The 69,758-nt window shown below is 51.2% G+C and overlaps 2 protein-coding genes across 4 annotated transcripts; both read left to right on the top strand.

Moving 5' to 3' along the window:
* Positions 1–18,695: 18,695 nt before the first annotated feature.
* Positions 18,696–41,682, top strand: MFSD2A (major facilitator superfamily domain containing 2A). Of its 2 annotated transcripts, XM_024202537.3 has the most exons (14): positions 18,696–18,884; positions 21,680–21,805; positions 23,530–23,654; positions 31,121–31,244; positions 32,051–32,129; positions 32,931–33,103; positions 33,747–33,837; positions 35,441–35,562; positions 36,190–36,273; positions 37,567–37,650; positions 38,173–38,285; positions 38,686–38,829; positions 39,651–39,827; positions 40,937–41,682. In XM_024202537.3, the coding sequence occupies exons 1-14, from the start codon at positions 18,795–18,797 to the stop codon at positions 40,989–40,991; spliced, it is 1,587 nt and encodes a 528-aa protein (XP_024058305.1). In that variant the 5' UTR covers positions 18,696–18,794; the 3' UTR covers positions 40,992–41,682. The 2 variants fall into 2 exon arrangements, with proteins under 2 accessions (XP_024058305.1, XP_029768530.1); XM_029912670.1 differs by having other exon boundaries at positions 39,651–41,682.
* A 10,927-nt stretch (positions 41,683–52,609) lies between these two features.
* Positions 52,610–68,825, top strand: CAP1 (cyclase associated actin cytoskeleton regulatory protein 1). Of its 2 annotated transcripts, none has more exons than XM_024202538.1 (13): positions 52,610–52,681; positions 59,216–59,328; positions 59,845–59,945; positions 60,676–60,753; positions 62,683–62,826; positions 62,926–63,011; positions 64,158–64,263; positions 64,385–64,562; positions 65,263–65,453; positions 65,691–65,814; positions 65,925–66,007; positions 66,541–66,684; positions 67,441–68,825. In XM_024202538.1, exons 2-13 carry the CDS (start codon positions 59,226–59,228, stop codon positions 67,522–67,524), a joined length of 1,422 nt encoding a protein of 473 aa, XP_024058306.1. In that variant the 5' UTR covers positions 52,610–52,681; positions 59,216–59,225; the 3' UTR covers positions 67,525–68,825. The 2 variants fall into 2 exon arrangements, with proteins under 2 accessions (XP_024058306.1, XP_024058307.1); XM_024202539.1 differs by having other exon boundaries at positions 52,622–52,681; positions 59,203–59,328.
* Positions 68,826–69,758: the final 933 nt, after the last annotated feature.

The following is a 69,758-nucleotide window of genomic DNA, read 5'->3' as shown; positions in this document are numbered from 1 at the left end:
TGTGTCTGGGGAGATAAGGGGCAATGACACAACAACGCACCACGGGGCCACGTGTTCAGAGAAACACAGAGCGAGCCCGCTTAGGGTACCGCTGACTGAAGGCAATGAGCTACTAATTGTCAACCAGCTGCTATTTTAGGGATCTGTCCAGCAGAATTATCCCAGGCCTAAACTGCACCGGCCACTGGTTACATACAGTCCTGTGATCTGCCTCACCTGGAGCTGGTTCTGCTGAGGAGCCAGACTAGAGATGGGCTCAAATAACACCAGAAGAAAACCTCACCCCTGAACCTTTCCCTGACACTCCAGCCGAACTCAAGCCCAGGTTTAGCGTCCATCCTGCCCCGGCAATGACGTAACCAGCCCCCGACCGCTAAAAGACTTTGCTTAGGTATTAAACACTGGCTCAGAGGGACTGACCGCCCCACGTAGCCAGAGAATGGGATTGATTTTACTTGCATTGCCCTGGACTCAGAGCGTGACCCAACTGTGCTAGGTGCTGCACAGATCCATCAGAAATCATCAGAAGAGACGGGCCCTGCCCTGAAAAGCTGACAGCCCAACTAGCCCGAGAGTGGGAGAAGCGAAGGAACATCCCTATTTGGCCGATGGGGAATAGAAGCCCAGAGAGATTAAGGGATTTGCCCAAGGTCACAGAGTGGCAGAGGCAGGAATTGAACACAGTTTCCTGACTCCCAGGCCTGGCCTGCACCATACAACCTCCCTCTCTCTCAGCAACGTGCACCCCAGAACCTTCCCCTTGCAGGGGGTTCTAATCCAGCCCAGATCAGTACTAGCAGTGAATGAAAACTGCTCCCCCGAGCAGCCATGAGAGGGCATCAGCCCAGGTGTGGTGTCAATTGGCAGGTGTGCTCATCTCCCCAGTGCCCCCAGAGCAGGGGGGTCAAGGAGCGAATGGGCAACAGAGAGAGAAATATTCCCTCCCCCCCTCCCCAGAGGAGGCTGCTGCCCCTCAGTGCTGAGATTCTGCCAGCATCGCATGCACTGCACCCGGACAGGAGTTTGGAGTACGTGCTATTTACTTACTCCTGGGTTTGTCTTGTCAATGCCTGTCTAGCACCCCACGGGCTCTGGGCAGAGGCTTTACAAGTGCAATTAATTATTAGTGTTATTGTTGCTATCAGTTCGGCTTCCTTCATCCCCAGCACATCAAACACCTTGGGGACTGGGTGGAATAGTCCTCTGGGATGCCTTCCTCGGGGCGTGTCCCCCAGCCCAGAACTGGGCAGGAGGAGCAGGCGGCTCTCCGCACACTTGTGCCAGGCAGTGGACTGCTTTGAAGGTGCTGAAGCATCCGCCGGGGACAGCAGCTTGCGGATCAAGCAGCCACTTCAAAGGAACCCGCTTGGAACAGCGCGGCCCCTCTCACCCCAGCCTCTCAGAGCTCTGCCAAACCTCAGCCCAGAGAGCCTCCCACCCAGGGCAGTGAGGACCATTTGCCTGTTTGCAGAGCATTCAGCAGGCTTTGCAAACATTGGCTAATTGATCCTCCAGGTGTGATTCGCCCCAGGTCACACAGCAAGCCGGGCCGAGCCGGGCATGGAACCCAGAAGTCTTCACTCCCAGGAGTGCCAGTCCGGGGCTGGCGGCTGTCCGGCAGGACACCGGCCTAGAGACGATTGGCATGGAGATTCCGCGGGTCCTCGATGCCCGGCTTCTGCCTCTGCTGATTGATCGTCCTGGCAGGATTTGGGAGCAGCTCGATCTGCGCTTCCTCTCCAGCTCGCAGGCCGGGGTAGCTCAGGGCCAGTTCTTGGGACAGGTCTCTCCGCCTTCGATAGCACTAAAGAGCGCAGCTAACACAGGGGTGAGGTCGAGCCATGTGACCCAGGTCAGCCAGGAGAAAGAGCCCCCGATACAGGCAAGGAAAAGTGCAGGGAGGAGGAAGGAAGGGTCAGTAGCACCGGCCTCCAGGAGGCTCAGCACAAGCTCCCCCAACGCAGCTCAGTCCTGACTTGCCGCGTCCCTTGCTGGTCCCGACTGGGCCTCCCCATGCCCAGCTCTGCCACTGCCCCTGAGCCCTGCCCTGCAACCCTGCTGGCTAGTCCAGTCTGAGCCCCTTGCACAGCTCTGCTGGGGCCCCTGGAGCTGCAGCCCCTCCACTCTTCCAGGCCAGGGTGCGCCCAGCCAGCTCTGCCGACACTCCTGTGCTGGGGAAGGGCAGGGAGGCTGGAGAGCGTTAGCCTTGAGGATGCTAGGATAGGACGAGCCCATTAAATCCATTTCATTTGGGGGGTTTTATGCCAGGGTTTGCACAGGAGGCAAGAGGCGGCTTCGTTAGCCCAATGCCCAACCAGGCCCCCGAGAGCTTTAACTATTACACCATACGTCTTCCCTGAGGGCTGAACGTTTCCCCGTGCCCTTTGGAAGACGGCTGAGAGCCTGGAGGGACTTTGGAGCCCCTGCTTGGTACTGTACAATTCTCCCACTGCTGCCTCCATCCCTTCCCTGACGTGCTGCTTCTCCCTGTGCCCCTCACTCATCCACTCGGCCAGGCCCCGTTTTCTCCCTTTGTCTCATTCACCTGCCCTGCCTGGCGGAGGGGCTCTCTGGCCACTGTCCCTTTCGGGTCCTGTCCCACATCACAGCTGGGATGGGAGTAGGGGCCGCTCTGGGTCCATGCATTGTTCTTCCCACCCTGATCGCAAGACCAGCTCTGGTGTCTCACCACTTTGTTAAGGACGGTGACAGGTGAAGCCAATTTCACAGGCTATGAAACAGTTTCTTTTAGCTCCTGTCTGTCAGATCCACCCCACAGAGCAGCACGAGCTCAGGCCATAAACCGGTTTCAGGGCTACCTCACAGACCCCAGTCCTGGTGTGCTTAAAGATAGGCTCAAAGCAGGACTCCAGAGCTGACCTGGGAAGGTTCAGATCCTGATCCAGCTTTTTTTTGGGGGGGGCACAACTCCCAGCACCCCCAAATATGGGGAAAGCTGGGATCTGTATTGGAACATGGCAGCTAAGGGCTATTTTTAGGTAGATCGGGTAAAATACATGGAGCTGGAGTTGGGGGCAGCTGCCTCTAGCCCTGGTGCTGATCTAAAGCCAGCCCAGCTAGGTCGTGACTGTGGCAGGTATTTGGGGGACAGTGTGGAATCTATCTACATTGCTCGTAGGGGCCCCCCATTGCCACAGTGCCTGAGTGACTCACAAACTTTGATAAATCTGTCACATGGCCCCTGGGAGGTGAGGAACTGTCTGGATCCCCATTCTACAGTGAGGAAACCCAGGCCCAGAGAAGTTTAACTGACTTACCCAAGGTCACACAAGGGAGTCAGTGGCAGAGCCAGGAACTGTGCTCAGATCTCCCGATCCCCTGCCTTAACAAGACTAGCCAACCGCCCAGACAGGTAGGCCATTCCAGTCCTATTGCAGAGAGCGGAAGAGGGTGGCCTGCATTCCTCACATACAGCCTCCTCTGCCGGACACCTTGGCACACAGCTCCCCAGGCCCAATGACCCAGGCAGCATGTTCCGGGAAGTCCCGCTGGGACTGCCTGGAAATAGCTGGTCCAACAAGCCAGGAGGAGAGAAACTCTTTCAATTGCCATTGGGTGTTAGTGGGGAGGGAGAAGGGGTCCGTGACCGACATGCCCAGGCCCTGGCTGGCAGGAGAATGATGCTTTGCCAGAAAAAATTGCTCCACAGACTGAATTATTTACTCTGACTGTAACTGCCCATTCTGACACGATGTCCCAGAGAGGGGTCCTTAGCCAGCAAAACAAACACTGCTCAGGACAAGCGCCAGGAACTCCAGAGGCATCCGGACTTTAACCCTTGGGTTAGGATGACCAAACGTCCCGTTGTTATCCCCCCCACGCCCCCAGTTCTAATTTTTCACACTTGCTCTCTGGTCACCCTACCTTGGGTAGACACGATGGAACCTCCGTACAGCCCACCCAGCGTCATTCTGCTGGCTGCTCCCAGCCTTACCCGGGAGGGTCAGGGACAGCAATCGGCATCAACACAGCTTCCCCCCAACGCACTTTCTACTTCCGTGTGTTGAATCTCGTCCCCCCGCCTCTTTTGGACAGTTTTGGGTCTGTTTAGACTGGAAGGGACCTGTGTTTACAGCACCTAGCACCCTGCCAAGGTGCCATAAACGTAACACTTAGAATTAATGTTATTACTAATAACAATGATTCCGTTACCAAGAGCCCCAAGGCACTTCTTTAACTTTCAGACTCTGTTGCCCAGTCAGTTCAGCAGGCAGGATGCAGGCGTATCAGCTGGATCACACCATCGATTGCTAGGGAGCAGCCGGCAGTGCTGCTTTCCCAAGCCAAACCGCTGCCTGGCCTAGCTGCCGCCTGTTTTATTTTGCCCCAGAACCCTTTGCTCGTTAAAGGGGCTGGCTGGGAATTTTCCGATGAAAGGTTTTTTTCAATCAGAAAACGCCGACTCGTCGACGCCAGAACGGTTTGCAGGAAAGGGTCGGTTCTGACAAATCTCCTGATTCCAAAAAAAAAAAAAAAAAAAATAAGACGACGTTTCAAAATTGGTGTTTTCTAAGTGAAAAGTTTCATTTTTTTTTTCAGTTCAAAACAACTTTGTTTTGAAATTTTAGTTAATTTAGACTAAAAAAAGGATTTCTTTAAAAAGGTTGACATTGAAACAAAAAAGTTTTGCTCAGTCGGATGCAATTTTTCATCAGTTTGTGAAAATGTCGAGATTTTTGACTTTTCATCCCTATTGGGGACAGGAAAATGTTTCAAAATCTTGCACGTTCTCACAGGATAGAAAAACCGTTTCCTGCCCATCTCTACTCATTATTCACTTCCCCTGGCCTGGGCACCACCCAGCCCTCCAGGGCTGCCAACAGATCTGTCTGGTTTCACGTACAGCCACAGCTGCCTCACCTCTGCTTGTGCGCTGTACTGAGACTTCCTGAAACCAGCCTCCTTGACATAATCTGGAAGCAGAGGAAAGGTGCCACAGGCAAGGGGATGAATGAAATAGACACAAATACATGTGGGAGGCGCAGGGTCTTCAGACAGCAAATACTGCATAGGCCCTCCGCCCTGCAATTCCGGATGTGCCCAAATGGGGTCTGGCCACTAGCAGAGCCCCTAAGTGCTGGACGCTCGTCTGTCTCAGACTACCAGCAGGCTAAACACCAGTCACAGATGCAGTTTGGTCCGGTGGTTAGCGCATAGGGCAGTGATCCAGCAAACCTGGGTTCTACACCCCGCTCTGCTCTGGTGTGACGTTGGGCAAGCTGCTTTGCCTCTATGCAGCAGCTTCCCGGGCGGCACGGCTCAGCGGTCACGTCGCAATCCCTGTCAGTACCCAGGTGAGGGAAGCTAATGATCCAATCAGCGGATCAAATTCAGTGATGAATCCTGGTCACGGGCCACCTGAGGCATGTTGCACATACGCGAAGCAGCAGCAGGTTCCCCATCTGTGAGCTGGAGTTAATAACAGCAGGGTTCGGAGCTTCTCGGGTGAAAGCTACCCTGTGGTCCTGATTCAGGACAGCGCCTAGAGTTCAGCATGTGCGTAAGTGCTTTCCCCGATCTAAGATACAGTGCTAGTCATTCATCCTGCCTGAAGTGCTACAAGACTTTCCGTGCTAAAGACTTAGGAGACCAGGCTGTGCCTAACCCTAGGGGATGCGAGAAAGATGCCCCAGAGGGTCTCACCTGCTGCTGGATCAGACTTGGACAGTGTTAACAAATGGAGACGGGGGCATATACCCCATCTGCCTCTGACAGGTACCTGCGGTTCCTGCCCAATCCATGCTTGGCAAGCCAATAAGGTACCCTCGAACCGAGCTGTGTGCAATGGCAGCTCGGCCTTGGGACACGGGGTTGGGCAGGGTAGGGTGACCAGATAGCAACTGTGAAAAAACGGGACAGGGGATGGGGGGGTCATAGGCGCCTATATAAGAAAAAGTCCCCAAAAACGGTACTGTCCCTTTAAAAACAGGACATCTGGTCACCCTAAGGCAGAGGAGTGATTGGTTGTTCACAGATTTCACAAGGGTAGCAGGGCTCCGTCAGCTGGTCCATTAGGGTTGCTTTGCATGGTGCTGACAGTGCGAAACAGCCTTAGAAGGCCGGGAGAGGATTCTCCCACCATACAGGAACCTTCCAGGGGTGTAGGGCGTGCGGCTGGAGGAAAGACAGGTGTCCCTGCCTCTGATGATCCCCAGCTCCTAGAACGGCCCCTTGCGGGCAAAGGCAGCCGAGTGTTGAACAGAGGAGTCCTGAGGCAGCTCTGCTTTGTGCCAGGGAGCAGCCTGGCACCCCAAGGTGCTAGGATTGGCCTAGAGGAGCTACCTTTGCACCCTCTCTGCTCCCTGCATCAAGTGCAGCCTGCCCCTGGGCTCGGCTCTGCTGTGGATAATGGGGCCCACCAAGAAACGGGCCCCCAGGGCAGGTAAACGTGCCCCCACTTCCACTGCAGAAAGCAGAATCAATGTCCGCAGTGTGCGGAGCTGGGGAGGAGAGAGCCAGTGGAATTGCATTTGGCATTTCCCCATCACCGGGGCAAAGAGCCGCAGCCCAAACCCAGCCCAGCAGCACTCTGAGCCCCTGCCCTGCCTGTGTTTGGTATGGAGCGGATCCCCTCAGGGGAGCCAATCCCAGTCCGCCCCGTCTCCCTGGGTGGAGTCAGGAGGGTGGGGAAGCATCTAACAACAGGGCTGTAAAAAGACTAGAAGGGATCTTAACCCTTCCATGGCCACACTGTGCTGTGAACAAGTCTCATGCACCAAGCCACCTCCTCCTCTTTCTCCAAATCCTCCCTTGCAGCACCGCAACTTCCTCCTCTGCAAGTTCCTTCACCAGCTCATACCAATCCCCTGTGTCCTGGCTGCCTTGGGCCTGGGCCGAAAGAGCACCCCTCCCCCAGTGTTGCCATCTCTCACGGTATTTGGGGTTTGTTTTCAAGCCCCAGCTCCTGGAGGCATGTGATCGGATGGGACTCTCAGCTTTCAGTTCAAACCAAAAAGTTTCTAGTCTTCGTAGTTGCAAAGAAAAGCTTGAAAATGGGACCCGAGTGTGATCCTAACTGTTCAGAAAGTAAAAGGAACCCACCATATATTATTTGTGAGTCGTGATTTTTGTCTCATGATTTTTGATTTCTTGGGATCGGCAAAACTGAGCCTTTGACTTCTGGGGATAATCAGATCAGGGTCTGAATCCAAACTAAGTGACTGTCACCTGGCTTCACAATGGCTCAGGACCCCCAGCTCCTCTGAACTACAGGGAAAATTTTGGCTCCAGATCTGAACATGGGCCTATCGTTGGGCCTATTCCTGCTCTGTTTGTTCTCCTGGAAACATGGGAAGGACCAGACCAGATCAGACCAGGGAACCATTAAGTTCAGTCTCTGAAGGAGCATCAGCACCAGCTGCTTCAGATTCAGGTGTGAAACCCCTTCAATAGGCATTTATGCAATAGCAGGCCCAAGAGAGAAGTTATTTTCTAATCCCAGGCATTTAGTGGTTGTTTTATTTCCTGAAGCAGGGACGTTTCTATCCCTTTATACATTAGATCTGATGCAGTTGCAAATACATTAACCCAAGGGGCTGCTTCTTTGCACGGTTGGTGCTCAATATTAATAAACGAAGCTAAGAGCACTATCAGGAGCTGCCGAGTCTATGTGACGCGGGAATCGCAGGGGTAACAAGGAGTGCAAATAAAATGAGTACCTTAACACAACGGATATTTGGTCTTTCTGCAGCACCTTCCATCCAGTGCTCACAAAGTGCTATGCAAACACTAACCGGTCAGTCCCTCACTGCTCTCCAGTCTCATTATCACTGCTTTATAGATGGGGAAACTGAGGCACAAATCGGTTACGGGACTTGTCCAAGGACACAAATCAAGATCTGTGCTAGAGCCAGGATTGGAACTAAGGAGAGAAAGAGATGAACCGCGGAGGTTTAGTGATTTGACCAAGGTCAGTACCAGAGCCAGGAAAAGAACCCAGGAGTCCTGTCCCCCACTCACTAGTTCTAATCACACACCTTTTCAGTCCCATTTCCCATATTTATATAGTGCCAACAGTGCCCTAGGCACTTAATAGACAGGAATGAAGACCAGGTCCTTGCCTGAAGACCTTGCAATCTAAACACATTCCTTACAAAAACAGATTTCTACTTATGTGGAAATTAAAAGAGCTTTAAGCAAAGGTTGCTGATTGAAGTCTGTTCAGCAGTAACAGATCATGTCAATATATTCAGTAATGTGATTTTGGGGGGGGACACAGGACCATGGGTATGTACAGGGGTACAGACATATAGGTGCTCGTACAGCAGGTGTATCGATCTGATCATGTGTGGGTCTGTGGGTGAATAGACTCAAGGTGCAGCAATTGCACCATTGTCTGTGATCCTTTGAGATCTCACCCACTAAGCAGGGTTGGGCAGGCTCATGACCTCTTTGGGAGCCCTCCAAGGAACACTCAGGTGTGGCTAAGAGGGATGCTCATGGTTCGGAAGCTGGGAAAGCCAAGGTTCTGAACACATGGTCATTAAAGACCATGTGGCACTAGAAGAGGGGTGTGAGATCAGGTGCACTGACCGAATGCTGCTGCATGTGCCCTACATGCTTGAGCTGGTGAATGAAATGTCTTTCATTGGGAACATTCTGATTGGTCACAACTGAACCTTGGTGGGAAAGGGTCAGTTTTGACAAATTTTTTCACTCTTAATTTTTGGGGAATTTTTGAATTTGTCAAAACGGGACATTTTTACAATGAAAAATCCCAGTTTTCTGGTTCACGATGACTTTTTGTTTCAAAGTATAAACTAATTATGGTCAAAATAAACAAACAAACAATGGCTGAAATCAAAATGAAATGTTTCAAAATGATTGAAGCAAAACTTTTTGCTTGACCCAAACCATTTTTTTTCTGAGCACCGGTTCATGAAAGTTTTTGAGATTTCAACTTTTCATCCCAAATCGCGCCTGGAAAATATTTGGATATCTCAACAAATATTGTGGAACAGGAAAAGTATTTCCCACCCAGCTCTATTACATACTTCAAATTCACTCTTTTGTTTCAATTGGATAAGATATCCCTCTCCACTTCCTGTTCTAAACAGCTGCTGAGTGTGCTGTTAGACAACTGCTTTGCTTCACCCAGGAAGCAGCGAGTGAAGAAATCTGTAATACTTGCTCACAGACATCAAGGGATTAACGGGACATTGCCAGTATCAACCCCAGCACTCACAGGCAGGACTAAAACTCCTTATTAACCCTCTCCCCCCACCAGACACAACAACATCATATTGAAACAAGGTAACAACTTAGTACTGAGAGAAAGGTACAACACTTCCTATTGGTGGAGGTGCTGTCTACACTGATCATTAAAGACCTTAGTGCTTTGGGATCCCTTGGGATGAAAGTGATAGAACTGGGAGCAGCTGCTGCTGGTCACATGTGTAAGTTTGTAGATGCAGAGATCTGGGGTTTTGTGGTTGCTGTCAAATGTTCCAGCCGCTTGGGTGTCACTAATGAATGGTGCAATCCAAGCCCGATGAAGGTCACAAGAGGCAGTTCAACTTCTTACACTTGTTTATGGTCTAATTATTAAACACACAAAATGAGGTTTCCAACTGGGTGTTAATTTCATCCACTGTGCGGCTTGGGCCTCTCTAGTCATTCAGCCAGCTCCTCAGAGGTGCTTTCCCTATTCAAGCACTGGGAGCTTGGAGGCCATGAGCTAAGTCTGCTTCCCGGGCAATGAGAGGGATGCAGAATTCTAACCTTGACCTCTTGCAGGAACGGTACAACCTCGTTGATACCTCTCCGGCCTATTGCACCATCCATCAGCAGATCTCAGAGCAACGTTGATGAGTTAAGTTTCATAACCCCCCATGTATTGGATCATCCTCTTTTCGCGGCCAGTGCCACTGAAGCGCTAAGCAGATAAACCACTTGCTCAAGGTCACACAGGAAATCTGTAGCTGGGCCGAGACTGGAGTTGAAAGCTGCTGACTTGTGCTTTAACGGCCAACGCATGCTTCCTCTATTAACACAGCGCATGGAACCGCAAGAGTGGAGGAGGTGGAGTCAGCAGAGGCTTCAGAATAAAGTTCCGAAGAATAAAGCAATTTACTTTTAACCGCACGTTCTAGTCCCTGGACATTAGGATGGGACCCTAGAATGCCTGACTTCTCGTCCTGATTCCTTTTGCACGCCGTGCCTCGGTTTCCCCATCTGTAAAGTAGGGATGCCATCTACCTAACCACGCAGGACGGTGCCGCGAGGGTTAATTGCTCGGTGTTTGCAAAGTGCTCTGTACCAAGGATTGGTCTAGCGCGCCTGACTCTGGAGCCAAGACTGGATGCTCTTTGGGGCAGGGACTGTCTCTGTGTGTCTCGATAGCACCCAGCACAACGGGGCCCTGCTCTTGGCTGGAGCTTGTAAATGCTACTGCAGTACAAAGCGCCTTGAGTCGGGCACGCAAAATCAGCGGCTGCTTCTGAAAAGGTTGGCCGTGGTGTATGAAGCCCCCTGGGCATCCACCCATGGGGAGGAGCAAGCCTTAGTCTCGCCTGGCATACTCTTGAGTTAGGGCAAGGGCGAGACGTTGCCTATGCCCATGGCTAATGCCAGGGAGAGCTTTTGGCCTATGCCCATGGTTAAGGGTGAGGACGAGCACACAAGGCATACACCTATGGCATGGGCGTAGTTTGGGAGGGGTATGAGAGGGGGTGTTGCTCCCCCCAAAGTGCAAGCCTTGGGCAGGTGCAGAATTTGCCTCACACACACAACCCCATGGGCCTGGCTGGAGCTGCCCCCCCCCCCCCATCCAGAAGTCAAACTACCCCTATGACCTCCGGCTTAGGCCACAGGGAATCCCACCCTCACCCACCCATCCTACTGCTGGGGTGAGAGTCTTCATAGCACTCTGCAAGCCGGCCACATCTCAGCACGCTTCCATTCCTACTCATCACCCAACCAGCCCCAGAGCATTCCCTTCCCCTCCACTCGACCCTTGGACTCTCCAGGGCTCCAGAACATTACTAGAGGGTATTTTAGATCCCACAGGGAGGTCTTGACTGAGGTCCCTTCCAACCCTGATATTCTATGATCTGAGCCTTCAGGAGCTTGGCTTTGACCTACTCTGCATCTTTGACACACAAAGCCCAGGCTGGTCTTTGTCCCCACGCCCCCTCCAGCGCTACACTAACAAACCTTCAGCAAATCAGAAGCTGGGATCTTTGGACTCCGGTGGCCTGAGCTGAGCAGAGTTTGATTATCATGGCTCGGCGTGGCAAAGCTTCTACCTCCTGACACAGGGTTAGGACGCAGCAGGAGCGGCCACACCAATACCTGGCGGGTTGATAAACAAACCGCAGCCCAATCTCAGCAGAGATAAACAGTGCGGTTCACTGCACACATGGGCCTCTGGGACAGGTGGAAGGACAAAGGGCAGCGTCCCCAAGCAGCGGGAGGTCAGTGTGATAAGGTGGGCTCTGAAGTGGGTTCCCAGCAACTCTCTGCTGCCCCTCCCCAGCCCCCTTTGTCCGAACCATCAGCCATTCAGAACCAGCTAAACCTAAGCAAATTCCCCAGCGACAGGGGTCAGCATTGCATCTTCTCGCTCCCAGAGCCAGCACCACTCGGGAACGGCTCAGGGGCAGAAGGAGCTTTATGCCTCTGGACATCAGGCCAGGGGGCTTCCAAATGCAGCCCGGGTACCACAGGAAGGGGGCACTAGAAATGCTTCCTATGAATGGGGCCCAATCTCAGGCCAGGCCTGCAGGTGCTACCGCATACAAATAATAACCATGCTTGGCTAGTCCAGCAACAAGTATCCCAGACCCTTCAGCCTAGGCAAGAGATCCTGCGGGGCTGTCAGCTGCCAGCACTACGGGGCCGACAGTGGGACAGGTGCTGGAAAAAGGGCTTCCATGCTCCGAGCCTGCAGGCTGGGGGGTCCTATCAGGAGGAGAAAGGAGGACATGGCCGGGTGGAGAGACAACATTCCCAGGTACAAAACGCAGCAGTGAAAAGGAAGGCGCTTGGAATCCTGTCCCAGCTGTAGGGTGACCAGAGAGCAAGTGTGAAAAATCAGGACACTTTTTTTTCGGGGTGTGGGCTATAGTTGCGTATAGAAGACAAAGCCCCTAATATTGGGACATCCGGGTCACCCCAGACTGCGACTGCCATGCCCGGCACCAGCCCATCCCAACCTGTGCCCCGCACCACCCCCGTCTATCTTGGGGTCCTTTTTCTACATTCACATGGTCCGTACGCACAAGCACACACAAGCTCCAGACCCACACGTGCACCCACCCGGTCACACGTTTTTGCGCACACACACACACACACACACACACCCCTGATCCTTCCAGACAGAAGGCTCCGAAGAGCTTTTTACCTCAAGCCCTTACCCTCTGATGGCAGTGGGGGCCTGTGTGACCTGAGTTTGGTGGGTCTCAGCCCGGTTCTGAGAGGCCAAGCCCACCTCCCAGATTGCACCACCCCAGTTAGCATTCATGGCTCCCCTTGTTGCATAACTCAGCAGAGAGGGTCAATGTGCCACGGAGACAGAACTCCCACCTCAGCCCTAGAGGGGTCGCTGCAGAGCAGGGATGATGCACAAGAGGGGCAGTGTGAAGGCGTCTGCAATGCCACTGCCTGTGCCATCCCCGCTCTAGGGATGAAATGGAGACGTCAACCAATCTGGCACAGTCAGTATTAATATCACGTCATTTCTACTACAGTAGCGCCCAGAGCCCTAGACCAGAACAGGGACCCATTATACTAGACTCTGTACATGCACAAGGGAAGATGCAGCCCTTGCCCTGCTGAGATTACAGTCTAAGGCCCTGATCCTGCAATGTGATGGGCCCACTTGGATCCCACATGGACCAGGGTCTGCTGGCAGCCATCACAGTGCAGACACGGGTTCTAAGGCAGGACTGCCACTGGTGCCTTTCACAAGCACAGGAATTCTACCATCACCCTCCTGGAACATCCAACAAGCTGGGGATTTCCCCCCGGCCTACTTCAGAGGGGCCCCTGGACACACGGGTACCCTCGCTGGTCAGTCAGTCCGTTGGAAATGAGATCAGCATGGAAACCGAGCCCAGCTGGGTTTAAACCCTGGGAAATCACCATGATAAGAGAGGGGACATAATCCCCAGTTGACTTGAAAAAAAATAAATCCTTGAGCCTCATTGAAACAAAAGCGCCATGTGTGCCCGGGGGGGGGGGGGGGGGGGGAGTTTTCTTCCCAGCTGCATGCTATCAGCTGAGTTCTCACAACTCAGAAACTGTATCCGCGCTGGAATGCCGGGGCAGAGCTACGGCCGCTGTGCTAAAAAAGGCCCAGTTGTTCCCCGGCATGGCCGCAACAATACGTGACGACAGCACAGAGAGCAGCAAGTTGTTAGGACCCAGGCAGGTTCTGGAAAGGAGCAGGGGGTGGGTGTAAAAACTCCCCTCTCCCCCCCCCAGCCTTACATTTTGCTGAAAGGAAGTTTGATCCTGGTGCTACGGATGTCAATGGCCAAACGCCAGCAATGGCTGGGTGGGCAGGTGTTCCCATCAGGTGTGCTGATGAGTCTCTTTGGCCGTTGATTGCCTGTAGGGACAGGGGATGGGAGTCTAGAGGAAGGGTGCTGAGAAGGAGGAAGAACTGGAAGCTAGAGGGAGCACGTCTCTTTGTTACAGACTGCAGGATGAGGGTCACCATCATCTTCTTCTGTCACTGAGGCAAACCTTGGACCTTCTTGTGGACTATAAAAGGGCTATTTTCTAAACACACCAGAGTCTCCGGTTGAAGCTTTGAGGGCCCCTGCTGCAGCAGGACAGCTAAGTGAGTTCGGGAGCTGCTTGCTGTAGGATCTGAGGAAGATCCCAATGCAACGTGGCCAGATCTCAGCCCGAGGGAGTGAACAGGTTTTATTTGCTCTTGTCACTGGGCGCCTGTCACGGTGATTTCCGTTCTAGCATATTTACTTTGGCGCCTCAGCAACAGGAATGAAGCTGATGGTTCCTAGATAGGATTGGTGACTCTAAGCCTCATGATCTGCTGTGTGCAGTAGTGACAAAGGGTGACGCTCACCAGACTTGTGTTGGCTCCAGTAAGCTTAGTGGACAAAAGTTTGGCTGTGGCTCTAAAGCTCGACCCTTATTCCTCATTAAGCACCTGGGCCCCTTTCCTTTCCTTCTCTACCAGACCCCCCAGACCCCTCCTCGGGTGTGATCCTCCAATATGCCTTCAGTTTCCTTCCCATCCCTCATATAAGGCCAAGCTCTTCCCAATGCACAACCTATCAACAGGCCCATAGATCTTTCCTTCCCTTCCACACAGGCCACTCCTACCTTTAATTAGCTCTCTGCAGGGCATGGTAGTTCTGGCAGACTCCCAGCTAGCCCAGAACTGAAGCTTTGTGAACCCCTATGTGCAATGCACCCTTCAGAGGCCACTAGAGGTGGGATCTTCACCTGAAAGTAGGCTTGAAGGAACATGAGGCTCACTGGGGGGATGAGGGGGGCTGGTCTTATGCTGGGAAGGGCGTGAGAGGGTCCAGGGAAAGCCAGAAGCTTGCTGAACAGGTCTAGGGAAGGGTCAGAGCCCCATGAAAAGTCAGGGAGAAGAGAGTCTTTCTTCAAACTAATCTGAACATTGTAAACATTTCAGGTTTTCCTGGCTTCAGTTCAGGGTCTGGGCAGAAGTTTGGGCTGGTTATGTTTCCTGAATTAGGACAGATGGACGCACACGGTACCAACAAATGAAGAAGGCAATATTTCCATGAGGTTTGATCTCACTGAGGCCTAGGCTGTCATGACCCACCCAGCCCACAGGACGACATTTCCACACTGTGGGACATCAGCCGAAGCCATGTGAAAGCATCTGCCTGCAGACCAGCCCTTCGAGATGAGCGGAAATGAGGTTAAACTCAGGTATACGTACCAAATGCCCCCACTGCCCAGGGTCTGCAGGGAAATCGGCATAAAAACAGGTTTCAGGCAGTGTGGCCTACTGGGTAAAGCCCTGGACCTGGATTCAGGAGACCTAGGTTTTATTCTTGGCTCTGCCACTGGCCTGCTGGGTGACCTTAGGCAACTCATTTCAGCTCTGTGCCTCGGTTTCCCCATATGTAAAATACAGATAATGATATCGCCTTTGTAAGATCTACTGAGGAAAAGTGCTCTATAAAAAGCTAGGTATTATTATTACAGTCATTTTCACTTCCCTCTGAAATGGGCTGGCATTTCCTAGATTGCTAAATAGAACCCAGCCCACGTCATCCTGCGACGTCCCGGGTGACTGAAATCTCATTGTCATTCATGGCTGTCACAGGGTGATGTGTTCTGAACTAGGAAGTAGCAGGAGCATTTCATAGCAGAGAATAAAGAATTTGAACTTAAGTATGTTCAGAACCCGTCCCATTCCTGCCCTGTCTCTCCTTCTCCCATCACCTCCCCCCAAAAGAATCCCACTTCTGCACGACGCCCACAATAAAAGAAGCATTTGGCACAAAAATCTAGGCTTCACTGCAGTTTAAAGAAGAACTGCAAGTGAAACTAACAGGCTTTTTGAGGAAACTGTCCATTCTTTCTGGTAGAATATTCCGGTCAGGTCTTGCAATTAGCAAAAATTCAATAGAACTGCCGGGGAGGAAGGCACAGTCATCGGCTGACGTCAAGTGGAAATTCTAGCTTTGTAGAGCTAAAAGACAGAAAGATGAACCTCCCAGGAGCCACCTGCTAACCCCTGACAGGTGCTCAGAGCACGGAATGTGATCAGCGGTGGCAGAGCAGTAATGCCCGGGGATGTTACAAAGTCACGTTCTCCCCCTTTCCCAGAAATGGTTCTCCAAATTCCTACGTACAATCGGGCTGCAGCCTCACTGAGTAGGAAAGAAGCGGAAACCAGATGTCATGGGTATTTCAGGGGAAATATTCCTAAAGGAGTTAATGCTTAAAATCCCTAGTTTATGACACTGGGATTCTTCCGAGTAAAAAAGAAAGCCATGTAGACATAGTCAATGCCTTTGTGAGATCTAGTGTGAGTGTGTTGGCTGGAGGTTAGAGAAGGGGACTAGAATCCAGGACTCCAGGGTTCTAGTCCCAGTTTGTGGGAGGAGGCGTGGGATCTGTTGGTTAGAGAAGGGGATAGACTGGGAGTCAGGAACTGCTAGGTTCTATTCCTGATTCTGCCACACGGATTCCATGTGAACGTCACTTAATGCCTCATTTGACTCACCCGCAAAATGGGAATAATCCATTCCAAGCTCACATGGGAGGAAGAGGGAGCAGCCATTAGGGTTGAGGATTGCAGAACACTTGGACCAATCAGAGGATCTCGCCCTAGGCATTTTTCAAGTACCATCCGTGTGACATCTAAGCACAAAGGTCAGAAAGGAGAATTGCATTATTCCCCATGCAAAGGTCACCCACTCTCTAGCATGTCTTGTTTTAGCCTGATGAAGTGGGCTTTAGCCCACAAAAGCTTATGCCCAAATAAATTTGTTAGTCTCTAAGGTGCCACGAGGATGCCTCGTTGTTTTTGCTGACACAGACTAACACAGCTGCTACTCTGAAACTTGTTTTAGCCCGTTACTTACTTTGCTTCTGTTGGTCTATTGGGAACGTCTCCGGACCTTGTGCTTCTGCCATGGTCACTGAAGGGAGGCTTGTGCAAAAGGGTGGATCATACATCAGGCCTTAAAGAAGGACTGGCTCATCTGACATGTGAAAAAGCTCTCAAATGCAACATGTGATTGCAGTGCTCGGTTGTCCATGGACGCAGTAAACTTGCTAAGACAGATAAGACAGGTAAGCAGAACGGGAGCAGAGCAGATAGACCCCAACAGATGCTGCCTTGTCCCAGGAATTCCCTATTTGCTGCTATTCTACCTTCCACAGCCAGAAAGCATTTCTCATGGGGGCTGGAAAAAGCTGGCAGATTGGCAATAGGGTAAGAAAATCCTTAACTAGGTCACAGGTTTCAATCTGGCCAGGGTGAGCAGTGTTTGAAAGTCACTCTGCATGACAAGAGAAAGCTACAGGCAGGGAGAACCTGCAAACTCTGAGCATTTAGGGTAGCCTGGCCAGATAGCAAGTGTGAAAAATCGGGACAGGGAGTGGGGGGTAATAGGAGCCTATAGAAGAAAAAGCCCCAAATATCAGGACTGTCCCTATAAAATCAGGACATCTGGTCACCCTAATTTAGGGGCCTCTTCTCTGTATCCTTGAGGACTTTAAGGTTTCTCTAAAATCTACAGTTTCATGTAGAGTGATCGTCCTCAGAATCTGCACTAATGCAAATTGTCCATCGGAATCAGACAGTACAGCACCAAGAGAAAGCTTTCCTTAAAATTTCCCACCCATCTTTGTTCCCTATGTCATATCATCTTACAGGTGTGGGCTCACCAGTACTTCCTGGTACAGGCATGAAACCCCTACCTAGCCCTGACCAGAGCAACTGCAGGTGAGACAACTATCACTGATAATAAATTAAACCACTCCAAACCAATCCACTATCATTGCTTCTGTTCCACCTGGGATCACTAATACCCACCCAAACAATTGCACCTGGGCCTTTCCATTGAGCCAAACCATTACAGCAGATGCACAATGTGGAAAGAGCTGCTCTGGAGAGAAAACAAATAAATAAAAATATTCAAAGCCAAAGAGTCTTACTAAAATGTGACACTTCATAGCAGTGCCCTGTCTTCAGAAAGTAACTAGCCTCTTGGAGACAGGTAAGTATTAATATCCCCATTGTACAGCTAAAAGGGAACAGTTAAGTGATATGTCCAAGGCTACCCACTGTATCAGTGGTAGAGAAGGGATTAGAACTCAGGACTGCCTAGCATTCAGTGCCATACTCAATCCTTTATATATAGGTACTTATGTGGCCCCATCATTGAGGCATCTGACTTTGTGGAACATGCTGCAGTTGTGATATCGTTTGTTAGATGCCCAGAGACCTTTCCCTTTGGTTTGCCTAGAAATGTTAATCATCCATTTAAGATTAAGTCTGAGTTTCTGAATTTATCCAAACGTTCAATTCCATAGGATGCAACAGTGGTTAGAAGAACTGAAGGAATTTTCATTTGCTTTCTGTATCAGAAAGAAACACCCACCCCCCAAAAAAGAAGAAAGTTTGGAAGTTTTCAGAACTGCCTCCCCCCATCCTAGGTTCTCCTACCTGGATGATTCCCTGTTCTGTTCATTCCCTCTGAAGCACCTGGCATTGGTCACTGTCAGAGGACAGGACACTGGGCTACCTGGACCATTAGTCTGACCCAGTCCGGCCTTTCTTATGTCAACTGGCTGCAGATCCTGCTTCTCCTCTCACTTAGGTGCAAAGTGGGAGAACCCCGGCTGAAGTGACAGTGGTGTAAATGAAAGAAGAGTCAGTCTCTGGGCCTGTATGTATATTACAACTTACAAGCAGAGCTGTACTGATGTTATGGCACTTCCAAGACGAGCCTGTCCTTAGCTGCTCATTTACCAAACAATCTGGGCTGGAATTTCCCACGCTGACTACCTGCCTGGGGCTGAATATTTTGAGGGGGGGGTTGTGTTGCATTGAGTCTGTTTCATGTGGGTCTCGCCAAGGGGAACGTGGGTTGGCTGGGCCAGGGAGGCCGGGCAGGGGGTGTGTCTCTGGAAAAGGGGAGGTGATAGGGAGAGAAATTAAATGCAACCAACCCAGCATAGAAACGTCCCATTCATTCATCCCGCTGCTGCCTGGCTCCAGCTCCGCCCAGGCCCCAGGGCTGCGCGCTCCACGCTTGGAAGCTCGCTGGCTCCCTCGCACCCTCCGCAGTAACTTTCGCGGCAGCATGGCCAAAGGCAGAGGGGCGGAAAGCGCTTCGTCCACCGGGCTGCTACAGCCTAGCCTCCTGCAGCAGGACGAGCTGCGGCATGCCAAGGTGCAGGCGGCGCGCCGGGCTGGGACGCGTGGTCCGGGGAGAGCGGGGTGGATGCGGCGGGAGGGAGAGGTTCCCTGGGGGCGGGGCGGCTCCGGGGGAAGGGGATTGAGGCTGATGATGGGGGGGTGCTGATTGGGGGCGGGGGGTATAAACTTCCTCTCCGGGAGGAAAAGCCCCGGGGCAGGCGCGAGCCGGAGTGGGGGAGACACCGAGCCGGCCATGGGGGGAGAGCGGGCCGGGAGGATGCGGCTAGACGGACCGGTGTGTACCCCCCCCCCCCCCCCCCGGCTGGGCTGGGAGCGCCGGGTCGGAACCGTGCGGGAGGAGCCGGGCAGGAGCCGGCGGCTGCTCGCTCGCAGCGGGTGCGGGGTGCAGGGAAGCCCCGCTCGCCCTTGGCCGCACCCGGCTGGCTGGAGCTCGGGGATCGGGCGCGCCGCTGGCTCCAGCCCAAGTTCATTCATCAGAAGCAAGGGCAAACTTTTCTTAAAGGAGCCGCGTCCTTCCTCCGCCGGTTCCCCCCTGGCTGGAGGCGGGCGGGGGTCCTGGGGGAGGCACAAGGCGATCTAAGACTTGCCCAGCCAAACCCCCTCGTGGGGAGGGGGGCTTCAAAGAGCTGCTTGAAAACGAATTTTCTCTCTTCTCCTGCCCCCCCCCCCCGCCCACCCCCCTGGCCCGGCTCGGCTCGGCTTCAGAGCCCCTTTGGGCTTGGGGACGGGATCGGGGCTGCGCTGGGGCTCGAGGCTCTGGTCGCTGTTGGCCCGAACTCTGGGGCTTTGTTTGCATTAAGTTTCAGTCTCTGGACAAACTCCCGGAGGGGGGAGTGTTTGTGTGTGTGTGTGTGGGGGGGGTGTTATCACTTAGCCTCTGGGTGCACCAGGGAATGGTCTGATGGGCCCCTTATACATAGGTGTGAGGTGATCCCTTACACCACCTGGTAAGTGTGCCAGAGCTGGTGATACCGGCCCGCTCCTAACAGCGGGTAAGCCGAGCACTAAGCACTTTATATACCACTTGTTATCTGCCGAGAGCTCTGCAAACATCATCTAATTAATCCTTGCAACGCCCCTGCGGAGTAGGTAAATACCATCCCCTTGATACAAAAGGGGAAACTGAGGCACTTGCCCAAGGCCACATAGTGAATCACCATCCCAGCCTTGCCTGCTTAGCTCTGCAGACAATAGACTGCCTAGCTAGGGGTGCCAACCCTCCAGAATTGTCCTTGAGTCTCCAGGAATGCGTCCAGTTGGCAACCCCATGCTGCCTAGGATTGTCTGATTGTTCACTTGTATTCCCTGTGTCTGTCTCCGTCTGTTGTCCCTCGTCTTATGCTTCGATTGGAAGCCAGGACGTTTTGTTCCGTGTTCGTACAGCACCAGGCGCGATGAGGCCCTGCTCCAATAATAAGCTGTCTGGTAACACAATTAATAATAATGATTCACTCCCAACTGTACTGCTAGGGGTATTGCCACCGTCTGTGTGGTGTGTCTGTGGTGTGTAAAGTGGCGAACTAGCAACTTCATCCCCAGGAAAATTGTCGATACATCTTCTTTCACTCCTTGCAATGCCACTTTCCCGTGGGAGAACTCTGCATGTGCCATCAAAGCTCCCTGTTTGAACTTAACCCAAATTCCCCAGGGCTTTGTCTGCCCTCTCTGTAGGTTTCGATGCAGCTGTAGCTCTAATTTGGTGATGGTATCAGTTTTCAGAATTAATTTTCGACAGCACGCCTGTCCGTAGCCGCCCTGGTGGCTCTCTGCTTTGTTTGCATCTCCTCCCCAGGGGACCCCTCATCTCTTAGTTAAGACCCATCAATTTGAGAAGGGCGCACAAACCGACCGGGTGGGGAGCAGGTGCCCTGGTGTGACTCTCCTGATTCTGAGACTTTCATTGAGAGACTGAGGAATTGCACACGCATCGTCTGTCCTTTTTGCTTGTGGATCATTGTAGGTTCAGAGATGCCGCCAGACGTGAGAAGCAAATAGAAACCACTCTGGCTTATTCTGTGTGATGGGCAAACCCAGCCTCCTGTTAGCTGTAAATCTGGAGGCGCTGAGCCTGTATGTTCACTTAAACGGGCAGTTAAATACAGTACAGCCTTCTGGAGTATGAGTAGTGGGAGAAATTATTTGGATGCTGCTTGACTCTCCCTTGAATTCCAAGGCCTCTGGTTAAAGTTAGGGATCTGGCTAGTTGGAGTGGATTCTGGATTGCCCTCTTCTGAGAGAGAGAGAGAGAGAGAGAGAGAGACACGCACACACACTCACACACACACACTGGGATGGCAGTAGGCTGGATGGCCTGTCGGGCTGAATTTAAGCAGGGGATCTGAGCAGTCTGTATTCAGTGCTAGCGGAGCCTTAAAAGCCACTGAATCAGGCCGTTGAAATCTGCTCTCTGTGCTTCCCTTTCTTGGCACGTTCGGTCAGAAACGCTGATCGTTGACCATGGAAGGCAGTAAGGTCTAGTGGTGAGAACAGGGGACTGGAAGTTAAACCAGCAGAGTTTGGACGAGCTGTATGTTGTCCTGGATAAGTTGACACACATTCACCGTGTCCTCGACTGTCAAACTGAAATGTGAGGGGCTGTTCCGTTGTTAACCAGCGAAGCGGAGACCTGTGGGCAGCTCATCGGCAGTGGAGCCTGGAGGGCTGTTTGTAAGCTCTGTTGTGGTCCTAGGTTGCAGGTGGACGTGGGGGAGTGATTGAGGGAGGGGGAAGCTCCCTACACTTGGTGGTGGTTGCTCTGACTGTCTAGGGCCAGCCCGACCCAGCTGCAGCCTTTCATTTCTTTTGCAGAAGGAAAGTAAAGCGAAGCTATCGGTGTGCAGCAAACTGTGCTATGCCGTCGGTGGCGCTCCCTACCAGATCACTGGCTGCGCCCTGGGATTTTTCTTGCAGATCTACCTGCTGGATGTCGCACAGGTAATTCTTTCAGCCTGGCGCTGAGTAGCCAGCGTCGGGGTAATACCTGGGGGCTCTGGATGCCATCATGAGATTCTCTTAATCCAAAACACATCCATTGTGATCCAGTCGTCTTACGTGGCTATTTTTACTCTGACTTGATCTCGGGACATGGGGCTTAGCACGCTTATAGTCTCCTGTCAGCAAAAGCATTGGCTGGAGAGAGATGTGGGGTAGGGGGAGGTTCCCTGATGGTTTTTTCTACTTGCCCAGCAGACTGACGTTCCCTCTATGTATAAAACAGAGCAGGTGCCTGATTAGAGAGATGCCCCCAGGCTGTCTGGCTTCTAGCTGAGGAGGTGTCGCATTGAGGGTTGCAGGTATAGGGGCTTGCCATTGCCTTAATCAGCTGACTGCTGGGAGGCAGCTGATGGTGAGAGGGGGGATTTGAATACAGGGTGCTCTTGTGATTGGTGAGTTCAGCCGCTGTGAGTCATATGGAGGGAACCCCCCAAGGGCTTTCCCACACAGTAACTTTCAGTGTTGCATAAAGGAGTCTTAGATGAGCCCCGTTCCCCCACCAGTCAGTGCTGTGTCCCTTTCAGATGGGCTTTTAGCAGGGAGGATTTCTGTCAAAAAAATAAAGGCGCTTTTCAAACTTGGGGGCCTAAAGTGAGCCACATGACCCCTCATTTTCACACCGAAGTAGCTTGGTTGGGGGAATTAGTTGCAGAGTACAGAATTCTCACTGAATGCAAACAGAGTTGAGCCCCCTTGGGGGGGAAAAAGTGATCTGAAATTCAGGTGCCTACATATGGATTTAGGGGCCAGACTTCAAGCCAGAAAATTCTGCTCTGCGTTTCTAAAATGCTAGCAAATTCCCCTCCAGAAAAAAGGAAGCATGGATCAGATTGGAGCGATTTCTTCAGAGGGCTTAGAGCTGGGTTCACAGTTGCTAGCATTGGGGGGCAATGTCTCCTGGGGTTTTTACTCCCAGCTTTGCCACCAATGTCCTGTGTGACCTTGTGCACCGCTCTGTGCCTCCATTTTCCCCATCTGTAAAATGGGATAATACTGTCCCTCCTCTCTGAGTTTTAAGATCTAATGACATCTGTTATGCGCATGCAAAGTAGGAGTATTGGGCCTAGATGCTCTTCTGCTTCCGGTGCTGATGAAGGGTCTGGTGCTGGGCTTGGTATCTGCAGAGAGCTATATATATACTGATGTGATGGAGGGTGTGGGTTGGGAAGGAAGCTGTTGCTGGCCATGTTTGTGACACATTCTGGATGTAGCTAGGATGGAAAGGGGATGGCTTCTCCTACATCCTTACTCCAAATGGGATTGTGGGCAGGCCCAGGGGCAGACTTAAGCTGACACAGGACTGGTGGAGGTGGTTAGTTGGTGTCTGTTGCAATGAAATTGCCAAGAGTTTAATGTGGAACGGGTAGGATGGAATGGACTGAAATCCTACTTCCAGCTGCAGGCTGACTCTACCAGCCCCGAGGGTGGCCATCTCAGAGGGGGAGAGGGGTCAGATAGTCCCCTTGCCTCTGAGCCACCCTGGAAATGTGTGGAGGAGGGGCCCATGTGCATCTGCTCCATTCCCAAATGCTGAAGGTTGAGGCTGAGATCTTCCGGGAAAGCAATCAGCCGGGGGAAGGGGCTTTGACAGCCTCCGGGTCGTAGGGTCTCTGTCTCCTTTCCAAGGCTATCCAAGTGAATTCTGTCCTCTCTTTCTATAACAGCTGGACCCTTTCTATGCCTCCATCATCCTCTTTGTGGGTCGAGCATGGGATGCTATCACCGACCCCATGGTGGGTTTCTTCATCAGTAAAACCCCTTGGAGCCGCCTCGGACGCCTGATGCCCTGGTAAGGGAAGCTTGTTGGAGCTGGGGATTTTGCGTCATGGCCTGAGGTTGGGGCTCAGCATGGACTAGCTTGGGTTCCCTTGGACACAACGGCAGCAGGGCCCTTCCAGGTCGGCTTTAGGATCCTGGGGGCCTTCTAGAGAGTAGAGGCTCGCATTGGCTACCCTGCATTTGCCTCCACTTGGAGGCCTCAAAGAAGGGTTAATGTTCTTCCCGTGTCACCATGTGGGGAACCAGAGGCGCGGAAAAGGGAAGGAACTTACCCGAAGTCGCACAGAGAGTCCGAGCTGGGAATAGAGCTCAAGTCTGTGCGTCAAATGGAATGGAACAGACGCTTGGCAATCAGCTAAAGGCTGAGTAATCCGTAGATGGCTTAAGTTGTGAAAGATGCCTGACTGATGAGAAGAAGCCCTAGGGACAAGGAGGGAAACTCTATTATCTGGGCCTTCAGCCTTTCGCAGCCTCCAGATAGGTGAGAGGGAAACCTGGTAGTGTGGGAATCCATGAACCCAGCAATCGATCGTTACATGGGCCTCGCTCTCCCAGAAACGACTCTGGTTCAGCCCCTGTGCTGGAGGTGCCTTGCTGTGGTTATCGACCCATGTGCAGCTGAGTGTATGGAACTCCCTGGGGTGGGGCCGGGAGCAAGGGCTGGCAGTCGTGCCGAGCTCTGTGGCCCTGAGCGATAAGAGAATGAGCTTCTGGTGGTGGGCATGCTCCTGTGGGGGGGTTCTTTGATGGATCTTCAGGATGACTTTTCTCCCTTCCCCCCCAGATCCCTTGTTACAGAGGTGGCCACTCCTCCCAGCTCTCCTGGGAAGGGGTCGTCTGAGCACTGAACTGGCTCTTGATAAGTCAGACCCTTGATTATTTGTGGATTGTGGTGGTGCCCAGGGGGGATGCCAGTCGTGGACCGGGATTCCATAGCGCTAGGTGCTGTATGAACACCGGGGACGGGAGGGAAATGAGACAAGGGGCTGGGGGGCAGATAGAGCTTTGTAAAGTAGGCTGCGGGGGAGAGGACACGTGTCTGTAGATTGACATGTGAATCGTCAGGCGGCAGGCACAGTGTGTTCCTTTGTCGCAGTGCTGGGACACGTTGTCGTTGGGGTGGGAGGAGGGGAAGGTTCCTCTGGCTTGTGTATTGATATATACACACACTCTGCAGCTGGTGAGACATGTAAGTTGGTGTAACTGGCCCCACCCCCTGGCAGCTGCTTTTATCTCCACCTGCCCTGGCGGGACAGGGGGAGGCGTCCCCATGAAGGAAACGTACAAAGTTCCTCCTGCTGCTCATGACTGTTCGGCTGCGCTAGCGCGTATCTGATCCACGCAGTATCTGAAAACCCTGCTAGAGATCAGTGGACGCCAAGGCTGCTACCACTGCAGGAACTGAATCTGTGTGGACAGTGGTGGGGGATTTCCAAGAGCTGTAGCCTGGTTTGAATCCTCTTTTCTTCTGTGGAGCTTTTAGCTTTATGTTCTTCTCCGTGGAGCTGGTTTGACTTGGAAGGATGGGGGAGAGGAGGAGTCTGAATAGGAAGTCGAAGATGGTTCAACCAACCTCACCCCTATCCCAGCATGCACTGGGCCTGATTCTCCTCTCACCTGTGTAAATCAGGAGTAACTCCATTGAAGGCAATGAAAACTGGTGATGTAAAACCGATGTCACTGAGAACAGAAACAGGTCCTCTATTTGTCACGATGGGCTGCCCATTAGACCCTACTGTCTCTGGGGGACAGAGCCACGGGGCTTTGCTCAAATACGCGTGTTGCAGGGTGTCGGGCTTGGCTTTTTATCCAGACTGGTTTCCTGGCAAATCTGCCCTATGTTAGGAATGAAGCAGTTGGAAGGTGAGAGCTGTCTGTCTCCGGAGCAGCAGTATTGTCCATCCCGGCCATTCAGGAGGGGGTGGTGTGTATGGGACGGGGGGTGCAGCCAAGGCTGTTTCTGACGCACCTGTTACTTCTGCAGCCAGGGTCAGTGGGTTGTGGAAAGCCACGTGATTTACAGCTGATTCTGCAGAGGAGAAAGCAACTGGAGACGGGGCCTGCGTTGGCAGCGGCAATACGTGTGCTCTTTCCTTGCTAGATGTTCTCGCTTTGCGCTTCTCTGCCCTCCCACTTTGGCGAGCGGGACTCTGGGCATATGCACGGACAGGACACGTCCAAGAGAAGCAGGGTGTGGAGGGGACAGGAGCTAGATGGTTCAGAGGACTGAGAGCATGGTGAGGGGATGCAGCACCTTCCCCCTCTAGGAGCCCGGGTTCTAGTCAGCTGCAGGGTGCTAGCAACTGAAAACCGTGGCTCATTGGTCTCTGTTGAATGAGCCAGTGCTACCTGCCTGCATGAAATCAGGTTATCTGCTCACAGAAAACAGCACTACAAGTCGGCAGAGAAATTAGGACAGTGTCCGGGGGCTTGATCTCCACCTGCTGCCTCTCCGGGTGAGCATGGAGACACATTAGCCATGCAGTGTTCGGAGGCTTGGCCTGCATCTGCCCTGTGGCTAAAGAGCTAACATCCGTCTCCAGGGTAGTCGATCTAGCACCTGGCAGCATTGCTGAAATGTCAAGTAGAGAAGGGGGGTGGGGGAAGGAGGAGATGGGGAGGTGGAAATTAGCGGGACTGGTCCTTTCCCGCACACGCGGCAGTTGCATCCCTCTGCTCCCTGGGGTTCTAATGAAAAACGTGCTGTCCTGTTTTTGTTGATCTAAACCAGGCTTCACACATAGACCAAAAATAGTTTTCCTCCCCACTCTGCATGTTGTGAGGTCTTAGGAATTGGAGGAATGGCTGTGAGCAAGGAGCAGCAGCGATCTGGGTGGGTTCCAAGGCAGAGCTAGCAGAGCGCTGTTCTTTAATTGCTCTATATTTGAACATCTAGAAATACTTGGAGTCCTCTGCTGTGCTACAGTCTCGTGCCTTTAAGGCTGGGGTTGGGGAGAATGGTCACAGGGGACTTAATATTCACATTCCACTGAACAATGCTTGCACCTTTCAAATTATACTGGGCCTTAGACCTTGGAATCCTGCCTCATTGCTACGGTAGGGGAGCAGCGTGTCTACTAGTTGAGCATGGTGGCTTCTATTCATGGCTTTTACGCGTGTTTGCTCTGTGTCATTGGGCAAGTAGCTGGCTGCCCGACTGTGCCACCTTTGGTGACCCTAAATAGCTAGAACTATAGACCGTCCCACTGACTTAAACGGGACTCCCTGTGCGTGGGCAAGGGTGGGGCCCTCGATCACTGTGGATCTCAGTTTCTCTACCTGTAAAATAGGAATGATACTTAATTTTTCATCTGTATCGCCCTGAGATCTCTGCCCGGTTCGTTTGTATAACTTGCTTTTAATGAGCCCTGATCACCCGTCAACATCCTCTTATAACCTGCTTCATAAACAAGGCAGATCTACCAAGGAATTTATTGGTAACTATTCTAAATATTACCCCTAGCTGTACCCTTTTAAGCTGTGGAATAAAGTCCACTTGGTGGGTACATCTGGCTGTAATTCTGCTGCGTGTGGTGACACGGGACGATGCGTGTGTCCCCGGGACCCAGGATAAAATTGTAAGCTATACATTGGCTTGATAGTTCACTTACCAAAATAAAATGTCCCTCTCTGGTGCCCTCTTGTTATAATTTTGGTCTCTTAAACTTGGATTCCCCATATGCTCCCCCGTGCCCCCAAATTCATCCCACGTGGATTTCCTTCTCTGTTCACTGAAGTCACCCTAACAGCTGTGCCAGCCAGCAATGTGCTCCCTCTGATCTGAGTGCCCTGCTCTCGCTTCTTCTGAGGGAATTTGGGGCTCTCAGCACCCCCTTTATTTAAGAGGCCCTGTTGCAAACCTCCGTTGCAGATAACTCAAGATCCTGTGTCCTATCTGCAAACCGCGGCTAGGGAAATGATTCTGCTCCAGCAGAGGAAACAGTTAAAGATTAAGGGCGGGGGGGGGGGTGCCGCCTTCAGAGGAACATGCCATCCCGACTTGGCCAATGGGGAGGCAGGGTGTGCGGCATAGCATGGTGGAGCAAATTGCCACAGTCCTGCTCAGGGGTTACTACGAGTCAGTCTCCTGGCTGGAAGCTGCAGCATGAGTGGTGGCTACGGGGTGGGAGGCAGGGTGAGCTGATCTACTGATTCCTTAGCTACGCAGGCCACGCACATGGCTCTAATCCCAGATGTCTAAGTAGTGGGGGGGGAGTCTGCCCAGCAGGCATCCGAAATGGACCCTTGTTTGTAACCTTGCAGCACACCCCTGCTGTACTGCTCGGGTGCCCCCTCCGCAGCAGGCCTGGGAATGTGCTCGCTCCTGGAGCTTCGGATCTGCGTAAAAGTTTATGGAAATTCTGAATGACTCAACGTGCGCGAGACGCGATGGGAGAGGAGTGGCTGCCGGGCTCTGTGCTTTCCACTGCTTCCTGGCCTCGTCGTCACACTCTCGCCTGCTCCCCGCCCCGTGGAAATGACCGATGCAGGGAAAAATGTGAATGTCGGGTCATGTATTTCCCCCTCTCCCCCCACGTGGCTGCTGTACGGTGTGCTTAGATAATGTCTCGCACCCTGGGAGTTTAAATTGAACTCCCTGTCTTGCCATGTCAATCCAGAAAGGAAAGAGACCCGTTCTCCTCTCCGTACCACAGGAAACAATAAATCTGGATCCTCTCTCCAACGCTTCTGGGATTGTAAACGCCACAAGGCAGGGACTGCAAAACCTAGTCCAATGGGACAATGAGTCTGATGGGGGGGCTTCTAGGCCTTCCCGCAGCCTGAGTGTTTGACTCCATTTCCCCATGGGACTGATCTAGTCCTAGCTGCAGCATTTGGGGCGGGGATCGCTTTACTCCAAAGAAGAAACTGCTTTCTTTCTTCCCTCTCCCCCCCCCCATTATTGGGGGGCCATTCAGACCTTCCCAGAAAAAATGGGATGGATCAAGGTACCAAATTCCCAGGGGATTCTGCTTGTCTCTCGCCTTGTGGGTTCTTGCTGGTGGTGCCGTCACAGGGATGTCGTCCCTCTGAACCAGCCTTCCCCGCCCCTTCCCATTCCCCTCTGGGATACGGTGATACTGAATGGAAACTGGAAAGGCCTTATCCCTGTTAGAGCCTGAACTCCAGCGGGCCCCTGGGAGCTGTCTTTCAGTCCCTGCAGTGGAGGTGACGTATGTGTGGGGGACAAATCACTCCCTTCGCGTGACTGTGAAGTGAGAGGACCCCCCACCCTGCCCTTCTCCGGATGTGGGGAATCTCCTTTGCTCTCTCTGGGTAGGTTTACGCTGGCGGGATTTTTACCTCCATTTACTTAGTCGCCAGTTAAGATTCGTGCCTTTGTAAAGACTGGATGCTCCCCAAGCACTTGGTCCCTGCGACAGCAATGTGTGTGACTCAGCCGAGCGAAAAGGATAAACTAAAGGGTTGAGTTGGGGCTGATGGGCCACGCCCAGCCTCCGAGCTGCTGCAGTATCCCCAGGTAGTGCCAGGCTGCTAAGCTGACTGCAGGGTAGAGGGGAGGATTTGGGCTCTAAAACCAGCTCCCATCTCTTGCTCTGGCTAGTGGTGAGAAAACCAGCTCCCTGGAGTTCTGCTGGCGGGCAGGGCCGACTGGGGAGGGGGGAGCCGGTACAAATTACCGGGGCCTGGCGGTCCAGAAGGGGGCCGGGGACTGGCTTCCCCGTCTTTCCCCCCCCAACCCATCGGCCCTGTTTAGCCGGTCCACCCTTGCTGGGGGGCCTGAAAAAAATTTTCACTGGGGCCCGAACCCACTCTCGGCGGCCCTGCTGGCGGGTACTGTAGGGAGTCACTCCTGGAGCCAGACGCAGGCTTCCTGCTTTCCAGTCCACTTCCACCTCCCTCTCTCCCCACTCCGGACAGGATCAAAGGAAAGAGCCAGCTAGTCTCTGGGGTCTGAAGATGAACTCTTCCTTTGCTAACTAATGTCTGTCTCTGCTTGGGGAAATGGGCCTTATCCCGCCCTCCCTCGTGCTGCAGGCTTGATTGGCGTGTGTAAAATACTCCGGAATCCTTGCAGCTCTGCCCTGCTAAGACAAGCCAGGCTGCTTGCTGCTCAGCCTCCGGGTGGCTAGGATGTGGAGGGAGGGTTTGCTGCCCGAACTGGTTCCTTCACCCTTGCTCCTGCATGCTGCTTAGCCAAGAAGGGAGAGAAGGCTGCCGAACAAGCTCTTGCATCTCGTCCTGTGCAGAGCACTGCTCGACTTGGATGAGAGCCAGGGACAGAAGGAGGAACTAAGAATGGAGATGGTGCCCTGTCCCTTCATCACCTTGTACAGGCAGGATGGGTAGGGCAGGATCCAGGTCCCAAAGAGTTTCAGGGGCTCTCGGACGCTGATCTGCCTCTGCTGGGAAACAGTCTCCCAGCTGCATGTGCTGTTTTGTAATGGTAGCATCTAGAGCAGGGCCCCGTTGTGGTCTACAAAAGTAGGTGATGGTCCCAGAGAGCTTACAACTTAAATCATTTAAACGTGTTCTATGGGAGCAGATGGGTTCTCGGCTCCTTGCTGTGCCCCATCCCTCACCCTGTTCCAGCCCCTGCATCATTTCACCTCCTCCAAATAGACAAACCGTTGACCTGACATCCCCTCGGCTTGTTCGCCCAGCAGCCCCACCCTGCTCCAGGCAGGGGATTTGGTCTCTGAGATCAAAACCTTGCTCCGCAAACCTCCGTCGGCTCTCTTCTCTCTTCCCATCTCGAAGGTTCTGTACTTTGTCGTGTTTTAAATAGCCCCTTTGTGGAGAGGGCCATGGGGGCTGAGATCAGGATTACAGCACACAGTTTAGAGCAAGCCAGGGGAAAGATTTAAGACCAAGCTTTTCAGAGGAGCCTAAGGGGTTTAGGTGCCCAGATCCCTTTGACATTCAGTGACAGGTGCCTAATTGCACATCGAGTCGTGAGCCAGCAGTCAGGAAGGGGAATCTGCCTGGGAGGTTGGATCCTCAGCCACAGTACAATATTAGGGCATCGTGGGACCAGCATCCTCCCACAGGGCTCGTGTGATGTGGCATTCAGCAGCCTCTGGCTTCGGGTTAACTTGGGATAGTGAAGTGGAGGCAAGAGGAAAGCATTAGAGGACATGATCAGTCAGGCTGGAGGACCCTGTTAGACGCGCCCATGTCCCACTGTGCCTGAAAAGCTGCTCCTCTTTGATTAGATTTTCTGTATCTTCTCCATTTCTAAGTCCCTACCCCCAGGAAATGGACCAGTGGTCCAACTACTAGACCATCTTGTCTCCAATGGTGGTCAATGCTTGCAGGGTACTTCAAAGCAAACTCTCTGATGTAATGCGTCCAGTTGCACAATATTTTTCCCAAGGGCTGGAACTGCTTCTTGGATTGGCTCGTGTCCTGCAGCTTGAGGAGCAAGGCCTTTGTATCAGCCCAGCTGCTGTGAGGGTGGGTGCTTGTCACTGTTCATGCTGATGTTTTTTTCTCTCTCTCGTTCCCCCAAAGGATCATCTTCTCCACTCCATTCGCTGTGATCTCCTACTTCCTGATATGGTTTGTGCCAGACCTCTCGAGTGGCCAAGTGATGTGGTATCTTCTCTTCTACTGCATGTTCCAGACCCTTGTGACGGTGAGTCCGCCCTCCATGCACACAACTGGGCTCCTTTTTTGCGGGGGGGGGGGAGAAGCCAACCTTTTCTCACCTGCCTGATGGAGCCGAGGAGTGGTGCCACAATGGCAGGGTTGGCACAAGCCACCCTGAAAGGAGTGAGAGGCTGAGAGCATCCGTAAGGGCTGTCCTTGGACCGCCAGTGTCATCTGGGTTTCCCACCGTCCTGATTCTACAACTAGGGTAACCAGACGTCCCGATAAAATCGGGCCCATCCCGATTTTTCGGTGTTTGTTCCGCGTTCCGACCAATCTCTGGTCGGGACGCAATTTGTCCCAATATTTCGCTCCGCTGGCAGCACTCATCAGTTGTTTTTTTTTTTTCACACACATCCCCCCCCCCCCCCCCCCACACACACACACACTCTCCCCGGTGTCCCTATATTTTCTTCCTCTCATCTGGTCACCCTATCTACAACACACAGACGTGCCTCTGGCCATGGGGCCAGCTTGTTGGCTGATCTGCTGTGGGGACTGGAGAGGCAGGACAAGTCATAGCTCATCTCCTCCTCTTTCCTTCAGCAGTTTGGGGGACCCCTCCAAGGCCAGCCCTGGCTGGGGTGGAGCATTACGGAGGGGGGCGAGGATTCCCATTTACTCTTCTATATAGTCTGTATCTGGATGGAATTTCCTTCCCGCAAAAGAATCTTCCAACCCACTCAACCTATGGCCTGCTGTCAGCGTCTCATTGGGGTCTGTAGCATGAATGTCTGTGCACCAAAGGGTTAATTTTCTCTCTCTTCCCATCCGCCCTGTTTCTCGTTGCAGTGTTTCCATGTTCCCTATTCAGCGCTCACGATGTTCATCAGCAGGGAGCAGAGCGAACGGGATTCCGCTACCGCCTATCGTAAGAGCCCTTCCCGTCTCCCTTACAATTGCAGAGTCAGTGCTTTCCCCCTCCCACGGCTTGGGTGCAGCCGCAGGAGTGTATATGCTCCCGGGGTTTGGCTGCTGGTCGCTGGGAGGCAGCAGGTTTCTCCGTTCCATACCCTGTCCACTACATGTGCAGGCGTGTGTGTGTGTGTGTGTGTGTGGGATGTCCCTTGCTGCTCCTGCAGGATGAGTGTAAGATCATCTGCAAGTGTACAGCCATGTGTCCAAGCGTGTTTGCACATGTACACGTTGGCAATGAGGATCCTGTTCTGAAAGTCTTCCAAAGCTCCCTGCGCCTCTCTTGCATTGCAGCTCTCTCAGATCCCACTTCTTCGACTAAAGGGACCCTCGGTTTAATGTCCACGTCTAACCTGCCTTGTGGCAGGAGTCTGTCTGGACGGGACTCTGCCTGCTGATAGTTTGTCCGCTGGAGAGCACGGTGGCTAGAGCAGGAGACTGGGAATCTGGAGCTCTTGGGTTCTGTTCCCAGCCTTGACGCTGAGCTGCTGTGTGACCTGGGGCAAATCCCGTCACCTCTCTGTGCCTGTTTTCCCTCAGTGGGGATACCTTCCTCCCATAGGCTTGGAGATCTGGAGAAGCGACTGCTCTCGTTTCTGGCTGGGTGGGCGCGGTGCGTCACTTGATGGCTTTAACGTTCGGAATGTGTAGACATCCAGGTGTTTGCCTCTGGAGGAGCAGGCGTTCGCAGCCGCTCTCCTCACTCTATTGGGCCAGAGCGTTGACCGGTAATGACCCGCCTGGCTCCTCTGTTCAGGTATGACGGTGGAGGTGCTGGGCACCGTGCTGGGCACGGCCATCCAGGGGCAGATCGTGGGCCAGGTGGACACGCCGTGCATTCAGGACTCCCGCCTCTTCGGCGTCACTAACACCTCGGTGGCCATGGAGGAGGTGAACATTACCCGGGATGCCGGCTCCCTCACAGACACGGTAGGTCTGTGGCACCCTGGCCGCTCATCCTCACCCTGCTCAGGGACTCTCCTCTTTCATTGCAGCCTCTCCCACGCTGCCTCAGCCGGACTCTGGAGGCAGGAAAGCGTGTGAAAATCATGTGCTGAGTTACTTTGCCCTGTCTCCAGAGAAATCCCTACAGCCTGAGACTGGGCCCCACTAGCTGCTGTGTAACTAAGGAACTTAGGGGTCCCTTAGGAACTTATGGGTACCTATCTCCATGCAACAGGTATGGAGCTAAAATACAGTAGAGCCTCGTGGCTCATCGGAACTGGATTCAGTTGCAGACGCAAATCCAGGTGCCTGTGGGGTGCATGGTCCCTTCGTTTATGGTGAGAACTGGCTGCAGAGAGGGAAGTTCGTTGTTCAGGATCCCCTGGCATTATCGGGGGGTGGAGCAGGGAGCTTTTTATGCAGCCCCATAGCACAGCATAGACTCTGCCCCACCCCAGTCTGTAGCGAGAGCTCTGTCCGGTTCTGCTGGCGCACGCGTGAGGCTGGCTGCGCCATTGTCTAGAGCTCCCCAAGAGCGGCTGGTAGGTCTAGAGCTCCCCAAGAGCGGCTGGTAGAAGGGGCCTGGCGGAGCAGCCTCGCTAACTGGATCTGCATCTGTCTTGCACAGAGAAACGCCTACATGATTGCAGCGGGAGTCATTGGTGGGATCTACATACTCTGCGCCATCGTCCTGTTTCTGGGCGTGCGGGAGAAGCGAGGTGAGTGCGGGAGGTGGAGGAAGGCCCTTACGTTGGCATTTGCAATGTCCAGAGCCCAGAAGGGCTTTCCAAGTAACAGACCAGGCTGGACCCTGTACATGGGTCATCTCGCCTCTTTCAGAGGGGTTAGAACAGTGGTTCCTTAGCCACGTGTCTTTCCCCTAATCATATGGGCAGAAAGCGGGGAACAAACACAGAAGGGGAAATTGCAGGAGATGGGAATTCCTATTAAAAGCTGTCATCACCTGCTTCAGGTGAAAGCTGCACCCAGGGTCATACTCTTGCTTTAACCAGCGGGCCAGGAGCAGAGGACAATGTTTTACGCTGATCTCCTTAAATGGGCCCCTTTGTGAGCCAAGTGCCTCTGGACTGAAGTCATCCAGGCCATTCAAACCTGAGCTGTGTTTAGAAGGCACGTTCTTCAAACAGCCCCTCCCCTGGCAGGCACTCTCCCTGCTATGCTGAACACACCCCACGCTGGCTCCCAACCCTGCTCTTAAGCAGTTAGTTTGGATCTGGGAAGGAAGTTCAGCTCTGCACGAACCGGGAACGCTGCCCGTCCTGCGCTAAACCAACATGAAGAGCAGAGACCAGGGCGCTTGTTACACAGCTGAAGCCCTGGAGGGGGTAGGGTTCCATTCAAGGGCGTAGGCTGGGGAGGGGTGTACGGTGCGAATGCAAAGGATCCTGTCCTGGGCTTGATGGGTTCTTGGCTTGGTTTCTTCACCCAGTTCGATGCCTGGAGCCCAACTCTCCCTGGGAGTTGAAGTACTTGCCCCTCCCATGCCTCTCTTCCTGGGTGGTGCTGTTGACACCTGGTTATCCGCCAAAACTAGGGCGAGTGGGAGTCCAGGTTATTGTAAACCAGGATGGGTATGGAGTGGGGGTGGGGGGGGGGACACCGCTTCAGACACCCATTTCTTGTGTGTAAACCTCCATGGAAAGACTGTGTCAGTGGCAAGATGGCACGGCTCACTGGAGAATCTCAAGGGGACCCTGTTACTGCAGGAAACCATCTGGGAGAACTTGTCTTCCTGCCCAGTATTTACCCGCGTCAGCGTTTTGCTGCCTGGCTTTGGCTGACAATGTCTAGCCTCCAATATGCTGGCTGGACTCGGGCTATTCCATAGCTGCGATAACAATGCGGAGTGGGATTTATTTCTGAGCCCAGCTGGGTTTCGTCCCGCTCTCCCCACCCTTAACAGGAGACCTGCACTGGAGCAGTGCTCTGCTGATCATGGGACAAAGGGGAGCAGAGATCTGGGTGCCAGGGACTTTAGAATTTTAGTCCCGGCTCTGCCACTGGCTTGCTGGGTAGCCTTGGGTGAATCACTTAACTGGTCTGTGCCTCAGTTTCCCTATCTCTAAAATGGGGACTTGCCTCACAGGAGTGGTGAGGATGTCTCGCCGTACTTGGGAAGATCGTTGTTACGGGGGTCAGCGGAGGTGCCGAGGCTGGCTAATACTGAGTCTCAGGGGTGCCTTTTTCATACCAGTGTACTGCAGTAATGGGCCCCCTGTCTGTTATAGCACTGGGGCCCGTTATGCCAGGGTGCCTTTAGAAAGGTCTCTAATCACCTGCTGACCCTGCTCTGCTCCCCAGATGCCTCTGAGCTCCAGTCGGATGAGCCCATCTCTTTCTTCCGGGGGCTGAAGCTGGTGATGAAACACGGTGCCTACATCAAGCTGATTGCTGGCTTCCTCTTCACCTCGCTCGCCTTCATGGTGAGGAACTGCCTGGGGAGGGACAGTGTGGCTTAGAGCCCACCCGGAGGAAATGCATAACTGGCTGAGGACTGTCAGATGGACCTGTAGGAGAGCAAAGGGGGTGGGGGTCAAATACCATCTTCCTCCTGTCTCCAGCACCCTTCTGCCATAGCTATCGGTCCCCTTCCCAGCACGATGCGAGTGCCGGTACCTGTCCTCCTGTGACCTAGGCCTGTTAGCCCTTCTTTAACCCTTCCGCTCTGCTGGCCTGGGTTGTGTTTACGGATGTGTCGGACAATCTCTGCCCAGAGAGGGAATTCCTGAGCTGGTGCGTTGAGGGCAAAGGGTGTTGGAATCTTAGACCTGTTTGCTGAGTCCACTTGGAAGGGGTGGGGGGATTTCCCTCCCGCTACAATACACTCAAGGCCTGCCTACAGCAGCGGGCTGCGTTCGTACAGCCCCGAGCATGTCTGTGCACCGGGTCCAGCTAGACCACTTTAGCGTTTTCCCCGGGGAGTGGGTCTGGGGGCTGCAGGGAATCCCGTTTCTCCGTGGGAGGCTGTTCAGTGCATTTTCCCCCTGGAAGGGGGAATCTCCCTGTTCCGTTCTGCTCTGCGGACCTCCCGTGTCTGTTTCCTTTCCCAGCTGCTGGAAGGGAACTTTGCCTTGTTTTGTACCTACACCCTGGGATTCCGCAACGAATTCCAGAACATCCTCCTGGCCATCATGGTACGTATGGCGCGTGTGAGTACGTGGCACCCCTTCCCCCGACCCTGCCTGCCTGGGCTAGGCAGACTGTCAGCTCTTGGAGGTAGTGAGCCTGTCTGTACAGCTCCGAGCACAATGGGACCCTGATCTCCCTGGGTCCCTAGACAATACAGTAATAAACATGATGAATAATAATAATCACTGTCCCCTTCACCTGGCGGTCTCCTCCTTTCTATACTCAGGAGCCCACTGGTTGGTGAGGGTGGGGACTTGACTGTAGTGGTCTAAGAGCCTAAAGCAGAGATGGGGAGCCCCAGGTGAGGGGAGATCAGGGCTGGAAGAGCCTGGCATGTGGGGGAAGGTGACTGGAGGTTGCCTCAGGAGTGGGGGGAGGGGTAACGAGTTACTTAACGTGGCTCCTGGAAAGACACGGCCAGTTGGCAAGAACAGCGAGTCCTTTGTCCGCATTTGAAGCGGACCATGAAAGAGGGGAGAATAAAAGCCGCGCGGGCCCTTTGTCTAAACCCTGCCATTTTTTTCCTTCTTTCCATGAGGGGGGGAAAAAGGAGCCCTGAGTGGTGATTGCAGGGAGGCACTGAATGGAGGGAACAGAGCAGATTGTCTGGGAACCCTTTGCACGTTGCTAGATGGAGAAAGAGTGGGGGAGGGGGCCGGGGGAGCATTGTGGCGTGAAACACTTTGCCCTGCCAGAAAGGCAGTGAAAGAAAGAAAGAAAACCCACCCCTGGTTCTAAGGAAATGCAAGGGCTCAAAAGCAATGGAAGCAAGAGACCAATCCCATAGCCGAATGCACCTCCCTGGCCCCGCGAAGACCAGGATGTTGGTCATGTGTCTGGCTGCAGCCCGTTGGGTCTCTTCTGTTCTAGGCAAGGGAGGGGCCGCCTTGCTTCAGAGCAGCCTGGCAAAGTTGTCACGAACGTTCATCAGGCCTGGTCCAGAATAGACTCTCTTCCAACGCTTGCCCTCTGAGGACGAGCCAATGGGCTTTGCAAGACGGCTTCTGTAAAGACGCTGGCGCGAGTCTAGGTGGGCTTCGAGAAGGTCCTTTAGAGCCAGGATGGTCTTGTGGCTAGGGCCTTGTGTGGATGAGTGAAACGCCCGAGGGGGCTCCAAACCACAGGCAAAAGAGGGTCCAAATTAATCTGTCCTGCATCCAGGCCTGACCTCAGGCTGACACCCCAACCATCTCCATTCCTGCTGCATTAGAGGTTAACATGTGACCGGTGGACAAAGCATCTATGGAGACTGGTTGGCCTGAGTCATGTGTCTTTTCCCCTCTCTCTCTCTCTTGCAGCTCTCTGCCACCTTGTCTATCCCCCTCTGGCAATGGTTCCTCATGCATTTTGGGAAGAAAACTGCTGTGTATGTTGGGATCTCGGTAAGTAAGTCTCCTGGGGTCACAGAGGGGCAGAGAGTGGTTTGTTGCTGTGTGCCTCATAGGGAATCCTAGCAAGTGGAGGTGAGGAAAGACCAGAGCAGGGGATCTAAACCTCACCCCTCTAGGTAGCGGTTCCAAATCGGGTCAGGGGTGATCAGAAGTTACCACCATCACCTGACATTCATTCGCTGGCCTCTCTCTACTTCTTAGTGGTGTCACAAAGGGCACTTCTTGGTAGTCATGGCGGAGAGGCCAAGGACAGACTGGGCCATGGAGACTGAATTATCCTCTGAGCCTGGGACATGGGCCCTCCAGGGCAGGGTGCTGGTGGGACAGCGTTGGAGAGGTTGCGTTACTGCTGCCTATGCTGTGGGTAGATCCTACCCTATCAGCCAGCACCTCCAAGTGCTGAAACTCACATGAGAGGGAAGATGGGGGAGGCCAATTGGCTCATCGGGTCCATCTTGATTATCTGCTGCCCGGCGGGTGAGGTGACACCTCTGTTCTTTCCTGGCTCCACAGTCTGCCATCCCCTTCCTCATCATGGTTGTCGTTCTGGAGAGTAACTTGATCGTCACCTACGTTGTGGCCATTGCAGCTGGGATCAGTGTCGCTGCTGCCTTCCTCTTGCCGTGGTGAGTGTGAGGCCTCCGGGCTCCGGCAACCACAGAACGACGATCCCGCATTCTCTATCGCTGGTAGACATCTGCTGACGCACAGCGGTGACATCTGGGCTGATGACTCTAGTGCTCGGATCCAGGATGAGGCAATTCCTGAGGTCTTGAGCCTTCTCCTGTCAGTACGCAGGGCATTGTGGGTCTTTTCAGTATGAAGGTGAACCCACACTCCATGGCCCTTTCCCAAGTCTCTGCCCCTCTGTACCGTTATTGGAGGGGAAGTAATTGGAAGTCTGTAATTTGGGGGTGGGGACCTCCCATGTCTCTGCTTTGGAAGGGGAAGTGTGGGCTCCACTGAAGACTTGAGGGTTTCATTAGCCTCTGTCTGAGGCTCACGCACTCTCCTCTCTCGTCTCAGGTCCATGCTGCCAGATGTCATAGACGACTTCAACCTCCAGCACCCAGACTCCCGTGGCCATGAAGCTATTTTCTTCTCCTTTTACGTCTTCTTCACCAAGTTCGCCTCCGGGGTGTCTCTGGGGATCTCCACGCTCAGCTTAGAGTGAGTCCTGTCAGCACGCCGAGCCTGGAGGCGGGGGGGGCTTGTTAGGAGAGCTGGTAGCTGGGACAGAGAAGGAAGGCTTCTCTCAGACCCTGCAGTCTGGAGCGTCTCCATTTTTAGCTACAAAACCATGAAGGGAATTGGGATTAGATGTCCAGAGGCTGGCACTGAAGGCAGCTCCAGGTGCATCTCCCCTGCAGCTTTTGTCCTAGGAGGGAGGCTCATTCCAAGTTTGCAGTGAATAAGCACTAAAAGGAGAAATCTTAGGAACCGGCCTTTCTCTATGGTAGTGAATTGAGGTGCTACCTCTTGCTATGCCAGCCCCTTGGCCAGAGCACGTCCCAGCCTTTGACTGATTTCTTCTCCCAACACCCCCATGAAGCAGGGCAGTGCTACTGTCCCTCTCTTACAGAGGGGACCTGAAGCACAGACAGGCTAAGTGACTTGCTCAAAGTCACACAGGATGTCTGTGGTGGAGCAAGGAGGCTCCAGGCTGACACCCTCCTCGCTGGGCTGGCTTTCCTCCATTGCTTCATCAGGGGGGATGGAACAGACCACATAGCTGTGAGCTTCTAGACCATGGCGGCTGTTGGCTTTGGGGTTGGAGGAAGAGATGCTCCTTGCTAGATGGAGGAGGGTTGATGTGATGCTAAAGCAGCGAATGCTGGCTCAGCAGTAATTCCCTGGGAATCCTGATCTATCTCATGGCCGTTCTTCCCCTGAGAGGTACCTCTGGAGAGCTAGGACTGAGCTGGTGTGGAGAGAGGAGGTTGGTAATAGCCTCATGCATTTCCCTTGCTTGACAGTTCCTGTTCTCTTAGCTTTGCAGGCTATAAGACCCGGGGCTGCTCCCAGCCCGAGGAGGTGAAATTCACGCTGAAGATGCTGGTATCGGCAGCCCCGGTGGGGCTGATCCTGCTGGGCCTGCTCCTATTCAAGCTGTACCCCATTGACGAGGACAGGCGGAGGGAAAACAAGAAGGCCCTGCAAGATTTAAGGTAAGGGCTGGCATGGCCCTCTCTGTGCTGCAGGGGAAGGACTGCACTCATTGGGTTGGGCAAGTTCCAGAAGAGAGTGATGGGGAAGGGCAATGTTCTCACTAGTGCCCTGACCAGCTCTAGTGCTGGGAGAACCTGCCCTGGCTTTGCAGGTCACTGGGAGGCTGAGGAAGGTGGCTAGTCCTTCAGCCTGTAGGAGGCTGACAATCTCTCCCCTGAGGAGCTGCACTTCCAGCTAGCCTCCGAACACCCTGCAGCCCTAACGCACCGCCTGCCCTTTGACGGGTGGCTGTGAGACTCTGCCGCGCTGCTCAGTGGCATCACCCAGCAGGTAGGGTCTTAAGGCTGCAGTGTCGTAAGATGCCAGGGGCATCGCGGATCGCTAGAGGTGGAGCAGGACTCCCCCAGCCGCGGCGCTGCCTCCGGTACGTTGCTGTGGGATGGTAAAGTACTGCAATGAATATAAATACACGTGGAGTGCTGTGCATTGCCTGTTCCCGTGGCTGCGGCAGTGCCGCTGCCTGGCTTTCCGCTGCGGGAGCGGGCGGTCTCTGCTGCTTCCCCCAGACCCAGCTCAGGGCTGCATTTACTGACTTGGTGGAGCCTGCGAGAAGTAAAAAAAAATAAACGTTGGCGATACGGCTGGGCCTGGGAAACGAAGCCTTTCCCTAGAAGGCCCCTATTTCAATCTGCTCCAGAATGGTGCTGAGAAAGCTGTTGAGCATTTCACAACCATTTGGTGGCCTCTGTTACAAGGGGGTCGGGCCTCCATCCAGTTCCTAGTGGAGGGAAAGGTGTCCACCTAGCAGAAACGGCTCTTCTGTCACCCTGCTGGTAGTCTGGGCTGAATGGGGCTGGAGAGGGGAACGTACAGTCCTCTCTGCCCTGGCGGCGTTGACTCCAGAGCCCGGAGATGTTGGCAGCGAATGGCCCCATTGTTCCCATCCTGCAGCTAAGAGGAGGGCTCCCTTCCCTGTAACTATCCCTCACTAACCCCCTCTGGCTCGCTGGCCCTTGCTTTCGAGCCCAGAGCGCTCTCTGCATGGGGATACCAGCTGGCGGGAAGGGGGCCATTCCTGTCTGATGCCCACCAATCCTTCCCTTCCCAGGGAGGAGGAAAACAGCAGCGACTCGGACTCCACGGAACTCGCCAGCATCGTGTGACCCCGGCTCACCTCCATCTACTGTTTACACACTGGGCGTCTTCAGGAACTGGACGGGGTCACTGCCGAGTAACCACGTTACCCAGAACTCCTGGAGATGCTGGTGACGTGCTACGCGGGGCTTTGTGGAGCATCTGTGGTGAATGTTACATGGGATCTGCGGGCAGTGGTCTCGGGCCATCCATGGGATCCATAGAGTGCCGGTAGTGTACGTTACACGGGATCTATTCAGTACTGCACTAATGTGCCTCTTAATGAACAAACACTACACCAGCCTGGCCCGCGCAGCGCTGTCTGCAGAGCGCAGCAGCCTGAGCCAGGAAGCTATTGCTCGTAACACACAGGAGACTTGTGCGTACTCTCTGCCTCTCACACACTGATTTGCCTGGTACTGCAGGCACTGAATATGGCACAGATCCTTGCAGTATTGTCTCTGGATCACTCGTGGACCCATGTGGTGCTGGTAGTGTACGTTACACTGTTAATGTGAATGAGATGAAGATTAACTCACCTGTACTATCTGTAAAATAAGGACACTAATGTAGAAAGAGCTGGGTTTTTTATAAAGTCTAATTAATTAAATAACTTAATGATGTTGTAAATAGAAATTATTTTTCCCTATTTGTATATGTCTGTATGGAATCCAAACTGGAACTATTAATATTAATTTACATAAAAGCGGGGAAATGTCACCTGGATTGGTGTGATGGATTTTTTCCCCTCCCTCCCCCACTCCCAGTGGCTAGTGTCCTTTACAAGGACACAAGGTAGCTGAGAGTCCAAGAGTGCCAACTCTGCTTTACCATGCAGGGCATGTTGGCACCCTTCCTGTCTAGATGGAAGGCAGATTCCAGGGCAGAAATGTCAGTGAACTGGATGAATTCCCAGTTCCCTCCTGGCAGAACTAGAGTCCTTTAGATTCCCAATTCCACAGACCTGAGTCCCCCTCCTCTAGTCACCCTGTAGGACTGACTTCTCTCACAGACCCAAGGCACTGGAATGCCTTAATCCCTGGCACTTTGAATGTGCTGTACATACACTTAACCCTTTCCCTCCTCTCTGCTCAACACCCACACTGGAAGAACCCAACAAAGCTCCTGTTCTTTTCCTCTAAAAACCAATTGGGCGGGTGGGAGATGAAATAAAGGAACCAGTTGCCAAGATTCTCAAGGCCGGGCTGGAAAGGGGAGGGGTGGCTGAGGCCCAACAAAAAGCCAACACCACTTTTCCGTGACACTTAACAGATAGGTGGGCCAGGCCTTGCTAGAACTCCCACCAGGCAGCTGAGGTTTCTACACTCTTGGTTTAGAGAGGTGGGAAAGGGAGAGCCAGGGAGGGGTCCGTGCCTTTTCCAAGGCCAGGGGGTAGGATCTGAATGAGCAGCAATAAAGCTGGAAGCCTCCGGCCTGATAAAGATGCAGGCTCTTAATGAGGGACAAGCCAGGTGAAATGCAGTCAAGGCAAAGGAATGTGTTTCAGCTCCTTTGAGGAGAAGAGAGGACTGTGGGGGCAGGAGACAGAATTCAGCATGGGCTAGTGCCTGCAAAGCAAGGGGGAATGAAGAGACTTGAGAGAGGGAGGCTGAACTTTTGCCATTCCAGGGCATGGTGCAAGAGCTCTTTAGGGCAGGGGCTGCCGTCTCTTTTCGGTAAGGACTGTGCACATTTCGGGCACTGTATGACTAGTGTACAGCTGGCAAGAAATGGGGGGAGGAGCAAAGATGGAATCCAGAGGGATCGGAGTGGTAGGAAGGGGTGAATGACTCCTGCCCTCAAATATAGAACAAAGTGAAGTGCTGTAATGAGGATTGGGTTTATAAATAGAAAAGGGGATTATGTCTCCAATGGGAATGCTCAACAGGCCCCCGCTTAGGCCAAGAATGCGGGTGAGTAAAACAGAACAGCTAGCAGAAGAGAGCAGCCGGAGCAGGGGCTTTTGTCAGTCAAGGAGCAGCGCCCAGGCTGCAGATCAGGACACGGGAGGCTGCTCAGATGACACCTATTGAGAATCGGGGGCTGATAAGCTGACAGCTGAGGAGGTGCTGTGTGTGCAAGTCCAGACCTAGGCTGCAACTGAGCCTGGGTGGCAGCGCTGGGGCATGTTGCCTTGTTTTGCAGCCAGAGGCTGATAACCTCTGGGCTACTAAGCAAAATGGGGCTTTACCATTCATTAGAAGAGAGCTGCTTGCAGGAGACCAGCAGAGCTGGAGATGGGTGTGGGTGGGTGGGTGGAGGGGATGTTGGCTCTGAGAGCAGGGGGTAGGGAATGGGCTCAGAAAGGGCTGGGTCATGAGGGACTCTGGAGAAATGACTTTAGGCCCAGATGAATGCCCAGGAGCAACAGCTATCAAAGGCAGCCTCAGAAATGGCCTTGGGGCCTAGAGGAGCTGGGGGAGCTACCATCCTGCTCCCTTGGGAGCCTGTCTTCACAATGGACCCCCGCTCCAATCTGCCCCCCTCCTCTCTTCCCCCCCTCTCCCCCCCCCCCCCCCCCTCGGCCCAGCTTGGCTGAGGTAGGATTCACTCCCAGGCTTTCACTTAGTCTGTCTCTTTAATGACTGGCCACTCTCTCGCCCTTCTCTGAACGCACCCCCTGCTCTGTGGTTCTGATGCTTCTCCTGGGCCAGGGAGTTATTCGCTGCACTAAGATGTCAAATAGAAGCTGGATTTCCCCCCTCCCCTCTTTCCTCCTTAGCAACCACCCACCCCACCCCAGTTTCCTTACAGGCGATCTCCCACCACCTGTCAGCCAGGCCATGGGCTGCTGGTTGCCAATGGCTCCCAGGGAAAAAGAACAAGCATTTAACGATGCTTGAGTTTACACCCAGTTTACTGTTGCAAAAGAGCTTAGCGTGGCCACATCTGCTTAGCCCCTGGAGCACCACATCTGGGGCCCCACATGGCATGTAACGCAGGTCATGCCTCAAACACCCATGGGGCAGTAAAGGAGTTAATATGAAATTCTCCCTCCTTAAAAGAGAAAGTCTGAAGGAGTTCATAGTAACAGGCAGTTCCCTGCCCAAGCCCATATGGCTCCCCCACACACCCTAGAAAGGATGGGGAGGGCAGAGAAGGAGAACAGGGTGTTTGGAGAGAGGAACAAGTATAGTGGCAGTTTGGGACTGGCCCTACAGAGCCCCTTTCTTTGTCTGGAGGCTGAAGCCTGGCATGATGCTCGTTATCTATAGTAATATGCAAAGTGCTAATGAGGAAATCCAAAGCAACACTGATAGGCTTGATATGTTATCTCTCAGCAGAAGGTCAGTTGCAGCTCAAAAACTTTTCAGACAATCAAGTCGCACAGCACCCCTTCGTGCTAGGTTAATTAGGGATTACTTCACCTAGCACCAAAGTGCAACCATATCTGGGGTGGAACACTTTAACAGCATTGCCAACCCCTAAGCATTCAAAAATCACAAAATTGGCTTAAAAATCATGGGGGTTCTTTGTTTTTTTTATAAAATCTGTTTTGTTTTTTTTCTTTGCTTTCAGGTTTCTGAGCCTTTAGGGTCATACTCAGGCCATGTTTTCAAGCTGTTATCTGCAACTACGAGGGATAGAAATCTTTTTTTAAATGAAAGCTGAGATTCTCACAATTGCATACCTCCAGGAGCTGGGGCTTTAAGAAAAGCACCAAATATCAGTTTAAGACTTTAAGAGTGGAGGTGAAGACTGCTCTATCTTGTTGAAACTGCAAGGGGGAATTACTCATCCCAAAAGAGGGGTCTGAGACCAGAAGAAGTTGAAGCTTGAATGAAGGCTTACCTACTTGGGGAAACAAACCAGAATAGCTCCCCCTGTGGACACTTGTTCTGGAATAAGCATGCTTTTTTCTAATTGATTGTAATTGGTGGTTTTTCTCAGCAGAAGGGTGAGTTCTGACAGCGATCTGGAGGTGGTGACAGGCAGATCTCAGACTGCGTCAGTGCTAGCTTACTCCACTGCTGTAGCTCATCACTAGTGTCACGCCATCATCCATCGCCAAGGTGGGGGGAACTGTAGTATAGCCAGGCCGTTAGTGTTTAACCACTCTGTTGTCTAACCCTACGGCAATGAACGGCAGCTGTGGAGTCTGCTAGCATAGGGAAAGCCACAGAAAGAGGAGACAGAAGATGAAAAGGCCAGGGTGTCCCTAAGATTTGCAGCTAGAGCTGGTGCCTTAAGAAAAATGGTAGCCAAGTGCCTACTGGTGCCTTAAGAAAAATAGTAGCCAAGCGCCTACAAAGGCTGGTTAGAAGCCAGATGATTCAAACCAGGTGAGAGGAGCACAATGCACAAGCCATCACCATTATCAGCACCTACCTCGCCCACTTGTTGGCTCAGCAGCAGCCCAGAACTGTACAGACCTTGGAGACTGAACTAACCTCTCCGCACCCAGATCAGAGTCAAGACTCATTGACAAGGTGCTGTGCAGAAGCCTGCCCTTCTGCTGCCTTTACTGTACTTGTCTACAGGGCTTTTCACTGCACAACCTGCATCATTTTCTTTTTTTAAAGCAGGAGACGTGCTGATGCTATTTAGCACCGAATAATAAAAATGGCCTATTAACATGGTCACAAGGTGCAGTATGTTCAGGACCAAATTGCTGCAGAGTTGGGCACAATTCTTCTGTCTTCTAGCAAGGCTGACCATAGGGAAGGCTACCGAAAATTAAAATGCTCGGCACTCTTTTGACTGCGCTGCGCAATTGTCCGTCTCAGCCACGCTCGCAATGATCTCCCGGTTGCCGGGGCTGGCCTGGTTTTGGATGAGTCTAAACAGATACCAAAACTTCCAACAGCATCTCGCAGGTGGAGAAGCAATTCAATTAACCATGAGTTTAAAAAACCCAAAACAAACCCAAACAAGCCCCAGAGAGCGAAAGCCTCTTACTCAGTTAAAAAACGACCAGTTCAACTATTGAAGAATTGTACCACCTGCTGGAGCAATGGGAAATGGCAGCAGCAGGTGTATGTGTGTTGCAAAGCCTTATGTAAAATTAACTAGAACGTGGGTTGGGACTGAGCTGTCTACTGTCCCGGACTCTCTGTCCAAGCTGCTCAGTGGAACGTCACGGTCTGAGTGGTTTGCAGTGGTGTAGCCACACTGGTCCCAGGATATTAGAGAGGCAAGGTCGGGGAGGTAGTAGCTTTTACTGGATCAACTTCTTTTGGTGAGAGAAACAAGCTTTCGAGCTCTTCTTTGGGCCTCCATGTAGCATGAAAGCCTGTCTCTTTCACCAACAGAAGGCAGGCCAGTGACAGCTATTACCTCCCCCACCTTGCCAGCCTGACAAGGATATTTCAGAAACACTTCCTGCTCGCGCTGCTTTTCTTGCCTTATTGACAGTGATGTAGTAAATGGGGAGAAGGCCTCCTTGGGCAATCTGCAGTGAAACCCAACAGTGCCCCCCCGAACGCCAATGGACTGGGGAGGAGAGTCGCTTCGGAGGCCTTGGAGAGGAGCGCAAGCCATTCACTTCTAGGCTGGTTGATTCTAGTCTAGCTCAGTGGTGACCCTGGGGATAGGATAAGAGAGAACCAACCTCCACGTGACACGTCAGCCATGTTGCTTAATACACTATTAGGCTTAGGCCCAGATCGTCAATGGGAGTCAGAGGATATGAGCCTCAGATACTAGTGATGAGGGCAGTATGAGGACCGGTACAGAAGAGAAGTTACTGCCTAGTGGGTGGTCAGTGGCCGTAGTGACAGGAGTCAATGGCAAGGGCTCGGTCCAGTTAGAAGTCCAGGGTCGATGTCACAAACACTACCATCCCAATTAGCACTAATTAGCACTCTCGCTGGCAGTCTCAGTAGAGGCTGCGCTCTTCCTTCAGCTCCAGGAGCGGTCCCTGATGGTTGAGGCACATTGGCAAGGCAAGGAAACCTGCAGCGGCACTGCCCATGTGCCATATGCCCCGTAGGTTTAGCTGTAGACCCCAGGGCTGTCCATCTGGAACCATTAAAGTGAGTTAAAAATCTCAAGAGCAAAAATCCATCTGGGGAAGGTTTACATCCCGCCCGACCCTGATATCTAAAATGATACTGAAATCAAGAGTGGTCATGATGTTAGATGTAGCCACATGCCACGGCTTGGCAGTCTCCAGTCATTGCTAATGAAAAAGAAGCATCGGAATGTAAATGGAGGTGCCTCTGAGACAGGGGTGGGCAAACTTTCTGGCCTGAGGGCCGTATCTGGGTATGGAAATTATATGGTGGGGGAGGGGGACTCTATGGGGTGTAGCATGGGGGGGCTCTAGAAGGGATGTTACCGAGGTGGGGGGGGGCTCTACAGGGTGGTACTGGGGATTCCTAGGGGCCCTGCCAGCAGTGACACCAAGTCTGTCATACCAGGCACCGTCACAGGCACAGGCACCCTAGTTCGGATGGGTGTGGCCCCTGGGTGGTTTCGAGGCTCTCGAGGGTGGGGCCGTAGGAGACCGGGAGGGGATTGGGCACACTGCCACATGGGGGGGGCTGCCACGGAGGGGCGGGTTTCCAATCCTGCAAACAGCGCAGTGAAGTCGCGCCTGTGCAGTGTGGCTCTGCGTGCCAGAAGATGGTGCTCATCAAGGGAATTGTGAGTCGGGGAGTGCCAGGCGGGTGGAGCGAGGCAAGCCCCCCCAACCCCGCTCACCAGCGGGAGCTCGAGAGCCGGATAAAAACGTCTGACGGGCCGTAGTTTGCCCATCCCTGCTCTGAGATGATAGTCTGGGGTGGTGACTGGAGGTAGAAGACAGTCTGCTCTGGATGCAGCTCAGAATAAAATCCTTGTTAACCTTTGCTGGTTGGAGTAAGAGTCAGGCCTGTTAGCACATCAGACCATGTCAATAAGGGTCTGGCTACACTGCAGCTGGGAGCGCACCTCCCAGCGTGGGACCTGGGTAGACAGACACGTGCTTGGGCCATTTGACCATGATTTGGTCATACATATGTTTGAAAAGGTTTCTTAGAGTAGATCTACATTGCAGCTGGGAGCGTGCCTCCCAGTCTACATCCATGTTGCTCTTTTTAGTGCATTAGCTGGAACAGAGCTACCACTTCTCTCTACCTGGGCTGGGAGGCTCGTATGACCAAACCATGGTCCAATGACCTCGGCACGTGACTTGGAGTAATGCATTCCCCAGTTCTAGGTCCAGCTCTTCCCCAATGGGGCATTCTGGGTAAGTCAATCACCCTGGCTCATTTTCCCTATCTGCAAATGTGGGGCCTACTTCAGTGCCCGTTGAGAGGATTAGCTAGTTTGTGAAGTGCTCTGGGGGTGAAGCTGTAATGGAATACCGCACTTAATACAAGGCAATAAAGTGCTTTGAAGGTGTGATAAGGGCTATTGCTTTAGCAAGGCCCTATCCACAATAAACTCAAGCTAGTTACAATTATATTGGGAAATGATCTGTCAGGCCCAGTTCTGCTCCCAGTATGGGCAGAGCTTTCGACTTGATGTTACCTAACAACTAGGTTTTTCCAAGACAAAGGAGCAACTGATAGTTAGCCAAGATACTAGTCAAGGCAGAAAGGATATAGCAGAAATAGAAGAGGTGCGGAGAAGAGCAATTACAATGATTAGAGGCATGGGGGAGCGGCTACCAGATGAGGAGAACTAACAAACCCAAGGCGGCTTTGGTTCAGAGCAGAGACAAGCGAGATGAAAGGTAAGAAAGGTGAACACAATAGAGAATGGTGACAAGTGCTCCTACTCCTCCTGCCCTATTGTAGCAGCAAAAGAGGGGCGCTCAGTGACATTAAAATGCAAGCAATTAAAAGGGAATAAAAGGAAACTCATTTTTAAAATACAATCTCAGATTAATCTGTGGGTCAATCTTGCTGCTGCAGGATATTATTGACTTTAGCAGGGCTGAGAAAAGGGTATGGATAAGAGCAGTATCTACAAGCACGATGGCTAGGATAGAAATGGCCATCTATCCTGATGCTTCAGGACATGTGATGATAACCAGCTAAGGTCAGGAAGAAATCTCCCCCTCCCCAAAATGGGATAGAATAGGGATAATGCAACAACTAGCCAGCTGCATTACGGGGAAGGGGATTCACTGTCTCAAAACTTTGGGCGTTAGCCAATGCTGGAGATAGGATATTGCACTACATGGACTATTGGTCTGGTCTGTTGGCACTGAGATACTCTGCAAAAAGAACAGGAGTACTTGTGGCACCTTAGAGACTAACAAATAAATGTGTTAGTCTCTAAGGTGCCACAAGTACTCCTGTTCTTTTTGCGGATACAGACTAACACGGCTGCTACTCTGAAACCTGAGATACTCTGGCGAGGGATGAATTAGTTTAGATCAGACCAGTTAGACAGACAGACAAATATGGGTGGTGAATAGGTGGCAATTCCTATTTTTAGGGACCAGCCAGGGAGCTATTAAAAGGCTAAGATTTACCAAGTAGAAACTAGCCTTTGTTCCACCCTTATTATTCATTGGTAGTAGCAATTCTTGGGTGGCTGCACAGAGTGAACCGGAGTCACCGGACCCACCAGTCATAAACAAAAGTTACTGCAAGCCATTAACACCAATGTGCAGTAATCATCCAGTGTCCAGTCACTCCAAAGTACCTGAAAGCCAGCTTCCCATACCCTCTCTCCTTGCTCTACGGGCCTTATCTGGCTCCTCCTTTCCAGTTCCTTTCTTTCTACAGGAGCTGCTTGCTTGGATGGTAGGGGATCTGTGCTGTCAGGACAATTTCCTCTGTCTTCACATCAGAAGCATGGCTGCCCCTTAGCTAAAATTTCCCTCTGTCCTTTGCTGCTGTGACTAACCATCCTGCTCAACTCTAGAAGTGACGGCATTTCAGTGCTAGGAGGGAAGGATTCCTAGCTCTATGATTTGTAAAATGCTTTGAAAAGAGAACCCCTATGGAAATGTAAGTTATTATTAATTATTATTATTGGATGCTCTCAGCTTCCAATTCCTATTTGTGTCAGGCTAATTGGTCCCCTATGGAAATGCCTTACCACTCTGCAAACAGAGGAGGGATAAGCAGCAGGGAGCAGATAAACAAAGATAAGGTTTTAGTGCAAACATCTTCAGCCGTTAAAGGTGGGGAAAGAGAAGTAGAGAAAATGCATCAGACAGCAGCAGGGTCATCCCCGTGTAAAAGGCTTTTAAAAAAAATAGTGTGTGAAGTGAGCTGTGCAAGGTGGCTCGCACGACAGCTCTGGAGAATGAACATCAGACAGGTACAGCGTGGGCAGCTGCAGTGAAATCTCCCCCTCCCCCCACATGGACCTCAACTTTGACTGCAAAGAAAGACCTCTAGGGATGAGAGGGGAGTTCAAATTCCATGTCCCGATTAGTCTTCAGACTTTCTGCTGAGACTGCCAACAAGGGACCCCAGACATGCCAGATGTGAAGGGGCCAAGTGGAATCTGAACCGCTGTCCCACTAGGCAGGGCCGGCTCCAGCATTTCTGCCAAGAAAAAAAAAAAAAGCCGCGATTGGCGGCGGCAGTTCAGCGGCAGGTCCTTCGCTCCTAGAGGGAGTGAGGGACCTGCTGCCCCCGAATTGCCGCAGGTGCCGCCCCTCTCCCTTGGCCGCCCCAAGCACCTGCTTGTTAAGCTGGTGCCTGGAGCCGGCCCTGCCACTAGGATCAGGACTGAGTCCCTCCCCCAACTCATTTCACATGGCCGCCAAACAGAAACAGGTTTTGGTCTCTACCGAGCTGGGCTGGATTTAAACTGGCAACCTAGAGAAAGGCTCCGATCCTAATTCTCACTCCCCAGGGTTGTCACTTCAGGAAGTCAGGTCTGAAATACATCACTAGATGTCAGTATAATCACATTGACAGGACACACATACTGTCAATCCCTTAATTCATAGGAATAAAACAAATCTAACCCCCCTGCTTCCCCCACCCCCACTCAAGCGTCCTGGAGGCCGAACACTGATGTCCAGTCCAATTTAGGAGCTCTGAGCGAGCATTACGGCTGCTACTTTACAGTTTCCACTCTGCTGGGAGGCTACTGCACCAGACGTTACCATCTATGGTAACAAAGAGCAGAGGACAGGAAGCGGTGGTAAAGTCAGCAGATCTCACTGGGTTTTCTCCTCCTTCCCCTCCCGTCAATGTGTCCCAGTGGCGTGCTGCTGGATATTTTTCCCCTCATGCACAAGAATGAGGCTTAAAAAACAGTTCCATCTCCTCCTCTAAAGCCTTGACTTGAAGAAGCAGCTGGGAATGTATTGCAGAAGGGCAATGCTCAGACAGAGCAGGTTGCAGGGGATGAGTAGGGCAAACTCCCCTGTTCTATTTCTGACTCATTATGTGATTTCACTTGACCTCTCTGACTCAGTTTCCCCATCTATAAAGCAGGGATAACTATTTATCCTCCCTTGGAGATCCTCAGCTGAAAGGTGTTCTAGAAGTTCCATGTGTGATTAATTACAATAGTGCCACTAGCATGCATAGCACTTTACAGCTACAAGAATAAAGGAGACTTGTAGGGAGCACAGGGGCTGCCTCCCACGGGAAAATATTTCACAATTATCAGACATTTGGTGTAATGCAATGCATTCCAAAGGCCAAAAGTATTTGCTCGGCAGAAGTATAGTTATGAGCAAGCAATAAAAGGCATCTCTGGTAGGGAAGATTTAGCTGCACCCAGAGAAGGGGAATGAACCCCAGGGACAAGCAAACCCCCATGCTCTCCCCCCCACCATCAATGTGGGGGAGCAGAGGCTCATTAAGGTAACACATATGGTAATAATAAAGAGCTTCTCCGGGTTTCCCACCACTGTCCCTGAATTTGCTTCAGACTAAGCTCAACTCACCGGGTGACTTTCACTTGCCTAGGTCCGTGAGTTCCACCTGTAATAGGACTTGTAATAGCTGCTTTTGGCCTGAGATAGGTTAGGAAATGACTTCCCTCCCCAGGCACAGGTGGTTAGGGGGACACCTTTTGTCATTATCATCAAGGGTCTTTCTAGGCATTTCCTAGCACAGCTGGGCCTGTCCCTGCACCCTGAAGAGATGCCCCAGCTAATTTGATAGCAAACTCTTCAGCGACTGTCTCTTATACTGTGTTTGTACAACTCACAGCGCAATGCAGCCCCAATCTCAGTTTGCACCTAGGCACTACCACAGTAAGTATGATGGAGGGGGGACACCTATGCTGTTCCTTCCACAGCCTTCCAGGGTCCATCCTTCAGCTTCTCACCCTGAGTCTGAACTGGCAGTGTTTTCCCTAGGAGCCTCCCCAGGCAGGGGCATCCCAAACATCACTGCCAGAAGGTCCCCAGCCTAAGACCCCCCTCTCCCTGCTCAGACTCCATGGCTGGGGGCAGGTGGGCCAATTTACAGCTCAGACCCCATCCCCTGGAAGGTCCCACACTATAGCCCCCCAGCTCAGACCCCACCACCTGGGGAGCCCCAGCCTGTAGCCCCCCCAACTCATACCCCACCTTCTGGGGGTCCCATGCTATAACTCCCCTCCCCCCCAGCTCCACGCCCTGGGGACTTAGTCTATAACCCCCACCCACTCCTCCTTGAATGGGCGTGGTAACCCCGCCGACCACGCCCCATCTCATTGGCCAATCCCGAGCCGCCGTCCCAGAGAGGGGGCGTGGCACTGCTCCGGCCCGCCCCCGTGCGTAGTTCCGGTGAGGCTGGAGGCCGGAAGTGGAGGGCGGGGCGGCGCGGGGGCTGCTGGGCGGTGTCTCCAGGCGGAAGCGGAGGGAGCAGCGAGCGGAGCAGAGGTGAGTGAGGGAGCGGCAGGGCGGGGGGGAACCCGCCCGGGCAGGGCGCGCGGCCGCCGGAAGCCAGGGGCAGCCGGGAGCCCCCGCTGCCCGGCCCGATGGGGGGGAGGCCTCGCGGGGGTCAAAGCCCCCCACAGCCTGGGGCACTCGGCTGCCCTGGCTCCGGCGGGGGCCGGCCTCGGGCTCTCCTGGCGCCGCAGCGTGAGCAGCCGGGCTGCGGGCGGCAGGGGTGCCCGGGGGGGGAGAGCTCCATGGGGGGTGCCTGAGAGTGGGTGTGGGAGCAGCCCCCCCCCTCAGGTCCAGGGCGGGGGGAGGTGATGCCGAAGGGTGGATGTGGGAGCAGGGCTGCCCCCAGGTCTATGGTGGGGAAGGGGGGTGTGGGAGCAGGGCTGCTCCCAGGTCCAGGGCGGGGGGAGGGGGATGCCTGAAGGTGGGTGTGGGAGTGGGGCTGTCCCCCAGGCCTATAGTGGGTGTGGGAGCAGGGCTGCCTGCCAGGCCCATGGGGGTGGGGGGGAAGCGGGTGTGTGGAAGCAGGGCTGTTCCCAGGTCCATGGCAGGGGAAGGTGACTGAAGGAGTGTGGGAGCAGGGCCACCCCAGCTCCGTGGGGGGGGGGGGGGGGAGACAAGGAGATCAGGACTTTCTGTCCCAAACCAAATAACTGTCTCTGAGGTGCTTCTCTGAGCAGATTCTTTTAGCCACACGTTAAGAATTGATGAAGTTTCATTGGGAATATCATTTTAGGGGAAATACTTCTGTTTAGTCGTCACATGAGCTGCTTTCTCTGAATAAAGGGGTTTGCATGGAAGTGGGAGAGCAGTTGTGTGTGTGAAATCTGCTACTCTAGAAACAAAACAAAGTTAAACAGGGTCACTTAACTATTCAGTAAGCAATAAATATTCATATGTGCGCTTCTCTTGCTATGGTCAGTTTAAAAAAGACTCTTACTTACAGATGTCATCCATTAAGTCAGGAAAAGAGGTTTGAGCTTCTCTGACAACTTCCTGCCCTAACGGTTGGCAGTAAGCAACACTTCTGTTGTCAATAAAATAAACGGTCTGAGCTTAACAGGAAGAGTGCATCCTTTTGATTGTTACTGAAATAAGTAGATCCAAATACTTCGCAGGGGAGTTGCTAAATTCGTGTGTATTCATAAAGCATTTTTCAGTCTTCAGATGGAAGGCTTACTATACCAGTGTAAAGTGCTGTAGAGCTCTAACGTAGGTCTGATTTCCTCCATTTAGCACTGTTCTATGAATTGAAGTAGGAGAAAATGTAAGTAATGGTGAAAAAATCCTATGGTGAAAATCTTGTGTGAAATCTGGCTCAAAATCTAGAAAGTGGTGATCCCACTCTGCCCCCCCCCCCCCGCTTGATTTCACTTTAGTTCTTCTGAATGCCAGTTCTTCACTGTTGACCTATAGTCATTAAACTAAAAGATGAATAGCCATGTGAAATACCCAGCTTTCTGCAGATGTGTAGTGTGATAGATTGATGTATTAGAAAGCAAACCAGAGGTGGAGACTAAAGAGATTGGCATCTCCTGAATGACTCATTCAGACACGAGAGGTGAACTTTAGCACTGTGTCCAATTTCCAACTACAGTACTGCATATGTCTTTTAGTACTGCAGTGCCAAAAGAATTTTCCTTTATTAAAGGACAGGCCAGCTACATCAAACCACTGGTACCTCTCTACATGTCACTCTGATGTTCCCTTTCTCTTGTTCTCTGTACTGCTATTTTCTCCTCTCACCCTTCCATTCCATGAAATTGATATTATCTTAGTTTTAACTTTCCTGATCAAAATGCAACTGATCATGTCTTCACTATGCTGCTCCACTGTCACATAAAATTGGAGCAGTGGCTCTTCTGTGCTAAAACACAGGATTTGTCATGCCAGCTTCTGGTACCATGCTAGAAGTTGCCAACATCTGGATTAGAGACACATGAGAGTGAAGGATTGGATTGTAGGAAATTAACCTTGGAAAAGCACTCTGTCCTGTTGTAACAAAAGTTAACATTCTTCTCTCAGAAAATCAAATGGGAGAAAAGTTAAAATGGATCTTTGTGTGATCTTGGGGACTCTAGAATACTTCTCAGCTTCTAAGGAGCCCTTTGTGTTATGGTTTATCAGCTTTAGACAGAGCAACTCTACCCAAGCAAGCCTATTCAGAACTCCTTCAGTCCTGGATCCATGACACACTGCAGAGTACAATCTCAAACTAGCTTAAATGTCGAGGTTCCAAATTATTTGTAGGATTAGGTGTAGGTTACATACTCCGATTTTAAAAAGAGGGAATCTGTGCTAGACTATTCACCCTGACAGGAAACGTAGCAAGGTACTTGACAAGTGCAAACAAATGCCAGGTAATTCTAGTGAACAAAGATTACTTCAGAGTCACTTCACTCTATTAACACAACTTCTTTCTACTAAGTTTATTTGGCACTTTTTACCTAGGTAAAACTTCTAGTGACTTCAGTGGACGTTGTTACTCAGGAGTGCTGAATAGGGTCCAAATAGGTGGTTGACTTTATCTGTTGTATCTAACAGAATATCATTATGGGATAACTTTCTAAATCAGAAATAAAAAGTTGTCATTCTGAGATATTGGCCGTAAATATCTTCATTTCAGAACCAATGTCAAAAAGTATTTGGACTAGAGAACCTTGTGTCTTGGCAGCCATCAGGGACTAGCAGTAGCAGTGTATTCACTGCTAGCCCTGGCAACTCCCAAGATGCGTCAGACCCTAAATCAGTCACTCTGATTACTGTTTTGCTCTCCTTCAAGTAAAGCCTGACTCAAATGGTGTACTGAACAGCTAGATAGAAACATCTTCTGAAGCTTTTAGAAGATACAAATCTCGGAAATAGTATGAAACCTCTCAGGAGGTCAGCTGAGAGTGTCAATTTAAAGTCTTGTATTTTCTCAACTTAATTGTCCCATTTTAGCTCCTCGGGACTGTGGAAACAAGAAGTACTCATAATGCTGTTGGCAACATGAGGCTCACAACGTCTCATACTTTTCAAAAAGTGAATCTGAACAGAGGTTCACATCTAACTCTAAGCTGTGGGGGACTATTGAGAGGTTATAAAACTAACATTCAGTTATACTGAAAAAATGATTAAACTAGATGACGACAACATTAAAGTCTCGTATCTTGACCAGCCAAGCTAGAAGTTCTTCCACAAACCAATACAGATTATATCCGGACCTGTTAACCAGACCAAGACCAGTGCTTAGTAAAGTTATCAGAGAGACTGTCAATCCCTGACTGACGCTTCCCAAAATAGAAAACTCCCTCCAGTGCAGTGTTGTTTTCCTTGGATTAATTAGCAGTTATATCTCTTATTGTTTTGAGTCCTGTACAAGGCAGATTGCTAGGTATAGTTGGAAGGCCTGTGTCTGTGCCAGGGTGTGTTGACCTTCAGGCCCTGAGAAAATTATCTTAATTAATGTTGGCGAGTATCTTAAAACCAAAAATATTTTCAGATATTCTGGAGGTGAATTGATCTCTCGGCCAGAGTGAAATGCGTGGAGGTTCAACAGGAGTTCTTAACTGGCCTGCTAATAGAGCTAAAACTAGTTATAGTTGGTTCTTGAAGACTTGACTTGTAACTATTCACAGAAAAACATCTGAAAAACTTCCCATGTAAACAAGACGTAAACCTAAATCCTGGAATATAGCTCCAATGTTGGAGTCTCCTCTGAACATCAAACTCTTGGTTATCCGAAGGGCTAGCCCTGATGTTTGACTTAAGATTTCAGTTCAGAAAGACTTTGAAGTTATCCAGGACACACAGATTGCAGTGGACAAAAATTATCTCTAATGTCCAAGATAGTGGAATCTGTTATTTGTTTGTATCTCATTGCATTAAAGAACTTTAGAGAACCAAGTTAATCTATAAATCGTGGATTCTATAATTACATTTTGTTTCAGCGTTTCATGTTATATTAGATGACTGCTCAACCAGTGCAATAGTACAGTCTTTTTCCCCCTCACAGAGTTCTAGTGTCTGGTTTGCAGATTCTATTCTTATCAACGTCAGTATGATTCTTGTCTGTATAATGAGATGTCTCTTTATTTAAATAGCACCCTTGATGCAATTTACATCTGGAGGGTAGAAGACAGTGTGCAGCAAGAAGAGTGAGCTATGCTAGGTAGTTCTGGTGAAGGCTGGCTGAAGTGTAGCAGGCTCCTTCCGGAGTTCACATCGCCAGCAATTGTCACTTGGTGCAGTGGCAGGAGAATCAAAGTGATTACTTTATAAGCTGTGTCCTAATGCAGAGGGTACCCATGTCTATCGCAACTAGAAGATGAAATTAATTCACCATCTGTTATGCGGTGCTAGGTTCACAGAAGTGACCTCAAATGCCATGCATGTAGGGTTTTCCTGACACGGGCTACAAGCTGCCCAAGAAGATTCTGACAGATCAGTGGTGGGAATGAGGGAGTCCATCTGAAGTTCTGGGGGAACTTTAATAACATCGCTCTGGTTTCAGCAGCTCGCCTGGGAGGGACGTTGTGCATTCTGCTGTGTACAGGCCTGCAACATGTTGAATTCCTCAGGGTTGGAAACTGCCCTCCATCTGGGCTCTTTCATGTTATTCATAATCCCTATCTGAAATGCAGACGGAGACTCAGGGTAACGGGTCTGATCAGATTAGAGCCCCATATGGACTGGAGTAGGGATCTGTGGTGCAGAATGGCAGCTTTGTCTGCTTGCCTGAGATCCTTTTGGAAACATGCTTCATTAAAACATATATGGAACTCGCTTCCCTGAGTTTCTGGAGTGCAGCATCCACAACTGATGGCAGATTTGGGGGGTTTATTTTTGTTCCTTCTGGAATACAGGGAGGGGTCAAGAGCTGCAGTTTCTTTGTACAGAGTGGGATTCATGTGTACCTGGGGTCTCTTGCTGAGGTGGAGCACTGCGCTCCTGTGCTTGGTATCCTGCATCCTAGGAAATAGAAGAGAGTTAATCATGAATGTAGGCAGCATGATCAACATCACACACGCGCCTCAAACTTCTCTAACTCTTTCTTGCTGTAACTTGTCTAGTAACCGCTGATCACCTTTCTGTAGTGAACTAGAGGAGATGCTGTTCCAAGGAGGAAATTGCTCTCTTCCTCTCTGAAGTTGAGTAAACACGCTAGGGTGGAACATTGCATCAGACCCCCCCCCCCCCGTACTCCACCCCCATCCCGTCCTCCTTTCTCCAGTGTTTCAGTGGGTCTTATGCTGATTCTTCAACAAATGGAGGGATGAGTGACCTTGTTTTTCCTAGTGACATCACTGTTCCTTGTGACTAATGCTGGATCTGGCCTGCATCATCCATGGGACAGGGGAAAATAAACATTTTATAGCACAACTTGGGAGGCTTGCAAACAAAAAGCAAAACTGGTTAAAATCCAAGTCTGATTTATGAGGCAGATCTATTCTCAGCTTTTTAAATATAGCCGAACAAATCTAGTTTCCCTTTTGAGTACGTTCGCGCCAGTGACTGAAGGTGAAATTCTTCCTGTTAAGGTTCTGAGCTCTGGAGGCCGTCTGCAGTAAAAGGAAGTTGTGTGTTCAGGCTGCCATCGTGATTCATGCTTCAAAATGTCTTAATGTATGGTGATAAGATGGAAGTGTGTGGCTGGCTGGTTGCTGACCCCTCCCTGCATTCCCTTTGCGTTAGTGTTCAGAGGGTGAATTCTGAAGCGCTCTGGTGCTGAGCAGGGCAGGAAAGTTTTATTATACTTCTCCAAATGAGAAGCTTAAACGACTTGTGTGCCTAAATCGCCCTGGTCCATCGCTGGGAGACTAGTTCCCTCAGTATAGATACAACAGCATATAGATAGAAAGTATTAACAGGGGACACATTGTTTCAGAAGCAGCTTTGTATTCTTCGCTTATGCAGCTGCTTGTCTTGGCATGTGCCAGAGCATGTCTTGGTTTAGCATGCTAATTCCGTGGGTTGAGACATTGCTGGAGTCTTGGAATTCAGGGGTGGGTGTGGCCACCTCAAATGTATTTGTGGAATCAAAACCACCGAATCTTATCTGCAATTAACTCTTCCTAGCGAAGCCGTTATACGTGTAGAAAAAGAACCGACCCTTTGATAGCAATCATACAAGAAGTCAGTTATGGTCATAATCAGAGCTGTGGTCAGTTTTCCCGTAGTCTATAAAATTCTAGGCAGGGTCTTACACCTCACCTACCGCCATGGTATCTGAGCACTTACAACAAAATATCTGGAAGTTCTCCTTGTCCGTCTAGCATGGATGTGCTATGAATTACTATGCAGTAGACACTATTTGGTAATTATGGATTGGCCAATGGAGCCCTCTGACAGCTGGGCTATCAAAAGAGTTATCTGAACAATGGGTAAGCGTGCTACGGAGTCTAAAATGCCTAAACTGGATGATGTGAGGCTAGAATAAGATTCCCCGTCTGATTGGGGAATGACTAACATTCAGAATGCTAAGTAAGCCCATCAGCCTATTGAGCATTCCGCAAGGAGCTAATTGTGAGTAGTCTCTCTCTGCAGGTGGTGAGCAATGACTGAGATGCAAAGCTTGGTTGAGCGGTTGGAGAAGGCTGTGGGTCGCTTGGAAGCTGTGTCCCAAAGCCCTGGCATGTATGGAGATGGCTCTTCCAAAGGTAGGGACCCTCTGCTGCAAATCCCTGTATCAATACTGGACACATTGCATGGTTGATGTTGATTGTACTGGACACTGAAAGTACCGATTCTGGAAGGCAGATGCTCTGCAGAGCCTGCAAGCTGATGTTGTGTAAGCCTGAATAGCTGTACCGGGAGGGGAAGTGAGTTTCACGCAGATAACATGCCGACATACACACAAATGCAGGGGGGGGCTGTGGTTACTGTACTGTTAAAACACGAACTTCCTGCGGGTGCAGTACTTCCCTTGTCTCCTTACAGCCAAGCTACTTCTTTCTTATGCAAAGGTACATTTAGACCAGCATCCACCTGCATGCTTGAGGATCAGCAGCCGCCGCCGCCATATATACGCTCTGACTTGCACAATCCTACTCACAAAGTACTCTGCAAAACTTCAGTGTAAGGAGGGTGGCAGCATTTGCTGAAAATACTCCCAAATGCTTCCAGTCTGAGTCCATCTGCTCCCCTTAACGCTGCGCCCTGTTCTGTTTCCGCAGGAATAGCTGCGTATGTGCAAGCTTTCGACACTCTCCTGGCTGGTCCAGTAGCAGAATATATGAAGATCAGCAAAGACATTGGTGGCGACGTTCAGAAACATGTAAGGATTTAGCTTCCTTTTCCCATGTTGTAAATATATGGCTGACCGCTACTCTAGACTTTTAAGGGCTGAGTAAGAGAAGTTGTTGAGCTTTGCCTCCCTTTCCCCACTCCCTAGAGCAAAGCACTAATCTTGGAGGATTCAACACAGATGTAGGTCCCTGGATAACCCACAGGAGATCTCCATCTACCTCTCTATTGTGTATCCCTCTAAGTGGGAACAGAACTGCCCCGTTTCAGTGTTGGCAAATTTTTGTCTATCCTGACTCATCAATTTCTATTGAACGTCTCTCCAAGAACAGGGAGAGATTAAAACCAGACCAGATGGCCCGAATCAGCTGTCTTCACAACCAAACCATGCAAGGGAGGCCAAAAAGATGGACTGGCCCCTGTAAATACTCCTGATATCTACATGTAGTTACACTGTTCTGTCTAGCTATGTTCTGTGGCCCCCATTACCATAGTATTTGACCACCTCACAATCTATTATATATTTATCTTTTCAATGCCCCATTAGGTAGGGAGCACTATTATCCGCATTTTACAAATGGGGAACTAAAACCACGAGAGGCCAAGTGACTTGCCCGGGGTCACTCAGGACATCTGTGATGGAGCAGGGAATTGAACTCTCATCTCCTGAATCCCAGGCTAGCACACTGACCATGGGAGCTTCCTTTTTGTCTGTGTAAACAATATGTAACTGTTTTTCCCCCCCCCCCCTTCCTTATAAGGCTGAAATGGTCCATACAGGCCTGACGACTGAGAGGGTTCTCCTGGTGACAGCATCACAATGTCAGCAGCCATCAGCGGTAAGTCTGGAGAATCCTAACAAAGGTCACTCAGAGCTGCGTAGGTCTTGGCTAATTGGGAGGAAAACAGCGAAAGCTGAGGAATCTGGGCCCTTAAAATTGTTCAAGGAACCTATCTGGAGTGGAGGTGACTCCTTTGTCCATGAGTTCGCACTCTTCTGATCAGAATAGCGTGTGCAGAGTCTAGTTCCAGAAACTGACTCAAGACTCACTGAAACTAGTAGAAAATGTTGAGTATTTTATGGATTTGCCGTAACTACCTAAGCTTGTACAATGCACAGGTGGCTCCTTCTCATACCTGACAGCCGGTACTTGGCTCATATTTCACTTGGCATCAATACTAGATGCAGTTCCTATTTGTTAAGCCACGAATTACAGAACAGAACCTGTAAGATGGCAGCGGCACTGGGAATCGAGCAGACAATACTTAGCATTATACGGTGTTTGTAAGTCCTCAAAGCACTACACGAAGATTCTTACCTAGGTAGCATAGGTGTCTGGCTCGATGCTGTGATACCCGAATAATGGCTAGAGTCTTAAGGTCAGTTTTCCTTAGTAAGCAGATCAACAGTTCCCCCCATGCTGCAGCTTCTCTGCCTGGGAGGGGAGTCTGATCCTGCATGCATTGGTTTTCTTCTACTTCTACTTCGACTTCTCTAGTGATATGTTATGCACCTTTGCCCGTCCTTGCAATGTCCCAGTGGGAGAACTACCACCTCTGCTAATGCTACTTCAGGATGTCAGGATTTCTGTGCTGCTTTCCCTTTCATTGCAAAGTAGAGTATCACAGTTCAGCTTCAGGGTTCTGTTTCCCTCCTAAACCAGACTGCCTAGGACACAGAAGTCTGCATAGAAGGCCTTCAGCCCAGGAACCCATTTACCAATTCAACAGATCTGAGACAAGTAAGCCTTGTTTAGAGTGGCTTACTCATAGCCTTTAATTCCTAGATAGCTTTTTGTAAAGGATGTCTAGTCAATTCTGGAGCAGGCACGCCCTTGTTTCAGATGCCAAATACTTGAATTCTCTAAAGCTTGTTTACTCAAGCATACCCTTACCCGATCATGGCTCTCGATCAGAGCTTCCCAAACAGTAGCCAGGAGTACTTGCTGGTGGTCCGAGAGAGTTAGCTGTCCTCCTTTCCATCTGCAACTGAGCAGATAGGAAAGAACAACAAAATGAAGAGCGCAAACAGACTCTTCTTAAAGACACAACACTCTTTGCACTTAAAGAGCTTTAAAAAAAATCTGCCTATATTCTACTCCGTATATATCGCTGCTGACACAGTGAGAGGTATGATCACAAATGGAAAGGAGGTTGTCCATGAGACCATCTCTGATATGGTTCATGCTCTTAACGTTTGTCCTATAGTAGAGCAGACCAACCAAATGACCTGGGAAAGCTGCTTCTGAGCAACTGATCTCCTATGTCCAAATCTCTGAATAGACACCGCAGAGCAAGACACTTTGTGAATATTTAAGCATAAAAAAAAAATTGAATTGAATTCACAGAAGTAACTTGATTTAAAGTCCAACTCTGTTTCTCTTTAACTCACCCTGTCAAGTTTAGATACTGGAGTGACTTGGTTTGTAATGAACCTGTAACGTGTGCCCAAAAACCAAGACAGCAAAGCAATTTGAAAAGCATCTGAATACTACAGAATCTCTAAAAGGCTATTCCTGTCTTCATTATTGATGAGATTTGTCTCAAAGTGCCTCTTGGCTTCTGCGTTAGTCACAATTTCTGGCCTACTTCCATAGCACTAGTCCAACACAAAACTCTGACTTCGCTACAGGAGAGCGTGGGTGGGGGCTGTAACTGGAACACTGGCAGTACAAAGCTTGTACAAGAGCTGTAGCTTAGGCTTGTGCCAGTTGGATTCCATCTAAGAATGGCTCTCTGTTTGCCACCCATCCCCTTCTGTGTCGCAGAATAACTTCTCAACGCTACTGAAACCCATTTCAGAGCAAATCCAGGTGGTGCAGAACTTCCGGGAGAAAAATCGTGGCAGCAAACTGTTCAATCACCTATCCGCTGTCAGTGAGAGCATCCCGGCACTGGGCTGGATGGCTATGGTGAGGACTACAGTGGGTCCTTGGGGTGGGGTGGGGGTGGGGGAGGCTGGGATTGCTGCTGCAACAGGCCCTGGTTCTAATACGTTGTGTCTTCTCTAGGCCCCAAAGCCTGGCCCCTATGTGAAGGAAATGACGGATGCGGCCATGTTTTACACCAACCGGGTCCTCAAGGAATACAAGGATGTGTAGGTTCAGCTTCGTTCTGCAAAGCGGGAGGGAAGCAGAGAGCTGAATACTGAAATTTCAGTTCCTTGATCTAACTGTGGAGGGGCATGTGGCCCCCCCCTAGCACGCAGTCCTGAAGGATTAAGATAATAAAATACCTTGGTTCCAGAGATCAGCATCTGCTGTGCTGGTCTGGTATTGCACCTTACTAATGCACCGTTTAACCTGAGAGAACCCTGCCTGCTTCAGCCAAGTCACTTAAAGTTAAACAATACCTAGTTCTTACGTACGAGTCTTTCATCAGTAGACCACAAAGTGTTTCACAGTCTTGAATGTAGTTATCCTCCCAACGCCCCTGTGAGGCAGTGCTGTTATCCCAATTGTACAGATGGGGAACTGAGGCACAGAGACTAAGTGACTTGCCGGAGGTCACACATACTGTCTGTAGCAGAGCAGCGAATTGAAGCTGAGTCTCCCAAGTCCTAGCTAGTGCCCTATCCCCTTCATTGGTCTCCAGAATGCGGAAATCAGACAGCTGTGAACAAAGCCCTAATGCAAGCTGAACCAGCAAGAACGATGACATCTCTGAAGCCTTGCCTAGTACACTTAATACCACTCCTTTCCTTTAGCAGTGGCAGGGTGTGTTTAATACACCTCAGCTTCAGAAACAGCTCCATTCCCATAAATATATTGACTTTGACAAGTTTTCTTAGATTTATGATATTGGGCAAATCGATGGTAGCAAGTGCATTGGCATCCCTTGTGTGTCCACTCCATCCAGTAACCCTCTTGGCTTTTTTCCCCCTACGCAGTAAGACGTCTTTCCAATATGTTCTGCCAATTGAGCATCACCCAGTAGGGTTTAGTTTGTTGCAGGTGTTTTGTTCTGCAGTCTGTGGACCTCGGACTAGGTGCGGAGGGCTAGCATTCAACAGTAACTGGCTTACTGACCCGAACGCCCCACTGTCTAATTGCGCACAGTAGCCCTCAGGGCTGGGGATTGTAGCCGTTTGCTCTCTCCTTGCATTGGTGTTGCTACTCAGCTCCAAATCTTTGCAAGCTAGGGGACAGGGAAACTTAAGGATCCAGTTACAGCCACATGGCTTCAGATCTTTCTTAGAGAATCACTTGCACTACTTAGCTTGTCTTGATCTTTGTCCCCTTAGAGATAGGAAACATGTGGACTGGGTGAAAGCTTATCTGAATATCTGGGCAGAACTGCAGACATACATCAAAGAGTATCACACCACTGGGCTGACCTGGAGCAAAACGGTGAGTGCTGACTGTATGTTGGCAATCAATACTTCATAACCTAGGGAATCGAATGTTACGGGGACTGTTGCAGCAAGTAGTGATCACACAAGTTTAACTCCCTCTCGGGCATCTCTTACAGGGTCCTATAGCAAAAGAAGTGGGCAATGCACCTGCAGCACCCCCAACTGGTGCTGCTCCTCCACCACCTGGTCCTCCCCCCCCTCCTGCTCCAGGCCCCACAAACTCCGGTTCAGATGACTCTGTTTCCCGCTCAGCGCTGTTTGACCAGATCAATCAGGGAGAAGGCATTACCTCTGGTAAGGAAACTGGGCAACTGAAGGCTGGTGGTGGGCAGCCATTTGGCTAGTAGGTCAACGAAAGAAAACATTCTAGGTTAAGTCTGCATGGGGTTCTGGGTCACTTATCTGCAAACCCTAAAAAGCTACCTCTGGGATGCAGGAAGAGTTCTCTTACTTAATAGCGTTCCCAGGATGAATGGGCTTGGACTGCCCAGAACATCAGATATACAAAAGAGCATGGTTAGGCTATTGTAGTTTAAAAACTAGCTGGGAGGTGGGGGAGGAGACTTTTGCATGTGCAAACCTGCACACAAATTACCATTTGCATGTTCGATGACCCGGTGAAACAAAACTCATGAAAACTTGGTCCTAGATTTATCTCTTCCCTACAGAGAGTGGAACAGCTGTGGAATACTGGCTCTAGTTCTAAGCATAACACTTTAAATCTAGCTCTCAATCTCGTATCATTAAATGCTAAAAGCACTTAACTTTCTTCCAGGTCCCTTTCTTCATAGCAATCGTTCATGTTGCCCAGTTCAGTGTAGATTATAAACTCTTGAAGCAGAGAACTGGTTTTATGGGTCCTCAAAGATTTCCGCAGACTGCCGTTGTAATAGCTGCTGACATCTGGTACTTGTTAAACTTGGCTCTTGCGCACCTAGTAACGTAGCATTATCCAACCAAATGATGTCTGGAGTAACAGTGGTTTCTCTTGTAGCCCTGAAACATGTTTCAGATGACATGAAGACTCACAAGAACCCAGGGCTGAAGAATCAAGGTGGCCCTGTCCGAACAGGACCCAAACCATTCACCGCTCCCAAACCCGCCTGTGCAGCTAACCCACCCAAAAAACCATCCCCAAAGAAGGAACCGGCGATGCTAGAGCTGGAGGGCAAGAAGTGGAGAGTGGTGAGTGTCCATGTGACAGCCCAGACTGGCTGCTAGAGTGATGGGAATTCAATAGCAGAAGATGGCCCACAAACATCTTTCCTTTGAAATAACTAGAAGGTGTCAGCTTGAAAGAACAAGCCCTCTCTGCAGCCTTGTGAATTCTTCAGAGGAGAGAAGGTGACATGACACCTCCACACTTCACTCTGTAGCTCTTTAGGGAAACCAGAGTAACTGGTATTTGTCACCCCTTTTCAGGAAAACCAGGAGAAGGCCTCCAACCTGGTGATCAGTGACACAGAGCTGAAGCAGGTAGCATATATTTACAACTGCACGAACAGTACACTCCAAATCAAGGGCAAAATCAATTCCATCATAGTGGGTAAGTGCTGTGGTCCAAATGGGCTGGCCTTCTGTATGCTGGCACATCAAAGGGCTGGATCTGGAGTGTGGGGTTGTAGCTCTATGAGCTCTTTTCTTTCTCCCCTGCAGATAACTGTAAGAAGCTAGGTCTGGTGTTTGATGATGTGGTGGGCATCGTGGAGATCATAAACTGCAGGGACATTAAAGTTCAGGTAACTACCCACAACCCTCCTTGTGACTGACTGTATAGAACTCTGCCCTGCGTTATGCGGTGGTGCCTTTACAGGTTCACTTTGCAGGACACAATCTAACGAAGCCTCTCTAGAAAACACATCGAACTCCTTCCATGCAGGGGTTTTCAAACCGCACTGGATCAAGCTGTCTAAGCTGGGTTGCAGAATGGAAAACAAACTCCTCATACTGAGCATAGATTCTGGATGGATTAGCCACCCTAAGGAAGGCAGTGTAATCTAGTTGCTAAAGCAAGGGGCTGAGGGTAGGAGTCTGTTCTAAGTTCTATCCCACCATTCGATTTGTGGTGATGGGCAAGTTGCTCAACCTCCATTAGCCTTTCATCTGACCTTCTGTGGAATAAAGTTAATACTTGCTTCCCTCCAGAGATATGGTAGAGTTCAGTGTAGAAGACTTAATCCCTGGAGGATAATGTAAAACAATGAACTATAGTGGTTCCCTGGGATAAGCGGATGCTACTGTAATCACCTCCCTGCTGTATTTTCCTCACTAGGTAATGGGTAAAGTGCCAACAATTTCCATCAACAAGACAGATGGATGCCACGTGTATCTGAGCAAGAGCTCCCTAGAATGTGAGATTGTCAGTGCCAAGTCTTCAGAGATGAACGTCCTCATCCCCACAGAGAGTGGTGACTTTGTAAGTGTTTCCTCTTCCCGAAATGAGTGGGGAGAGCTGTGAGGGGCGGAGTGAACAGAGGGGCGGGGCTTGTTCAATGACAGGAATCAGAGCGATTAAGAAGCATGGCATCGCTTCAGGTCACATCTTGTTCCATTGTCTTACTGAGACGAAAAACTAACCCCTCCCAGGGAAGGATGTTCATTGAAGGACCTGCCAATAGAGCCCTTCTCTGATAGCTAGATACTGCCCCAGATTCCACCCTTTACATGATGGATTCTTGAAACCCATCAAACTTAAGATGTAGGTGTCTTCCCTTGATCTGTCTTCTCTGAAGCCAAATTCACAAGCTCCTAACCAGATGGCGCTCGCTATGAAGACACTGTTGTTGGAAGTAACGCTTGACCCTCCTAGGTCCAGTGGGGAATGAAATGTGGCTATGGTAACAAAGTGTGATATTAACTTTAGACTTCTTCAGTTTAATCTTCTAGAAAAAGCTGTGACTTGCTAAATGTAGCATCTACTCACCAAACCAGTTCTTGGTCTTTATTTGGAATTTAAATCAAATTTTGTCCGTCCTTTCTGCCCGTGTCCCAAATGACATGTCTGCAGTGCTCAAAACACTACAGAGCAATATGGAAAGGGGGGTAGTAGCTTCCTAGCGCAGTGCAAATGATTCTTTGTCTGCCACTAGGTTTGTCAGGCTAGGCGGGACAGGAATAGTCTCGTCTTTCATATAAACCAGACTTTTCACTACAGATTTCTTTCACCCTCCAGAACGAGTTCCCTATCCCTGAACAGTTCAAGTCCCTGTGGAACGGGCAGAAGCTGGTTACCAGCGTGACGGAAATTGCTGGCTAAGCAGAATGGCATTGGGACTTGTGCCTCCCCTTGCCCTGGCTGTGGGACAAATCTGCTTTCAGACGATTCTCTTAGATTTCCTGTACCTTTCTGCTCTCAAACTGCTTCTCTGTCTTCTACCTGAGAGACACAGCTACATGCCTTCGCTGAAATACCTCGGGCTGGGCTTTGGTGTAGGGTGGCGGGTCAGTTGATCATCTGCATCTATCAGCAGGAAGGTGCATCACCCCCCTCCTTGTCAGATCTAACCTCACCAATCAATCACGTCTGACTTCTGGCGAACTTCAGAGCCAGGATGGGTGGTTGGCTTTCAGATTGTTCCATGGGTTTGGTATTGTGGTATCTTCAGACAAATTGTTCATGTGGGAAAGGAATGTTGTCCGTCTTTGAATTGACATAATGGTGTCCTTATCAGGGTCCATCGTTCCCAGCTTGGTAAGTTGAGCTGGCAGGTGTGTTTCAGGAAGGTACTGGGAGCTGCTACTAACTCCAGCTGTGTGTACTAATCAGTCAGTGGCATTACAAGATGTGGGGAATGGCTTTGCTGGACCAAAGGCTGAGGACTGGGCGTGTAGCATTCCACCTTAAGTTTCCCTTTCAACGCTCCTATTTGCTCTGTGTAATTCTCTTTGTGCCATGATGGGGAGCTTTGCAGTAAACAGGTGCCATGGAAGACTGCATTGGAGTAAATGATCTACTCTGCTGTCTGTCCAGGGTTAGAAGCTGAAGTGTCCACTTCCCTATGAGCCCTTCTCCAAAAGGGATCTTCACCCAGGGGGTTCCTTCTAAGCAGCTGAACTCAAGTTCAGTCTTCCAAGACAGTTCTTCTGAACCTGTCTCTCCTTCCTAGCGAGGGATGCTTCTTCATTCCCCATTCAGTATTTGTTTTGTAAACAAGAGTTCGACTAAGTCAGTTCCATTGGTCATCCTCACTCATGCTTAGTTACTATAGAATGTGAAACTGTTCTCAGCCTCTCCCCTTCCCCTGTTGCTTGGCTCTTTACTCTGCTGGAGGCTTGCAGCCTCTTTTCCAGGGCCTGCGTTGACCCTAAAGGGAGCTGCACATGCTTGCCCTTCGTGTTTCCCTGTCTCTGGTGACATCCGCATATCTGACTGCATTTCCTCTGTACATTGTCAATGGTTTTTTCTCTAGGATGAAACTCACAAAATATGCAAATTTTTTTTATTTTGAGACTGTCCTGTAACTTGTACTCATCTTCTCCTGAGGCTTGTGGAAAAAACTTTTCTTATGTACTTAAAATTATACAGAAGATAGAATAAAGTTCATGCCAACCTGCTCATTACACTAGCCCTTGTTTGCTGTTCAGAAGGGATATACTGGAGTGCAGCTAGGAAACTTCTTGTTGCTAAAAACATACCTCAGGTTGCTGAGAATGCGGATTGACACCCCCACTGCCACCCCCTGCTGCTCAATGGGCTCTGTTAGTGGCTAGATCAGAATTGTGTGTGGGTGCAAAGCTTATTGCAGGACCAGCCACTAAGTGGAAAGCACTGACACGCCTAGTACTACTTTCCTTTTTTCAAACTCCTACTGCTAGCTCCCTTGCTGAGGAAGGGAATCTGTCCCTGGTAGGGCAGTAAGAGAGGTTATCCCGTAGTTCATGAGGCAGCTGTAAAACATTCTTTATTAAAGAGAATCAACATTGAACCAGTGCAAAACCGTAGCTAGCCAGCCGACAACTCTCAAAAAGCTTTTAATAACCATTGAAAACTTAATCCATAACCCACTCCCTCCCATGAGCCAGCACCCCTTCCCGCAGCTGTAATGCTGTCTTCTCCCCTGTTTCTACAAACATGCGTCCTTAAATCTAAGTGGTGGTCCTCACGCTATGGGCCTTATCTAAACTAGTTATGCTTGTTAGTATTAACCTAAGTATCCTGACAGAGGGATAGGAATGGGGTGAGAACATAGCTCTGTTAAAACTGAGACTACCCAGTCTCAAATGGCTCAGCTGTTAAACTATACCAGTGGTTTTCAAACTTTGGGTCATGACCTAGTACTGGGTTGCCTTGCTCAACACCCAGGGACCCTGGCAGCCAGCCAGTAAAAATTAGCAGTCCCTACCTGTTCTGAGTCTGACACCACACTGCGCCCCGGAAGCAGCCAGCAGCAGGTCCGGCTCTTAGGCAGGGGGGCTACAGGGCTCCGTGAGCTGCCCCCACCCTGAGCACCAGCTCTGAACTCCCAATGGCTAGGAACTGACCAATGGGAG

Source organism: Terrapene carolina, unplaced genomic scaffold (assembly GCF_002925995.2).
Source record: "Terrapene carolina triunguis isolate 2854851 unplaced genomic scaffold, T_m_triunguis-2.0 Scaffold236, whole genome shotgun sequence".
NCBI classification, from domain to species: domain Eukaryota; kingdom Metazoa; phylum Chordata; order Testudines; family Emydidae; genus Terrapene; species Terrapene triunguis.
This window is presented reverse-complemented; position numbering and strand designations above follow the sequence as displayed.

What these genes read in the sequence shown, in the direction of transcription:
- CAP1 (XM_024202538.1), top strand. Translation starts at nt 59,226, where the DNA reads ATGACTGAGATGCAAAGCTTGGTTGAGCGGTTGGAGAAGGCTGTGGGT. An exon ending in AATGTCAGCAGCCATCAGCG is followed by an intron (nt 60,754 to 62,682) that starts GTAAGTCTGGAG and finishes TCTGTGTCGCAG; the next exon opens with AATAACTTCTCAACGCTACT. An exon ending in GGCTGACCTGGAGCAAAACG is followed by an intron (nt 64,264 to 64,384) that starts GTGAGTGCTGAC and finishes CATCTCTTACAG; the next exon opens with GGTCCTATAGCAAAAGAAGT.
- MFSD2A (XM_024202537.3), top strand. Translation starts at nt 18,795, where the DNA reads ATGGCCAAAGGCAGAGGGGCGGAAAGCGCTTCGTCCACCGGGCTGCTA. An exon ending in ACGAGCTGCGGCATGCCAAG is followed by an intron (nt 18,885 to 21,679) that starts GTGCAGGCGGCG and finishes TTTCTTTTGCAG; the next exon opens with AAGGAAAGTAAAGCGAAGCT. An exon ending in ACCTGCTGGATGTCGCACAG is followed by an intron (nt 21,806 to 23,529) that starts GTAATTCTTTCA and finishes TTTCTATAACAG; the next exon opens with CTGGACCCTTTCTATGCCTC.